Here is a 72,089-nt window from a genome sequence, read left to right on the forward strand (position 1 = left end):
CGATGAGAAATATCAGGTTTCTTGATTTAATCACCTTATTTCCTTTGCTAAGTTAATGAAAGGCTCTGGAAACAGCAAACAAGTGTCAGAAAATTATTATCAAAACGCAATCAGAAGGTCTTTCTCAAATTGAGAAATCTTTCTTTCTCTCTCTCTGTCACATACGCATGTACATACACACATACATGCATAAGCACCAGCAGATTTTAAACACAACATCAATATAGATGAAATCTGGATATAATAAATTTTAATATTTAATATAAAAATACCAAGATCAATAAACAGGTTATTCACACACAAGAAATTTTAACATTTTGCAACGTTTGCTCCAAATTTCTAAAGAAATAAAAGAACTGTAGTTGAAGTCTCTTTTGTATTACCCTTCTTGGTGTGATTTTTTTCATTTCTCCCCTTTGTAGAAGATGTCATCTTACTGAGCATTAAACATTTAGATTTAAGTCATCTTGTTTAAATATTGTACCTTATGAACCTACCATGGCTTATTTATACATTTCTCTATTAATGGACATTTAAAATTGTTCCCATTTTCTGTATTACAAAATGTTGCCATAAACATCAATATTTTTATCTCTTTATGCTCTTATATCAGAGTTGTCCTTTAGGGTTTATATCTACAAGTGGGAATTCTGAGTTGCAATATATGTCAACATTACTAAACCTCATCCTTTTCCTCTATTTTTGTTTTCTCGTTCTTCATCCCACTTCTACCTAATCACACTCACCAAAAGTGTGGTAGATTTTGTTGGGTGTGTACTTGCCTGGTACTGAGGGGTGGCTTAAAGCACATAATCCTTTCAATAACATTGTTCAGTGAATAGACTTAGCTCCATTTTTGAGTTGAGAAAGGCAACGTTAAAACAGACAAAATATATTATTTAAATCTCAGCTGGCAAATGGCATACTGGAACTCAAATGCCTGGGCTGTTTTCATTAAACTCTGAAGTCACGATTGAAGATGAATTTATTTATTTTTAAATGTATTTTATTGTAGTATAGCTGATTTACAATGTTGTGTCAATTTCTGCTGTACAGCAAAGTCATTCAGTTTTATATATATATATATATATATATATATATATATATATATACACACATTCACCAAGTCTGTGTGTGGGCTCTGCTCCTATATTCACACCCTTTGAAGGTCTTATCAAGTCTCTGGGCTATAAATATGACCTATATTCTGATGACTCTATATCTCCAGCATGGATCTTTTCACTTAATTCTAAACTCAACAACTACTCAACAGACCCACTCAGATATGTACTAGGCACCCCTCACCCAATCTATCAGCAAATTCTTAAAGCACTACCATTGATGTATATTTTATGTATATCTGTAACAGACACACACACACATGACTAATGGTCATTTAGACTTTCAGACATTAATCCTTCTGATTTTTTCCCACAAATTTGTTTCAAGGTGAGTTCCCACTTTTTTAATCTGTCTTTACTCAGCCAACCCTAACTATCACACCGCATAGTTGAACATTAGTTATAAAGTTTACCCTTACAGTTTACTATTATGAGAAGTGATTTGAAACTCTGTGCCTCAGAACAGCTTATTATTAAGGTATGGGAGCACTATTACTTCCCAAATGGGCTGGCCTTAAGCTAATCTCCAAATCCTTATAGGCACATGTTCTTAGGCACATTTTTAAATAAGAATACTTACTCATACCATTTTATCAATTGAAAAGAAACAAAGGAAATCTGGTGAGAAAAAAGCTATGTAACATTAATGGTTCATATTCTGTTACAAATGCTTCTACAGAAATAAGAAAATATAAAAGTGATGGTGCATCTCCTCCATAAGGAATATTGTGTAATGGCATATTGTGAAATAGCACTTCTCAATTCCCAGTCTAACTAGTTATTTCACATATTATTTGGTCAAAATTGCATGCATATGAAAATCTTAGGTCTCATCCCATGTTTCCTGATATTTGTGTTTGAACTGGAAACCACGCCCTATCATGTCTGTAGTTTGTGCACGACTAGTTGCAAAAATTACAGTACTACCTGAGCTAGAAAAAGAAAAACAACTTACAAGGGGGTATATTGTAGAATCATCTCAGATTGCCAAAGGCTGAGATGTAGAAGTCTCAGAAATGAACTTGAGGCGAGTACTGGGTACAAAGCAGCTTCTTTTGATCCACAAATCTTCTTCATTCTTCTCTTATGTCTCATTATGTTTTATTCTGATTCTTCTGTTTGTGAGGTAGAGTTTGGCCTCTAACAATTCTTGAGCTTATGTGGTCTTATTTCCATCATAAGGCATAATAACCTTCTCAGTATCAATGTCTAATTCCTAGGGAAGCCTCTCTCTCTGATGGTATCAAATATTGCCAAAGAAATGAGATTCTGCTTCACTGAATAAATCTTTGCCATTAATTGTAGATTGAAGGGGTGGGCAGTTAAGGGAAATGATCTTAAGAAATTCCAAAATTGTCTGATATGGTACATTTAATGATTTAAATCATATGATTCTATTTTCTGTTTTGGTTCAACACATATTAAACAAACCAACCAAAAATCACATTCTATACACATGGTGCCTTGGGTTTGTGAAAAAATAAAAAAATAAAAAAGGGAGGAAAGAGGAACATTAATCACATATCCCATTAGACTGTGTCAAAAGAATCACACTAAATAAACTTTATTTGCCAAAACTTGGATGGAGCTCCTAGATTTGATTCCATTCAATTTATCCAGATGCTATTCAACACACACCTTCCATGGAAGGTACCTTGGTTTCCACACTCACTCTCACCTTTTTGCATCAATCAAACTATCTTCTCATTCCTGAGATGCCTTCTCTCTTGCTAACCTAATTTTACCCACTCCTCAAGGTCCTCCTCTAGTCTGTTTTTATTAAACTTTATTTTTTTAAATCACACTATCCAGGGTTCAAAAGTTGCAAGAATAAGAATATTAATTTCCAGTTTCAAGGCATTTATGGCAGACTTTAAAAATAAACAAATACAGCACTAAAGTCTTATACATGCAAAAATTAGAAGTTGCTGGGTATTTGGAGGGGATGGCTGAGACCTGAAGACAGGAATGATTAGCTATTTTGCAGGAAGGGAAAGTAGGGGATGGAGACATTCCAGACGAATTTATGTAACTGCAACGAGCTTCCCTTGTGCTCCTGTCAGCCCTATAGTGGATGTCAGAAATGTCTTGTCCGTGAGATGGGCCATGTCCTCTGTGTACTCTGTCCCTCTAATGAGATTGAACAGTAAGTATTCTACATACGAATGAGTTCTGTTCCAAGAGCACGCTCATAAGTCCAACAAAGTTAGCCTAGGTACCCAACTAACACAATCGGCTATATAGTGCTGTACTGTAATAGGTTTATAATACTTTGCACACAAATAATACACAACAAACAAACAAAAAATAGACATTTTTAATCTTACAGTACAGTACCTTGAAAAGCACAGCAATAAGTTCAACAGCTGGCACACAGGGGCATGTTCACATCTTTGAAAGTTCGCAACTTAAAGGTTCATTTGTAGGGGACATACTGTAACTTTTTGTGAGGAGAGGACATAAGTTACTGTCTTCATCTCACAGAGCATCCTGGAGGAGTCTCATCATGGTGCTGTTTTTCAATGAGTTACTAATTAACTTTCTCTTTTCTAAACTTTAACATTTTCTGTAAGCCAGGAATTTAACAGTCATTATTTCCAGCAATTGCAAAAAAAAAAAAAAAAAAAAAGTTTGATGGTTTGATGCTTTTTGATGCTGGGAAGGAAATAGATATTATCTGCCAAAGTGCTCTTCCTCTATTGCACTAGAATGATGAGAAGGGCAGAGAATACTCTCAAAAACATGTGCAAGGTGGAAGTGTGTCATTGAAATAACCTGCCTCATATTTGCTTCAAGTAAAGCTAAACTCTTCTTTTTGTTTCTTTGTGTTTCCATGTAGTGGATTCTATTCCACCATCTTTCCTCTAGCTCCACTTGTTAGTCCTTTAAAGAGATTAAATTTTGGATTTTTTTATCAGTATTTTATTTACCATTTCACTTTTTTATTATTTCAACCATTATCTGTTATATTCTTTGTTCTATTTTATTTGGTTTATTGTCATTTTTCTAGGTTCTTGAGCAAATGCTTAGGTCATATATACATTTTTATTTTTCCCACTTATATTTCCTAAGTATAAGTGATATTTAAAATTACAAATTCTATTATGCGTGCTGTTTATAAAGCTATTTCAATCTTGTTGACCCATTTTGTTTCCGGTGTGTCTTGTAAACAACATATTCCCAATTCTGTTTTCTATTACAAAATCTGACAGTTTCTGTATTAAGGAATGGAGGACAGGTGTTTAACTTAGTCACTTTTATTGTGATTATGGTATGTTGGGATTTATTCTAGACACTTTATCACAAGATGAATATGCAATGGACTTCAATATTCATGTCTTACTTTTCTCCTTTCCTGATATTTATTAGAGTGATAGCATTATGTTTTGTTTCATTTTGTCTTTATCATTTTTTGCAACTATTTTGCTTTAATTTTTAAAGTCAATATTTAGAGCAGTTTTAGGTTTACAACAGAATCAGGAGAAAGAGACAAAGATTTCTCATATATTACCCACCCCAACACATTCTTAGCCTCCTCTATTATCGACATCGTCCACCAGATTGACACTTTTTTTTTTAACCAAGGATACACCTATATTGACACATCATAGTCACCCTAATTCCATTGTTTACCTTAGGGTTCACTCTTGGTATCGTACATTCTATGGGATTAGACAACTGTATAATTACATGTATCTATCACTATAATATCATAGAGTATTTCCACTGATCTAAAAATTCCCTGTGCTCTGCCTGTTAATCTGTCCTCCCACTCTTGTCAACCATTGATATTTTTATTGTCTCCATAGTTTTTTGCCTTTTCTAGAATATCGTATATTTGGAATCATCCAATATGTAGCCTTTCAGATTGGCTCTTTTCACTTCGTAATATGCATTTAAGTTTCCTCCATGTCTTTTTATGGCTTGAGAACACATTTCTTTTCAGCACTGAATAATATTTTATTGTCTAGATGTACCACAGTTTATGTATCCATTCACCTATCAAAGGACATCCTGGTTGCTTCTAAGTTTTGACAATTAGAGAGAAAGCTGTTATGATCATCTTTGTGTAAGTTTTTATGTGGGCATACGTTTTCAAATGCTTTGGGTAAATACCAAGAAGTGTGATAGACGTATTATATGATTTGAGTATGTTTAGTTTTGTAAGAAATCACTTAACTTCTTTCCAAAGAGGGTATGCAATTTTGTGTTCCCACCAACAATGTATGAGAGTTTCTGTTGCTCCACGTCCTGGCCAGAATGTGCTGTTGTCAGTGTGTATGTAGGAGTAATAGATGTGTAGTGCATGGACTGAATGTTGCCCCCTGCCCCACTTTCATATGTTGAAGTTCTAACCCCCAGTAATTCAGTGTTTAGAGATGGGCTTCTAAAGAAGGAATTAAGGTTCAATGAGGTCACAGTGGTGGGGTGCTGATCCCACAGAAATAATAACCTTTTAAGAGGAGAAACTAGAGAGCTTGCTTTTTGTCCCTTCCTGTGCAAGAACCAAGGAAAGGCCATGTGAACACACAGTAAAAAAGAGGCCATCTACAGTTAGGATGGGAGTGCTCATCAGAAATGGAATGGCTAGAGCCTTGAGCTTGGACTTCTGGCCTTCAGAACTGCGAGAAAATATATTTCTATTGGTTTGGCCACACTGTCTGTGGTATCAGCCTGAGAAGATTCGCACAGTGGGGCTTATCTCAGATTCCCTTTTCAGCTCCAACACACCCATCCCACAGTGACTGAAGGCTCACCTACCTTCACTGGATGTTACCTTCTGCAAAAGGGAATCACTCTGTGCAGGCATGTGCCTTCCCCCAGGTTGTGGCTCACAGTCAAGCTAGCTGATATGGGGATCAAAGGCCTCAGCCTCTTACTTCAATTTGGAGCAATGCTGGAGGGTCATCCCAGCTGTAGAGCTCCCTGTAGGATCAGTGGGACATTGTAAGTGTATTAGTGGGTCAGCATCTCACTCCATCCAATTTTCTCTTCCTCACTTTCTGATAAGTTTATCTCAGAACATTTCTCAGTAAATGTTCTGCACCTAGTTCTCTGTCGCAGAGTGTGTTTACAGATAACTCAATCAAAGGCAAGGTTTTATAAGTTATTTTCTGTATTGCACTTCCATTCCAATATTCTGTTATACCTTCTCTTATAGGTATAACGGACTGGTCATACCTATCCAAAGGCTGGCTATCCAAAGGCAAGGGCTCATCCTGTGTTTAGCTAACGTGTATGAAAGAAGATGCTTGAGCCTGGCAAGGCTTGTGCTTCAGAAAGAATGAGGTCAGTGGTGGAGACAGCAAGTGATAACTTGGATGGATTTATGAGACATGGAACCATTTACTAGGCAACCTTGGAATGAATAGGGAAATTAATATGGTAAAATACAAAGATTACTTCAGGAACAGTTACTTAGACAACTGTAATTTGGCATAAAGGAAACAATGACCTCAAAGGCCAGTGAATTACAATACATACAGGATATCTTTCTTTACATACATGCATTAGCAAAGTTGAGATTATTCTGTATATAAAATTTTATGTATGGTTTTATTTCAGTTTTAAAAAATTAGGTCATAAAACAATTTTCAAAAGGATGACTTTTGATGATTGCATAATTTTACATATTGATATGAACTATAATTTATTTTACCCATTTGTGTATTTTTGGATATTTATATTATTTTTTGCTATTATAAATAATACCAAGATGAGTATCATTGGACATAAATCTTAATGTGTATTTCTGATTATTTTCTGGGAATAAATCTTTAGAAGTGGGATTCTTGAGTTAAAAAGGAGACTATTTTGATAGCTTTTGATGTATATTGCAGAACTGTAATTCATAAGGGTAAAAATATGCGTTCCTTCCAGACTTTCAATCAGTGTATGTTTACTGATTTATACAATGTAATGGGAACTCTTTTTAGATGTTAGGGAGAAAAGTCAGATAGGGTCTTATTCTCAGGTTTCCTATATTCTAGTGGGAAGACAACAATAACTAGTAGCAGAAAAATGAGATGCCAAATAGTAATAAGTTCTATGAAGAAAATAAAACAGTGGTGGGAGAGAGAGTGAAAACATTGGTGAGATGGTCCAAGAACTTTAGAAGTGACTTGGAAAGGACTAAATGAAATCTGGGAGCTAGCCAGGAAATAATTGCCTGACTATTCATGGCACTACCAAACAGTACTTATTTTTAAAAATTCTGATTTTTTAGGTGGAAATGGGATCCCATTATTATTTTAAATTTCATCCTTTTATTATTTGGGACAATTTCATTTTTCAAAAGCTATTGGCCATTTGCATTGCTTGCCTTGTGATTATCCTACCTTGTCATTTATCAATTGATGGTTCAGAGTATTAATGGCTTTCTTACTAATCTTCAAAGATTCCTCACATTAAAAACAATAACTCTTCAAATATCAGTATTTGCTGCAAATGTTTGTTCCCAACTTTCCATTTGCCCTTTACTTTTGTTTTAACTATATCTATAGAACTTTTTTCTCTTCAAAATTTTATAGTCAAATCTGTTCACTTTTACCTTCGCAATTCTCCTTTTGCAACATAGCTTTGGAAATGATTTTCAAATGATCATTTTTGTCACTTAAAAGTGAAAGTTTTCCTAGACTGACAGAAGTTGAATTTGAACCTAGATATCTCAGATCCCTAAAGCCTATTTTCTTTCCATGATACAACGCTGCTTTAAAAATGACCTGGAAAAGATAAATGAAGCTTGTGATTTTAGTATTTGAACATATCTTTTACAGCCAGCCAGATAGCTAATGTTTTGCCAATATCTAGAACAAATAGAATATAAGACAAAATGAACTCTAGTGTCTTTGGTTTGTGAAATCTGGGGCAAAATGCTGTTTGGCCCCAATTAGTATAACCCAAGTCAGGAGAGCCACAGTGGAAGAAGGAAAGTGAGCTACTCTCAGAGCACCAGAATGGTAAATTTCAAGTTCCATGGTCAGGAGGCAAGGATAGAAGAGCTATCAAGTAAAGAAGATCTGGTACATATACACAGTGGAATACTACTCAGCCATAAAAAAAAGAATGACATAATGCCATTTGCAGCAACATGGATAGACTTAGACATTATCATACAAAGTGAAGTCAGACAAAGACAAATACCAGATGGTATCACTTATATGTGGAATCTAAAATATGACACAGATGAGCTTATCTATGAAACAGAAACAGACTCACAGACATACAGAGCAGACTTATGGTTGCCAAGGGGGAGGGGATGGGGCAGGGAAGGATTAGGAGTTTGTGACTAGCAGATGCAAGCTATTATATATAGAATGGATAAACAGCAAGGTCCTACTGTTTAGCACAAGGAACTATATTCAATATCCTGTGATAAACCTTAATGGAAGAGAATATGAAAAGAGAAGGTATATATATTCATAACTGAATCACTGTCTTGTAAAACAGAAATTAACACAACATTGTAAATCAACTATACTTCGATTAAAAACTGAAAAAAGAAAAGCTATCAAGAGAGTCAAAAACATATCTAGAGGAAGGACTGGAGCTAAAAGTACAAGAAATATGGTTTGGTGCTTAATTTTCACTGAATCATAGGTTTATGGTGGTGGCTAGGAGCAGGGAATTGGTGGTGTCTGTGTCAGGATGGAAAGAGACCCTACATCGAGTGGTCTGTTGAGTCCTTCCATTTGGTGGGATTAAAGAATATGTACGTTACCATACAGCACAACATACTGTAAATACACATATATAAACTTATGCAATTTTATGTATGAATCTACACTAGATTATCAGTTGTATCAGGCATTATTTAAAGTATTTTCATGTCTTCTTTTCAGTATGCCCCAGACAAAGCAAGTTTATAGAGAAGAAGACTCATTTTCTTGGAAAGTAAAGACAGTGTATTTGATATAAGCTCTTTTCGTTCCTCTGATAAGAACAGGGGAGATATGTTGTTGCTGACCTTTCTGTCCTATATTTTTTAGTTACTTTTTATTTCACATTCTGCGGTTACACTTCCTAGACTTCAGCATCAGTTTATATCCAACGACATCTCAAACTTCAAATCCTTACATTTCCTGCAGAATCTTCTCACAAATCCCTTTTCTGTCCTTGTAATTTATATATACCCTTCAGGTTTTCACCTCATAAACGGGTAAAGAAAAAAAGAAACACTTTTTGTTTTTACAGTGTAAGGAGTTGGGCTCTGGGCAGTTCTTCTGCCAGCCAAGCTGTTGATGAATGCCCGCAGTCTGTATAAAATGAGACACAAAAGAATCAAGATTCTCTCTCAAATGCTGTATGTGATTCCTCTAGTAATTTTTACCCAGGAAATGCACCATTGTACCAGTCATTTGCACCAGCAATGCTATTGTTACCATCTACACTAGCATCCCCGCCATCACTGAATGCTCTGGGTCATACCCCTGTGAATAATGCCACATGAATGATATACTTTTTCTATAAGCCTGGAATACCATACCTGAGGCTCATACCTTAGCAATAAAATCTAAAAATCCCTCTTTTCTCATACGCCCATTTTCATGGAGCAATAAAGGAAAAACATGAAATGAAAATACATGCAAGAGCATAAAAATAATGCCAACTCATGAGAAAATCTATCATTTACAGGTGGGAGGAAGGTAAAGGTCTAGGCTTTGAAGACTTTCAGCCCCAAATGAAGCCACGGCTCTGCAAATGAGTCACTGTGGAACTTTATCTGACCTCTCTGGGCTTCTGTCTTCTTTGTAAAATGCATAAAAAGTTTTTGTCAAATTTACTTATGTTGTGCGTATACCATAGGCCAGGCAGTTCTAGAATATTGCCTGGCCTATGGTAGCTGTTCATTAAAAAAGTAACAATAATAGTTAAATCAATTTAGATTTTCTGTTCAGTAAGTAAGCTTGCAAGTAAAAGTACCTGCACTGATTTTTATGGCAATTACATTTTTCTTTTTTAAAAAATCTGAAAAAAATCACTAGCGTTTCAGCATATTTTTCTTGTTCTTACTTATGACCCTTTTGTATATGAGAGGGCTATATTCTCTAGGAAGAATCTGAGTTTTTGACAACTTCACATTTTGTGTGCAGACTGCACATCAATAGTGTTTTCTAAAATAACTAGTAATGGTTTTAGCTATATTGTAGGAATCTACTACATAGTTTTTTGTTATTGTATTTTTCCAAACACAGAATAAAGGATTAGAAGATTACTCAGTTATAACATGTGACCCTGTATAGCTAATTGCTCCAAATCAAAAATCAGTTGCAGCCTCTTTTTCAGTAATTGTATCTAAAATCCCAAATTGGATGACATATGTCCCATCAAGACAAAGAGGTGGAGCCAATTAGTGGACGCAAGTCCCTCAGGTGAGGCCGAAAGACACCAGGGTCCCAATCTGGATTCTGTCTACTAGCATCCATAGGAAAACGTATTAAACTTTTTAGATCTCACTGTCCTTATTTGTCAGATTCAGATGGCACTCATCTTCCCAAAGCACAGCATTATTATGAGGGTGAACTTGTGCAATGGGTAGATGCCTGCTACCACAAAAAGATGTAAATCAAGTACAGAATTAGACTCACCTACAGAACCTGCTGCCACCTAGTGTTTTTGCTGAATCATCTCAGGTTGTATAATCCAAGGTGTAGGTCCATGATTCCAACCACTGAATAGAGGGACCACCTGGGAACTACAAAGTGGAGAACAGGCTGGTCTACAGTGAAAAATGGATGAGAAGCTGAGTAATATTCCATTACATATATGTACCACATCTTCTTTAACCACTCATCTGTTGATGGACATTTAGGTTGCTCCCATGTCTTGGCTAATGTAAATAGGGCTGCTATGAACATCGGGGCGCATGTATCTTTTCTAATTAGAGTTTTGTCCAGATCTATGCCCAGGAGTGGAATTGCAGGATTGTATGGTAACTCTATAAACTGAAAATAGAGTTAATTTTCAGTTTATAAAGAACCTCCATACTGTTTTCCATAGTGATTGCACCAATTTACATTCCCACCAACAGTGTAGGTTCTTCTTCTTCTAGGATGCCTATGATTCAAATGTTGGTGTGCTTAATGTCTCTGAGACTGTCTTCTATTCTTTTTATTCTTTTTTCTTTTTCCTGCTCTGTGGCATTTATTTCCCCCATTCTATTTTCCAACTCATTTATTCATTCTTCTGCCTCAGTCATTCTGCTGGTTATACCACTTAGAGTATTTTTAACATCAATTATTTTGTTATCCATTGCTGTTTGTTTGTTCTTTAGTTCTGAGTTTTTATGAACTGTTTCTTGTACTTTCTCTGTTATTGAGATTTTGTATCATTTTTGCTATCATTACTCTGAATTCTTTTTCAGGCATTTTTCCTATTTCCTCTTCATTTAGATGGTCTTGTGGGTTTTTTCCTTGCTCTTTTGCCTTCATGGTGTTTCTTTGTTTCCTCATGGTAGTCCAAACTTCTGGGGTTGCTTGTCCCGGCAATAGAGGGGTTTATAGAAGACTGTCCAAGCCCCAGACTAATGGCTGAGTATTGGATTAAACAAATACTAAGTGTAGGAAACACATACATGTATTAGACACACAATTACTGATTCCATTAGGACATAAGGCAGTAGAAAGACATGAAAGAACTACCGTATGCTATCAGATATTCAAAGAGAAAACCAACAGAAATTGAAAACCAAAAGAGAACAAAACAGAAACTAAAGCAAAAACAAACAAACAAATAACACCTTACACATACAAATACAAATCCAGGGAGATATTGAAAGCTAGGATCAAATATAAAAAAGAGCTAGAGTACCACCAGACAGAACGGAAATTCTCAGAATGAAATTATACAATTGTACTAAGAACTAAGATAAAGACAAACCTGATATTTAAATACCAAGGTGGTGTGTCAGCTGGAGAATAGAGCAAGGAGTCTGAGCAGATCGATAGTGTTGCTTATAAGTATGTTAAGATAAAATAAACTAAAAATGAATGGAAGACAGGGGAACAGAAGATCATAGTGTGACTGGGAATATGCAAATAAAAAGAAGAGAATAGAAGTATATAGAAGATAGAGAGGAAAAGAAAGTGGAGAGATATATAGTCCATACTACCAAAAACTTAGCTAGAAATAGAAGTATATAAAAAGGCAAAAAAATAAAAATAGAATAAAAATATGTTATAAAACTTGTAGATCCCTTAGGACTAAGATCGTAATTAAAAAAAAAAAAAAAAAAACTAGAACTTATCCCAGAATGGACCAGTTCAATAGGATTGATACTAATATTTCTGTTTCCTTAGAGTCTCAGCTGTAAGTGTCCTTCTACTCGCCTTGGGTTTTTTGTATTATTCTGTGACCAGCAGAGCTTCCTTTATTGTTCATCTGTAAGCATTGGTGTGTGGGGAGAGAGAGGGTACAATAGTGGCTCCTTCCCCGAGAAGTGAGTAAGCAGTGGCGCATTGTTGTTTTGGTCGGGCTTGGAGGTGCCTGTTGCAGAGGGACGCCAGTGACTCAGGTATAAACAGAATGTCTCAGAGTTGGGCCACTCTCTGTTTTTTTTTTTTTCCTCGGCAGCCTCCCTGCTGCCGGCATTCCAAGCCTGCTCTTGGCTGCCTGCCAGGGCTATAAACTAGCCCCGCCTGAGGGCCTGAGGGTCCTTGTTATCCCTGAGTGCCTTAGGTGGCCTACAGGGGTCCCTCCACTGCCCGTTGCAGGCACCAAAAGAGAGAGAGAGAGAGGCTATGCCCATGGTTCCTTCCCCCTGCCTGTGAGCCTGCAGCATCCAGCTGCCATCATGGCTGGGCAGCTCTCAGGGGCAGGCACTCCTTGCCGTGGACCTCTTCCCTACTGTCCTCTCAGTCCGTCTCCTTACTGGCAACAATTTTTCTCACCTTGAACCAGCTCTCCAGTTCCCATGCTCTCGCTCCTGGACCCTCTGTTCAGCTGTGAATCAACATCTCAGTCCAGGAACGCTGAGCTCTGGTGCAGTCCCTCCATGTGCTTCTCACTCCCTCCCATCTGCTGCAGCTCAGCTGCTTCACCCTCTTTGAGCCGTCGTAGATGCCTCCCTACCAGTTATGTCAGGATCCTTGTAGTCCTTTCTGGTGTCCAAGGTTGTCTGCTGGTGTTCAGCTGGTTCTCTGTGGGAATTATTTTGTCTTTTGATGCATTCCCAATGCATCTGTGGAGAGGGATGCATTCCACGTCCCTCTACTTCGCTGCCATCTTTTCTCATCCCATTTATGATTATTATACTCAGTCTCAGGTAGTTTATACATCCAATCTCATGGCAAATTTAAAGCTTTTGTCTCCATCATTGACTATGACTGAGGGTGAAAAGGCTTGGAGTGAAGGTTGAGTGTGGCTTGTTTTTTCACTTCTAGCTCTCCGTCTTCTGAACTTTGAATTGTAATGAGACAATTATGGTCATATGCAATGGGGGGGGGCAGTGGGTGCTGACATGATGCAGAACTGTCCTTAGCCTTTCCTTGATGTGTGGGGCATCTGAAGATACAGCAGTCTGTGTATGAAATGTTTGATTTTCTTGGAGAGGTTTCTGGATTTCTCCACCCAGTATCTCACTGAAGACCACTTTTTTGAGGTGTAATCCACATAAAACATTATATTAGTTTTACTTGTGCAACATAATTATTTGATATTTACATATATTGCAAAATAGTCACCACAATAAGTCTCGTTAGATCTGTCACCATACATAGTTATAGATTTTCTTTTCTTGTGATGTGAACTTCTAACATCTACTTTCTTAGCAACGTTAAAATATGCAATGCAGTATCATTAACTATAGTAACCATGCTGTGCATTACATCCCCATGATTTATTTGTTTTATAACTGGAAGTTTGTACATTTTGACTCCCTTCGTGCATTTCTCCCATCCCTCACCCTTTGCCTCTGGTAGCCACCAATCTGTTCACTGTATCTATGAGCTTGTTTTTTTGCTTGTTTGTTTATTTGTTTTTAGATTCCTGATATAAGTGAGATGATGCAGTATAGGTCTTTCTCTGCCTGATTTATATAACTTATCATAATGCCCTCAAGGTCTATCCTTGTTGCAAATGGCAAGATTTCATTTTTTTATGGTGGAATAACAGATATAAATATAGATCATATTTTCTGTATTCATTCATCTGTCAATGGTCCCTTAGATTATTTCTGTACCTTAGTTATTGTAAATAATGCTGCAATCAACATGGGCGGGCATATATCTTGTTGAATTTGTGTTTTTGTTTGCTTTGGGTAAATACCCAGAAGTGAAATTGCTGGGTCATATGGTAGTTCTATTTTTTTTTTTTTTTTTTTTTTGAGGAACCTCCATACAGTTTTTCATAGTGGCTGTACCAATTTACATTCCCACCAACAGTGCAGGAGGGTTCCCTTTTCTCCACATTCTTCCCAACGCTTGTTATTTCTTGTCTTTTTGATGATAGCCATTCTAACAGGTGTAAGGTGATATCACATTGAGGTTTTGACTTGCATTTCACTGATGAGTAGTGATGCTGAGTATTTTTTCAGGTACCTATTGGCCATCTGTATTTCCTGCAGCCTTACCCAGACTCTGAGGGTGATTTGCCTAGAGCTCCATGGCCCACCATCTCTTAGCTTTGGGAGTGTGGTGGTGAGGAGGATCACAGGGCAAGGGGAGAGTAATTTCTCTCATACCATGAGTGTTTTAATCCCTAAATACTAAAAATTAAAAACAAAATGACTCTCTTCATTTCTCCTCTGCCCCTCTTCAGTCAACCATTATGTATCCTGGGTCAACAAACTATTCAGTGGTGATTGTTTCAGAAATATTTCCATCCCATCTTTGCAAGCCTCGGGGGTCTATATCTGACCCCTGTTGTTGATCGCCCTCTTTCAAATATAGGCCTTAATTGCCAATTACAGGGCAACTGGGAAATTTCACTCTGCATTCTTTCACAGCGGCTATTATTATTACCAGCAGGAACAGTAGCTGCCTTGGTCACACTAAACAGGTAGCCTTCTGTTTTCTCCTTTATGACCATTGTATAATGTATTGTTTCTGGATGATGGCACATTGGGGCATAAATACTGTAACTTTCTCCTACACAGATTTCCAATAGAGGCTCCTTTACAATCATTTTATGGTTTTAAAAATAGTTCCATATCTCCAAGATCTTGTTTACTGTTTCAGCAGGAGCTATTGGTCTTCCTCAAGCTGAGAAAAACACATTTGAAGAACAGAATGTTTCATGTTCCCCAGGGCTTGCTTTCTATAAGGTTACTGCAGGGGAGAACAACCGACCAAAGAATTTCGTCAGGCTTGTGCCATTTTTCTGCAAATCCTGGTCATGTCTCTCTTTAGACTACGCTTTCTGATATTCACTGTCCAATTCCCAGTTTAATGAATTATTTTACAGGGAAACCCAGAATAAACAAAATCCTCAGTAAGCTGGAAAAACTCCAGTTTTAGGAGGTGAAATATCATGCTGTATTGCCCTGGGGGTGCTGTTTTAATCATGGTCCATGCTATTCTGGCTTAGTTAAACACAGCTGCAGATATCTCTTAATGAGTATCTGGAAAGGGCTGAGAGTGATGTCTTTGAATAGGTCTCTGGTAAGTAAACTAAGTTGCATCTACCTGAGGCCAAACAGAATATTAGGATGCTCTTGGCAAGGTCATCATCTTTGATCTGCTTCAACCCAACATTCTATTACATTGAAAACAGAGAAAAATAAGATTTTCAATTAATCTAAATTGAATTCCTCATTACTTATGTTTACCACTCACATGTGAGATGTCCTCTCTTCAAAATTTTCAGGCTCTCCCAAAACAAAACTGCACTTGTCTAGGAAATTAGGAGAAATGTAGAGCTTACTGAAGATTCTGTAAGTGAGGTAGAGGTGAGTCCCTATGGTCCAGCACTGAGCTTTGAATTAGCCATATCCCTTTCCCACTGCATCAGTGGCTAAGTCTGTTTTCTCTCTTCTCTTTCTTGTGCTCAGGTATCCTGGATCTTGACTACTTTCCTGATATCTTTTTCTGACTTCTTCCCACTGGCTTCTGGGTTTCTCTACCAGAGCCATTTCACTCGTGCCCAGCTACTCTTTTTTGTGTTCCTTGTTTATTCTTTAAAACTGTTTCCAAGAGTGGCAAATGCCTTTGTTTTTGAAACTATCCTTTGTGCTCACTAAAGGAAAGATGATCTGGTTGCTAGGATGCATCCTCCCCAGAAGGCAATAGGTTGTAACAAATGATGAATAATTTCTTCCTATGCTATGCCAATATTCAAAACAAGAGCTTTGTTATGTCTACTCAATGCAAGATAAAGCAATTTATGATTTGCTATTTGTTTGAATTATGTGCAGAAACCCATGTTAACTGGCACCGTATTTTCTACTTATTTCACTGATATTTTAGCACCCCTTGTAGATCAATATATCCAGCAGATGCCCAGATGGCTGACCCATTAACAAGTGTCCAAGTGACCCTGATCCTGGGCTCTACCAAGTTTGTTCATCCATACACAATACTAAGAGCAAATAAAACTGAGAGTTGAGCACTACAGATTTTTTTTTCAATTTTTTCTTTCTTGTAGTAAAACACACATAACATACCACTTATAATTTTAAACATTATTAAAGTACAGTTCAGTGGTATTAAATGCATTCATAATGTTGTGAAACCATTACCAAGATACATCTTCACAAATCTTTTCACCCTGCAAAACTGAAGCTCTATACTCTAAACAGTAACTCCCTGTTGCCTCCCTGCCCTGACCTTGACAGTCACCGTTCTATTTTCCATGTCTATAATTTTGACTACTTGAAGTACCTCATATACAAGGAATCATACAATATTTATTTTTTGTGACTGGCTTATTTTACTTAGCATAATATTCTCAAGTTTCATGCATGTTGAAACATTGCAGAATTTCCTTTCTTTTTAAAGCTGGGTGATATTCCATTGTATACCACATTTTGTTTATCCATTCATCTGTCCATGGGCACCTGGGTTGTCTCCACATTTTAGCTATTGTGAATAATGCTGCTATGAACATGGTGTACAAATATCTTTTTAAGATCTTGCTTTCAATTATTTTGGGCATATGCCATAAGCAGAATTGCTGGATAATATATTGATACTATTTTTTTAAAGAATTGCCATATTTTCCATAATGGCTGTACCATTTTACATTTCATGTAAAATGAATGGCATCTCATGCAGCTTTGATTTTCATTTTGCTAATGATTAGCAATATTGAGCATCTTTTCATGTGTTTAATGGGCATGTAATGTCTTCTGTGGAGAAATATCAGCTGAAGTCCTTTGCCCATTTTTGAATCAGCTTGTCTGTATTTTTGTTGTTGAGTTTTAGGAATTCTGTATATATTCTGGATATATATTTCAGGTATATAATTTTCAAATATTTTCTTCCATTATGTGGGTTACCTTTTTATTCTATCGATAGTGCACACATTGAAGTCCAGTGTGTCTGTTTTTTATTGTGTTACATATGCCTTTGGAGTCACATCCAAGAAATCATTGCCAAATCTAACATCATGAAGTTTTTGTCCCATTTTTTCTTCTAAGTGTTTTATGGTTTTAGGTCTTACATATAGGTCTTTCATCCCTTTTGAATTAATTTTTGGTGTATAATGTTAGTAAAGGGTCCAACTTCATTATTCTGCATGTGGTTATCCAGTTGTCCCAGAATAATTTGTTGAAAAGAATCTTATTCTCATTGAATGGTCTTTCTCCATTTACTGGTCTTGTCACTCATGTCAAAAATCACTTAGCCATATTTGTGAGGATTTATTTCTGAGCCCTCTATTCTATTTCATTGGCCTGTATGTCTTTTTTTTTCCCTGTATTACACTGCTTTGATTACTGTAGCTTTATAGTACAGTCTTAAAATCAGAAAGTGAGTCCTGCAGGTCTGTTATTTCTCAGAATTGCTTTGGCTATTTGAGATCCCTCGAGATTCCACATGAATTTTAGGATGGGTTTTTTCTATTTCTGCAAACAACATCATTGGGATTTTCATAGGGGTGGCATTGAATCTGTAGATGTGTTTCCTTACTTATGACTTCTTTCATTTCCTTCAGCAGTTTTTTAAAGCTTTTATAATGCAAGCCTTTTCCCTTTTTGGTTAAGTAATTCATAAGTATTTTATTATTTTTGATGCTGTTGTAATTCAGTTTTTTTTCTATCTGGGAAAATCCTAATTTCCCCCTTACTTTTGCAGGATAGTTATGTCAGATATAGACTTCTTCTTGACAGCTTCCTTTTTATTTTTAGCCCTTTGAATATCTTGGACAATACCCTTTGGCCTCCAACATCTCTGCTGAGAAATCTGATGATTTTCTTTTTGGGCATCCCTTGTGTATTTTGATTCACTTCTTTCTTGTTGCTTTCAAGATCCTCTCTTTGTTGTTGGCTTTTGAAAGTTTGTTTATGTTATGTCTTGGTATGGCCTCTGAGTTCATTGTACTTGGAGTCTATTGAGTCTTTCCGATATTTATATTAATGTATTTCATCACATTTGGGAAGTGTTCAGCTATTACTCAAAAAAAAATCTCTCTACCTTTTTTTTTTTTTCTTTTGCTTTGGACTCCCATGGTATGTATGTTGATCCATTTGATTGCATCCCATAGGACCCTTATGCTTTTTTCACTATTCTCAGTCTATTTTTTTTCTTATTCCTCACACTTGAAAATTTTCATTAACTTCTTTCAAGTTTACTGATTCTTTCTCCCACCTGCTTAAATCTGTCTTTGAATTTCTCTAGAAAACTTTTCATTTTAGTTATTGTATTTTCAGTTCCATAATTTATTTTTGGTTTTTTTTCTAGGTTTTCTATGTCTTTATTGACACTTTCATTTTGTTCATACATTATTTTCTTTTTTTTAATAAATTTTATGTATGTATGTATTTATTTATTTATTTATTTTTGGCTGTGTTGGATCTTCATTGCTGCACATGGGCTTTCTCTAGTTGCACTGAGTGGGGCCTACTCTTCACTGTGCTGCATGGGCTCCTCATTGTTGTGGCTTCTCTTGTTGGGGAGCACAAGCTCTAGGCATGCAGGCTTCAGTAGTTGCAGTACATGGGTTCAATAGCAGCAGTTCATGGCTCTAGAACACAGGCTCAATAGTTGTGACGCACAGGCTTAGTTGCACTGTGGCATGTGGAATCTTCCTGGAACAGGGATCAAACCTGTGTCCCTTGAACTGGCAAGCAGATTCTTAACCACTGCGCCAGTTAGGAAGTCCTATTTTCTAGAATTTATTCACATCTTCCTTTAGTTCTTTGAGCATCTTTAAGAAGTTGTTTTTATCTTTGACTAGTATATGTCCCATTGGGTCTTTTTCAGGGACAGTTTCTATGGATTTATTTTATGTTTTCCTTTGACTGGGCCATACTTTTCTGTTTCTTTGTATGCGTTGTGATTTTGCTGTTGTTGAAAGTTGGACATTTGAATTTAATAATGTGGTGACTCTGTACATCAGATTTTCTCCTTCCCTGTGTTTTCCTAGGTTTGGTTATTGTCTTTTTTTTTTTTTTAGGCTATGTCTTGCTGAGGATCAGATCAGCCTGAGGAGTAAACTTAAGGTCTTCTCAGGGCTTTACTAGACCTTTTCCTGGCACACATGGTCACTTTCTATATTTCCCCACACATACAGTTATTATTGAACATCCTAGTCTTTAATGAGGGGAAAATGAGAAAAATAAAGGGTGGTGAAAAGGGAGCCAGGCTTTTAAGCTCCTTGGAAGTGACTTCAGTCTGAGGAAGAGAGTCTTGCAACATTGGGGGTTGGTGCAAACACAATGGCTGCCCACCTCTTGTCTGCACCTTTGTGATCAGAAGCAGCAATTAGCAATCAGGACACAGATGCCCAATATTTGGAAGATAACATCCTTTTTGCCCACCCTGGCTTCTGCTTCAAGAATACATGCATGGCTGCCTGACACATGGCTGGGGTGTCAGATGGGTTGCTGTTAGTATACTAAGAGCTAAAATTGTCAGAAATAAACAACAATTTACTGTCTAAGCATTTTTCTGGAAGTTGCAAGCCTTCAATAAACTCCAGAGTTTCAAAATGGTTATATCACACAGATTTTACCATTGCAATTTTTTTATCATATGATGAAATATTTTATTCTTGACAACTGGATTTCTTGGCTATATTTTAATTTTATAGCTAAATATAATGATTATTTGTGACACATTATAACATCACATTCAATCAAAAGTTAGAATTTAAACCCCCCCAAAATAATGAATAGCTAAAGTGACAAATATATTTAAAGGCTGTTAGCATTAAGGCATTTAAGCAAACATTATACTCTACTGAGTAAAAGGTATGTTTTCGCTGAGTGGATGCAAGTATCATAACACTCAAAAAAGTTGTAATTAGTGAATCTAAATGCAGTTATTCTCATCATCTCTGAGTTTTCCTCTTTACTTTATATTTGTTTTTAGAATAAATGCAATATCAATTAAGAACAGAGAAACCCAGGGCTTCCTAGGTGGCACAGTGGTTAAGAATCACCTGCCAATGCAGGGGACACAGTTCAATCCCTGACCCAGGAAGATCCCACATGCCGTGGAGCAACTAAGCCGTTGTGCCATAACCATTGAGCATGGGCTCTAGAACCCATGCAGCACAACTATTGAGCCCGTGTGCCACAACTACTGAAGCCCACACGCCTAGAGCCTGTGCTCTGCAACAAGAGAAGTCACCACAACGAGGAGTCCGTGCACCATGATGAAGAGTAGCTCCCTCTTGCCGAGCCCGTTCACAGCAACAAAGACCCAACGTAGCCAATAAATAAATAAATAACTTTATAAAAAACAAACAGAGAAACCCTTAAACCTTTTTGTTTTGTTTTGTTGCAATTTTTGCCTAGGTGAAGAGATGGATTCTTGGTGTTTCTTACTCTGCTATCATTCTGTACTTCTAAGAACTATAGAATTTTTAGAACAATTTTCAGGCATGATCTTTGCTCGAAGGCTTTTTCTTTACCACATTTATTTGGTTCTTAGCCTCGATTTTATATCACTTTAGTCCTAACATTGCTCCTCAGATTTCATGAAATAATTTAGCATCCTGGTTTGGGTCTTCACAATTCCCTGAGACATTCTGTATAGAACAGTAATGAAGTCCACAAGGGCAGAAATCCTAGACTGGAATCATAGGTCATCCACTTGCCCTCTTTGTGATCTTGACAGATTCATCTGGCATCTCAGAGACTTATTCTTCTCATCCATGAAACTCAGAACTTAGATTAAATTAGAAAAGCAGTTAAATGGCTTCAGCCTAGTGTAAGAAACATGGCAAACTTCATTGCATACTATTTGAAATGATAATTTCATCAGCTGTATTGTAATTATAATGCCTGACTATTATCATCTCTAGCAAGGATCTAACCTTTGTCAACACTAGTCTACAGACCCTCACTAAGGCATCTGTCCTGCTGGAGTCCCATATGAGAGCTCATCCTCTTCCCTGGCGATGTACACACTCAACAGTTACCTCCCAGTATATGATTACTTGTGGACCCAAGGCCATATTCTCCTCCTAATTAAAATAAATCAAATCGATGTCTATTGTTAATAGCTTTAAATGGTCACTTAACACAGCTTTCACCATATCAAGGTAAAATGATGTTTGAAAGGATTGTCTTCACATAAGGAAAACCATGTGTTTTTCTTCTAACAGTCACTGCTGAATTGGGCCTATTAACAACAACAAAAAGTGAGCTAAAGGCATAGTTTTCGTAAATAATACACTCTTTAAAATGTGTTTATGAGAACAGATGTGTTTGAAGAGGAGAAAGCAGCCCTTTTTCATTTCTGACGTGATGCATATATGTCACTATCAACTCGTACACTTGGATCCAATTTCCGAGAAGCATTTAGTTCTTTTTTTATCGGTTACATAAAAGTGAAGGACTTTGATTTAAGCCTGGTTTAAATAAAGAGAACATGAAGGCTCCAGATTGTCAAGGACAGAACGTTGTCAGAGGAGATGGTGCTTGACAGTGAGAGGCTGACCAGGAGAGGCAGGTGCCACCACAGAGAGTGAACCACAAGCTCAGTTCTAAGTGGTTCACTTTCTATCTGTATAAAAATAAAAATAAAAACACATCTCGTTGTCAAGGACTCTCTGGGCTCTGAGCATTGGCAGTAAGATGGGCTAGGAAGGGACCCACCAAGCGCCCAAAAAGCCTCTTTTTATGGGGGACACACGCCTCCCTTCTGGCTTAGAAACTTGGTCTTTCAGCTGAGTCCTCTGCCTCCTTTTCGAGTCTAACCTTTGTGTTTCTCACTTTTATTTGTGCTTCTGCAATCTTAATTATCCTATGTCTAAACTGTAAGAGCTTGGGTGAGTCACTTAACACTCTAAACGTTAGTTTACGCACCAGTAAAACGGGCAGGATAATAGCGACCAACTCCTATTAAAATACATCAAGTATTTTACCTCTCTTGTGGTATTCTGCCACTAGACTCTGGTCTTTACTAGATCTGAGAAGACCTTAAGTTTACTTAGATGCCTCACATTAAAATACGTACAAGCTTCATTCACCTCAATTGTTGAATTAATGGTGTTTCTGATGACAACAATAGAATGCTTGCCACAGTCCAAGTGCTGGGTAAAACCTTTGACTGGGTGCTGTGCTGCAGGCCATTTTCAGTAGCTTCACTTCAAAGCTGTAGTGCAAGTCAAAAAGGATACTAAGTATTATCATGACCCCCTCTGCATTTTTCTAGCGGGATCATTTTTCACTCCTGGGAATAAATATTGTATAATATCTATCTCCATGAGATTGCCAAGCCATTCCTTCTACCTCCCCTCTCAAGTATGAAGTTGTTCAAATGACACTGGAAGAAAAAGAAATCAACAAAGACAAGCTACATCATTTTCCTATTACCAACTGGTAGTCTCCTTCTACTCAGCTTTACTTTCTTAATCTGAATACAAAGAAGGAATTGTCCCTTCTCCTATCAAAGGTCAGTTCCCGCATGCCTAGGGCCAGTGTCCCATCATTCCTGGCTCTAGTTGGTTATCCTGTTTCTCCTGAACCAAAAACATCCATGTCTCCGTTGAGTCACGCCGATTAGTACATAGACATGTGCTGGTGTGTTCTATACTTAAAATTAAAAATAAATAAAGAATATTCTCTTTTCTTCATTTCTGCTTGGTTCCTTCTATAATTGTCTGCTTCAAATTCACAGAAAGAGTCTCAAGAGTGATTTATTTTTGCACTACCCACTTCCTACTCAACCTGCTCCAATAGGCTTCTTCCTCTACCATCCCATCCATTCCTTTACATAATAAACGTACAGGCCAAATCTATGCTAGGCTTCGGACAGTTGCAATAGTGAGTAAGAGAGAGAGCACTTCCTTCTTCACAGCACTTACATTGTATAGTATAACAAGTGATCACACATTATAAAAGATGCTAACAGGAAGAAACAGGTAATTAATTGGATAATAATTGAGGTTCATCTGGTTAAACTTAAAAGGCCTGTGAGGAAATTTCGTGGATCCTCATAGCGAGGAAAATTGAGGCTCTTCGGTTAGGTTCTAGGTCTTTATGGAAGGGACAAAGAGATAGAACAGACACTCTAGATAGTGTGGGTCTTTCCAAAAGCATGGGACATTCATTTCACATTTTAATGATGAATAGGACTTAGTCAAGAGTTGAGGAAGGAGTATTCAGGTTAGAGCAAAAGAGTATACATCAAAGGCTGGTGCAACAAAGAATTTGAGCTTTTCCAGAACCGAAAGAAAATCTGTAAGCCTGGAGTGTGGTGAATAAGATGCGGAAGGACCCAAGCTGGGCATGGAGGGTGTGTAAGGACCAGAACTTGAAAAATCCAGAAGGCCACTGTCAGTGGGTTGGAAATTCATTTCTTACATGAGGATGATCACCAAAGGCTGTGTAGCAATTAATGGCATTTTTTTGTTGGAGACAGTCTTGATATACTGCTTCTGTGAAAAGGGAGAAGCCAATTAGCAGATTATTCTGATGGGCCTGGAGGGAGACAATGGTGGTCTAGCTAGTAATTAACCTTCCCTAGTAATTATGCATCATCTTAGCCATTTGGGCATCCTACTGAGTCCTCACCCCAAATGGCCTATTTTGGTGTCAGAGATTTTCTAATAGTAGAAACTGAAACCCAACTCTATTATTTCATTATTATTGGATTTCGTACAACTCAGCAGCTGTGGTGCTATGGGATTATGAGTTTTATTATTTTTATTGAGTTCCTGAAATATTTACTAGTTATGATATTAGACATCCTTAGATATAATTTAGCAAGTAAAACTTACAACAACTTCATGGAGTTGGAGGCCCTGAAAGCCTATTAACTTATCCAATATCTCATATTTACTAGTGGATCCTACATTTTAAACAAGTTATTTCTAGCTTCCAGGTAATAAGGAAGTGGTGAACTAGCCTTAAAATAATTATGTAACTTGAGTAGCACACAATGTAATGGTGTTTTTCTCATCATATTCAAGTTTGTTTCTCTTTTCACCTTCAAGTGTCATCTAATCCTGAGTCAGGTGAGAGGATTCACATATGGAAATCCAGGTCATCTCACTGACTTTCCTTCCTATTTCATATTCTATTGGAAGAAGCAAGAGATGTAAAGTAACAGAATAAGACAATTTAGTAACCTCTGGACAATTCTGGGAAATTGAAACACAGAGTCTGTGAGCACACAAAAAAAATACAATATTTGGATAATGAAAATGTGTTATGACAAGTCTGTAAAAAGGGACATCTTGTAAATTCACATTGTACCAAATCAAAACTTTCCTTCATGATGGCAAATGGATAGATCCCACCTCAAATTTTTCTCTATTGGCCTAAAAAACAAGGTAGTCATTCTATTGCCCAAAATGAAAGAAATCATTCTAGGGAAACTTCAAATGCCTTGAAATTCATAATTCTTTACATGTTTAGTATTATCTCCCTCCATGATAGGAAAAGGAGTGCCTTTTAGTGTGACTAAGACTGTAGAAAACAGGTCCTGCTTATTTGACATTTCTGATGGAGAGAGGTTGGAGGTATTAATGTCATCAGAGCATGTGTGGTTGTTATAAAGTGGGACCTAGACGCAGAGATAGATAATTGATTGGATGATAAATGTGGGGATACTTTTATTAGATCATGAAAACAAGAATCACAAGGCCAACTCAATGTATCATTTATCATAACAGTGAAACTGTAAAAGGAGGTGGGGATTGGAAGATTTAACATAAACTGTTTCTAAAATGAAGAAAATGATAAAATCAGGCTAATTTGGATTGTATCTTAAGCTCATCATTTAGTTGATGTCTATCCCTTTCCCTGCATGTGCTGCAGAATGCCTGCTGTCAGTCTCTGATAACCTGGGAAACTTTGCAAAAGAGGTGATATTTATCCTGGAAACCCAGGAAAACCCAAGCTCCTTCACATACCAGCATGAAAACTGAAGCTCAGAGCATCATTTACCTCACGCGTTGTACTCATTCCTAGGGTTGCCATAAAAAATTGCCACAGCCAGAAGGAGTGAGAAAAACCAAACCTCACATCCTAGCAACTGTTAATTTTTTCATCCATGTCAGTTCTGACATTTTCCCTATTGCTTGTGATTAAAAAAAAAAATTAATTTTCCACAGACTCAGAGTCTTAAAATATTCTCAGTTTTAGAGGCTAGGAGTTTAAAATTGAGATGTGGGCAGGGCCATACTCCCTCAGAAAGTTCCAGAAAGGAATTCTTTCTGGTCTTGTCCAGCTTCCGGTATCTCCTGCCCCTCCTTGGCTTGTGGTAGCATACGTCGAATCTTTGCATGCATCTTCACATGGCCTTCTTCCCCATGTCTCTGTGTCTACTCCACTTCATATAAGGACATCCTTCATTGGATTTAAGAGCCACCCTAAATCTAAAGTGATTTCATCTTGAGATACTTAACTAATTGCTTCTGCTAAAATCCTATTTCCAAATAAGTTCATATTCTTAGGTTCTAAGTAGGCATATATTTTGGGGGGACACTATTTAACCTGTGATTTAATCATCAATAAACAGAGCTGGCAATATCTAATTTGTGGGCTCATTATCATGACTGAATAACTTTATGTAAAATATTTGGTACGTTTTAAGTGATCAATATTTTTTGTTTTTAGTTGACATCACTATAATTATCTATATTCCTGACCAAGATTCATCTTGATATTCTCATTTTCTTAAATATATTTTCAAGGTCTGCTCTATTTTAGACATTGAGTATATAAGGAAACTGCAATATACAAATAGGAATAATTATTATTCTGTCTAGTAAGTTGGGTGTTATAAATGCTTCCCAGAAGCATGGCCATTGTGCAGATGAGTGAGTGGTAACTTCTGGAATGATGTAGCTGATAACTTTTCAATAAGCCTTTGCAGGAAGGATCACATGTTGTTTTAAGTGGGTGGCGGACTAAACTAAGAGGCGACGCTCGGATGTAACTGACTCCAAAATGAGGTTCTCGAGCACCATGCCTTCCTCTCTCCAACATCAAAATTGATAGTGGGAAATGAATTTCTTGTTTGAAATGAGCACAGGTTAAGTAAAACAAGCACTCTATGAAAACACAATTTTGAAGAATTTTGTACATTCTCTTTTGCTAATGACAATACTGAATTATTTCCTTATTGGAAATATTTCAAAATATATACACAAGAAATATTTAAGAGCTTGTATTTTTTGACCCAGGAATTATTTACTTGAGAATAATCTAACTGTGGAAACCATACTTGACTTTTAAACCTTTTTATACAGCAATATTTATTTATTCAATCTGGCAATGTTTTTTTAACATTGAAACTGGGAAACAATGTAATGCCTGACAGTGGGGTATTAGTAAAAGAAATATGATATTCCCCCCAATTGTATACTGCATGGTCATAATAATTTGTATTTCGGAGTGTAATAAAATAGAAAAAAATGTTAAATCTTGATAATATGCACCTTAGATTGAGTGTTCCCAGAAACAGACCCTGACACAAGGATTTGTCCCAGTTGTTTGAGAAATGACCACAGGGAGCACAATAAAAGGAGCAAAGAATTGAGAGATACTGGGAAAGAAGCCACTGAAAAATGGTTGGCAAACTGTTTGTCACTATGGGAAACTGGGGCTCAGTCCTATTGGAGACTTGGAGATACACAAAGCGTGCTTCAGTGTTGTTGCATCCAAGGGACCAGGAAGCTGGTGCCCGTATCTGCTCCCCAGCTCTGCCATTGGTGGAGGGCTCTTCCCAAGGGGATTAACTCTACAGCACTTCTGGCTCACTGGGGCATGACATACATTCCAGAGGCTATAGACAGACCAAAGACATCAGAATTGCAGTTGTATTCAGCGGAAAGTTCTGGGCTTTGCGTGCACAAAAAGGTGAAGACTGGCAGCATGTTCTACAACATATTGGGAAAAAAATGTGTTCAAATTCTGATAATATTTTTTGTAAAGCTTAGGAACATGCCTTTTCTTGTATTAGAACCCTTAAATATAAAAGAATTTATGTGATGATATTTTGTAAATAATCAAAATAATGATTATTATTGTGAGAGTGATTATTCATTAAGCACTTACTATTGGGGAATAGTATGATTTCTGTTTGCCCAGGTAATATTGCTAGGCAAGAGTGGAGCCAACCTTCAATGCTAAGCAGCCTGGTTTCAAGAAGGTAATTTTAACGAACATGTTATACTATACAATCCTGCTATCATATAGGTAGTGAGAATTCCCGCAAATTAAAAAATAAAGAGAAGCAACAGGAGTGTGTATATAATAGATCGATGAACGATACACATGTAATGAAATAGTAAGAAAATGTAAGGTGTTACAAAAAACAAAATGTGCTTGTAGGCTGGAGGTTAAAGGGACTTTGCTTCCTTTCCTATTTTTTGGTTAATTGAAAGGTAATGTGTTTGTCTATGAAAAAAGGGTTGACTCTTTTCAACTGGTGATGAGGATAGGTGAAACAATCCTTGAAGATATGAAAATGCTGAATCCTGATTCTGCCGTTGAGAAACACTCGCAGTGTTCAGACTTTATCAGTCGCCAGGAGACGGAGACAGACAAGAGAAGTATTAGACTTTCTGGGTGCCGTGTTCTTTGAGGGCATCTGCCTTTAAAAGAAAGATTGATCCTGGCTCCAGGGCAGTCATTAGCACACTGTCCAATATCAAAAGCCCTTTCTCCCTGCTCTGTCCCCAGCACCCCATTGATCCTGGACAGTGCTAGGTGGTCTTGGACTCTTCCCAGCACCTGCTCAGCCTCTGAGTCCCTCCAATTCTCACTTTGCTTCCACAGGCCACATTAAATCCAAGTCATAGAATTCCTTAAGGCAGACCTTTCTCAAAGAGTTGAAGCTAAAAGAAAAGTTAATGAATTCTGGCAAAGGCAAAAGACCTCTGGATAGATGTTTTGCCCTTTTTATTCATTGAGCTCATGCAGTTTTTATTTTCTCAATTTTCTCTTTGTAAAGCTCTCTGTTCTACCAATGTTTCCAAAATTAATTTTGACCTTCCAGCAACATTTTAATTTCACATGCCCCCGTAGATTCTCTTTATCAACAACTTATTCCATTTATTCATTATTCTTTTTAGAAAATAGCATTATCTTGTTCAACATAAGTATTCATTAAATGCCTAGTTACACTGAAAACTGAACATAGAGGCATTAGCCAGGTACAAGGGAAGAAGTGATGGTCTGTGGGGAAGCAAACCTGGGTTCCGGAATGACTCTGTTATTTTTTGTGGTGTCACTCCAGAGCAGGGTTGCTCCAAGCTGGAGTACTACTCTCACCAGAAGCTCAGAGAGTCACCTACTTATGAATCTAATTTTCATGAGTCTATAAGATGATAGAGACTTTTAGGACTTCATGAAGATTTGGGGACAGTATCATTAAGGTACATGAAAGGTGATGATCCAGAATATGTAATGAGTAGTTTTTATTATTGTTAATGATAACATCTCCTCAACACTTATAGAAATTAAGTACTTCTCTGTATTCAGAATCATCCACGTGCCTTGTTTTCAAGAAGGTTCAAGACTGGAGAAGAGGAGATGGCTTTCCTTCACATTCAGAAGCAAAATCCAGATTTCTCCCTGGGCTTCACAAGGCACTGGGCAATCTGGTCCCAGGGCAGTTCTCTAAGCTCACTCCTAGTCTTGGTGGATTGAACTTCTGCCTCACCCAGTGTCCTGCGTGCTCTTCTGTACACATAGCAAACCCTTCCACGCTTCTTTGATTCTGCATTTGCTTTTCACTCCATTTGGACAGCTCCATATACCTCGATGTCCCCATCTTTGTATCTGACACCTTCCTAACTTCCCTGTGTCACCTCCATCCTCACTCAGAAGGCCTTTTTTTCTGATTATACTATTGAGGTGTCCCTTCATTCTCGGTTTCACAATTTCATGATCTCTTTATAGCACTTGTCTCTATCTGAAATTCCCTTTCCAATTATTTCTTGATTTTTTTTTTCTCTTCCTTCCAACTAGAATGAAAGTTCCACAAAGGCTGTGATCTTCTTGGTCTTTTTTCCCACTATATTGGCAGCTTCTTAAAAAAGTGTGTGTTGCTCAATCATAATTGAATGGATGTGAATTGGATAAGAATAAATGGATGAGATGATGAAAATGACTGGTTTAAATAAACATTTTTTTTCTTTTCCTATAGAGGTGGTGTGTATAAAGGATGGCTTCTGGGAGAACACATTTTTGAGCTGGGCTTTGATGGATAAATGATTGGAAAGAAGAAAAAAAAGGTGGAAGACAGGGAATTGGGTAGATAGAATATGAGCTCTGGGGACAAAGGGCTCCCTTACATGGCTGCCTTATGATCATTAAAATCTGAATGTGTCTCAAACTGCTCCTCTTGCAGCCTCACCTAGCTCGGCAGATGCATATTTTAATTCTCAGGCTAAAAACCTTAGAGTCACCCTTGACTTTTTCTTTTTCTTACAGCCCACATCCAGCTTATCAGGAAGTCCAATTGGCTCTACCTGAAAATATTTTCAGCTTTTGGCCATTTCAAACCACCCTGGGCACCATTGACTTTCGGATTGCTGCAGTAGCCTTTTAACAGATCTGATCCTATCTTTGCTTCTTCTATGGTCTATTCTCAACAGGGAAGTTGAATTGAACCTTCAATTTTTTTGCAATTTAAAAATTTTATTTTATATTGAAGTATAGTTAATTAACAATGTTGTGTTAGTTTCAAGTGTATAGCAAAGTGATTCAGATATATATATACACACAGGAATCCATTCTTTTTCAAATACTTTTCCCATTTAGGTTATTACAGGGTATTGAGCAGAGTTCCCTGTGCTATACAGCCATTAAAAAGAAGGAAATAATGCCATTTGCAGCAACGTGGATGGACCTAGAAATTATCCTAATAAGTGAAGTAAGTCAGACAAAGACAAATATCATGATATCACTTACATGCAAATTTAAAAAAAATGATACAAGTGAACTTATTTACAAAACAGAAACAAACTCACAGACTTAGAAAATGAATTTATGGTTACCAGTGGAGGAGGGTTGTGAGGATAGATTGGGAGTTTGGGATTGACATGGATTGATCCTTTAAAATGAAAGTCATCTCCTGTACTCCACATATCACCTCCTTCTCTGGCTCTCCATTTACTCCGAGTAGAAGTCAAGTCCATATGTGCTCCCTCTTGGTCTGGCTGATCTCTGACTTCCTTCCCATCCTCTCTCTTTGCTTCACTCTGCTCATCCCCAGTGGCCTTGTTGTACCTCACACACATTTGTGCATCAACCTTACCCTTAAATCTTTCCTCAACCTGGAGATTTCTTCCTTCAAGACCTTCTTGGTGATTCCCTTACTTCTGAAACTTTTATTCCAATGGCATCTTCTCAATGAGCTGAAACTATTCAATTCCATCATCTGTCCTCTGCCAGCCCTGATACCCCTAGACTTGCTCCTGATTTTTCTTTTTTGTCTGGCACACATAGAACCTTCTCGAGCACCATATATGTTACTTATTTATAAAGTTTTATTTATTGTCTATCTCCCATCACTAGAATGTCAGCGCCATGTGGGCAGAGATGGCTGTCTGCTGCCTGACTCAGGATAGATCCTCAAATAATGAATAAGGGGTGACACTTCTATTTGGCCCCCACAGAGGAGAAACAGGTAACGAAAGTGATGGGCGTGGCCAGAAAGTAGCCTGGTGTCAACTGAAAGAAAGCCTTCACACTCCAGATAAATGCTTTTGTCCTTCATTCTAGGCACACTGGGAAGTGATGGAAATTATTTATAAAGAATGTTGTATTGCTGCTGATAGCTGACTTTAAAATGTGGTAGGAATTTTCTCCTGGACCTTTAACTTTCTTTCTTTTATAAATTTTATTGGCTTAATACTTGCCTTCATCTTGAGGAGAGGAATCATTTTCATCAGGAGAAGATGGTGATTGTATTTCTACCACATGACACCCTTGGTTCATACAAAGCCTCTGCTTGGTTATTTCCTTTCTCCTCCATTTCCTCCCCATAGGAGAATAATCTAATAAGCTTGCATATTCTCATGGGAAGTGTGTAATGTTGCATGCATGTTTAGTTACAGAAGTGACACTGTGTTACAGACCTTACTTGGTTGGTTTTGCACATCCCCCTGGATGCAGACACCTGGGTTGATCCCCTATCACCCCAGTTAATGGTATTACAAATGTGAATGGAGAGCCCTCCTTTCTCAGGCAATCAGAGTGTTCTTATGGAGAGACCCAGCTTTTCTCACTACTTCTCCTGGAGTCAGCTTGGGTCCATACACCAATCTCATGAGCATCAGTGCTGTTTAAGGCCCGCATGTGCACATACTTAGACAAATAAGATCTACTCACCCTCATTCACTCAAACAACAACAGCAACCACAATTTGATAGAAATTGTTGTTGGCTTTTAGGGGTACTAAATTTTTTTTAAAATTCTTGTCATTGGAAACTGGCTTGAGTTATATAATTGCAAAAAGGTACATTTTTGTGTATAATCATCATGTAACATTTCCAGATTCTTGAAGAGAGTACAAATATTGAGAATTTGGTGACAGATCTATTAAAATCACCAACTGGCTACATTTTATGAATCATATGAATGAATTAATCTCAGGTTTTTAGTTATTTTCTAGCATGTACATTTATCTGTATGTAATCATACTTAAATATTGATGAGGTGCACTTTGTGGCTCTGTGATAAGTGCTGTAGACATGCAGCAAACAAGGCAAATGTGTAGTAGTGACCCTCATTTTAGCTATTGTCCCTCAGTCCCTAGAGATGGAAGGGTATGTGTATCACCCTCCCTGTTCCTTCTCTCCTGCAGGACCCCTGTTCCATTGGAACCACTGAAAATGCTCAGTGTTCTTTTGCAGCCTTCCTTGCAGCTACAGCCTGGCTTGCCCAGTGAGTCTTGAGCAGTAGTCAATATATTGAGCTTCTGGGTGAAAGGGTTTCCTCTGTCAGTGTTGAACTTAACTTGGCCTTGTGATCCTGGAAAACAGTGATGGTTAAAGAAATCCCCCACCTTTATATTCTGGGAAACAGCTCACTGCAAAATCCACCCTTCCCCTTATGGCTTAGATAACTCAGGATGTCCCCTTGTCTAGCCATGACAAGGCCAGACACAGGCTCTCCAAATTCTCATTCTTTTCCTCCTAAGTGGTTAGCTGAACTGCTTCAATCCACTGACCAATCTGGGCAAAGTACTTACCTCCTTGACTTTGTCACAATTTACTTAAGCTTCCCTCTTGTCCCCAGGTCCTGAAACGTTGGCCTGAGCCTGCACATGTAACTGCCTTTCTTGAGAACAGGTGAGCCTTGGGTGAAACATTCTCTGATCTACGGTCCTCCCACACCACCCTAGCTCATCCCACTTCCCCACACCAATTCTTCAGCTCTTTCCCCTTTGTCTACCCCTTCCTATACAAGAAAAACCCTTTCCTGGCTGACCTTTATGTTGCTTGCACCTCTCATGATGTAAGTGTTTCCCCTATTGCAATATCCCCCTCCCCTTAGCGCTGTAATCTTTTTGAATAGAGTATCCCATTACCTAGGTACAAATTTGTTTCTTATTATTCATCTCCTTAAGAAAAACAGATGTATTAAAGAAAATCCTCCTCTGCTTTTCAGCTGGATGCTGTGTTTCTATGGGGGAGGCCTAGAAATTACTTTGGTCATCTTGATCCATGAATAAACCCTGCAACTCTATTTCCTCTGAACTTCTTGTTATAATAGATACTAACCTCTTTATGGCTTAAGCCAATGAGAGCCAGGCACTCTGCAGAGAAAACCATCCTCATGGGTACCTGTAATCAAGTCATGGTTTCAATACTACAGCTGAGGGGAGTTTTGAATGCTTGGTTTGTTTCTAGAGTTGCCATAGAGACATTACAAAGATGAAGAAAGATAGTGGATTTTAATGATTTGTTGAGTATCTAAAGTGAACGACATAGAGAAAAGCAGAATCATTTTGGGGATTATGACTATCTAGAATACAGTAGAGCAAGTTATAATTCTTTCTTTCCTCTTCTCCAGGTTGGTGACCTTTGACAGGCAAGTTTGCTATACATCAACGAGCATTGGCTCTGAGTTTCTGAGGTCTTCTGCCATGATGCTTGATTCTAAGGACACAGACACAACAAAGACACAGGAGCTCAAGGAGCTCAAGCAGCTCATGGTTTATTAGGAGAGTTAGAATTCATAAATAATAATAGTAAATCAATGTGAAAACTGCCTTAACAAATGCTCACAATTTATTGAGGAACAAATGAGCTCTGAGGGGTTTTATGGTAAAGCCTTGTAATAATGAGATGCATGAAAAATGCCAGCAGTTTGCCAGCTAGGTGAGGATGAGATGGGCATTCTGAAAAAAGAAAAAGGAAAAATAAATATCTACCACATGCATGGATATACAATTGTGAGAAGATTGACCTGGCCAGATCACACAGTCCCTTGTGGGTCTCACTCCCTGTCTGTATCCCAGCCTGAAGGTGGCAGTTATCAAATGGGGCACCTGGGAACTCCAGAGATTCTGTGAGTTTTTCAGGTATCACCCTGTGGGGTCTGGGACTTACAGGACCTGTGGAAGGTTTTAATGAAAAGACAAAATCCAGTTACCCATTTTATTAGCTTTGTGACATTGGGTAAGTATTCTAACCTCTGTGGCTCAGATTCTATACATGTGTAATGGGAGACATGATAGTAACTCTATCACTGGTTTGTTGTAAAGGTAAATTTTAGAAATATATATATATATATATATATATATAAAGTTCTTAGCTACTGTTATGATGACACTTTAATCACAAGATCACATATTGTCAGAAGTTTTTACCTATTTATATTGTTACTGAGTAGGACACTGTGTCTCTTGAAACTTTTTTCCTTTTTATTTTTAATTTTTTAAAATTTGTTTTATTGAAGTATAGTTGATTTACAATGTTGTGTTAATTACTGATGTACAGCAAAGTGATTCAGTTTTATGTATATGTACATTCTTTTTTCACATTCTTTTCCATTAAGGTTTATCACAGGATACTGAAAATAGTTTCCCCTTGAATCTTGTTTATAGAAAAACTTTAGCCTTCCCTGAGTTCCAAAGAGCAAATTTAATCAAAGAAATGAGAAAATGCAGAAGCAAAGGGAAACAGTCAAGCAAGACAAAATAAAAATAGCTTAGCCAAAAAACAAAAGTCAAAGACCTTTAGTTCCTCCTCAAGGAATACAGATAATATTCTGAGCCATATCCTTTGAGCTGTTTTGCAGATACTGAAACCCCCATCAGGTGGAAGAAGTTAACTGTATGCTGCCCACAAGCATGCAGACCCCAGACCAGTTGGAACTGGAATGTTGATGCTGACTCCCAATTACTTCACCACCAACCCATCAGAAGAAGGTCCACGAGCTGACACATACCCCACAATCCCCCTCCCTCACTCTGTGTCTTTTAAAACATTTCATTGAAAGCTTTCAGGGAGTCCAGGTATTTTGAGCATTAGCTGCCCATACTCCTTGCTTGGCGCGTGCAGTAAAGGACTCACTTTCCATCACCACAACTCAGTGTCAGTAAATTGGCTTTACTGTGCCTGGGCGAGCAGATCCAAGTTTGATTTGATAATGATAAATTCACATTTTTTAAAAGAACTTTCATTGCGATACAGTTAATAAACAATAAACAGCATATATTTAGAGTGTACAATTTGGTATCCCAATCTCCCAATTCACCCCCCGCAACCCTCCCCACTTTCCCCACTTGGTGTCCATGTGTTGGTTCTCTACATCCGTGTCTCTATTTCTGCCTTGCATTTCCTCTTTCTTAGTTGTTAGCATTTGCCTTATGTATTGAGGTGCTCCTATATTGGGTGTGTATATATTTATAATTGTTATCTCCTCTTCTTGGATGGACCCCTTGATCTTTATATAATGTCCTTTCTTGTCTCTTGTAACATTTTTTATTTTAAAGTCTATTTTATCTTATATGAGTATCGCTACTCCAGCTGCCTTTTGATTTTCATATGCATGGAATATCTTTTCCCATCCCCTCATTTTCAGTCTGTATGTGTCCCTAGGTCTGAAGTGGGTCTCTTGTAGACAGTATATATATGGATCTTGTTTTTGTATCCATTCAGCCAGTCTGTGTCATTTGGTTGGTGCATTTAGTCCATTTACATTCAAGGTAATTATCGATATGTATGATCCTATTACCATTTTCTTAATTGGTTTGTTTTTATTTCTGTAGGTCCTTTTCTTCTCTTATGTTTCCCACTTAGAGAAGTTCCTTTAGCATTTGTTGTAGGGCTGGTTTGGTGGTGCTGAATTCTCTTAGCTCTTGCTTGTCTGTAAAGCTTTGGATTTCTCTATCGAATCTGAATGAGATCCTTGCTGGGTAGAGTATTCTTGGTTGTAGGTTCTTCCCTTTCATCACTTTAAATATATCATGCCACTCCCTTCTGGCTTGCAGAGTGTCTGCTGAGAAATCAGCTTTTAACCTGATGGGAGTTCCCTTGTATGTTATTTGTCATTTTTCCCTTGTTGCTTTTAATGACTTTTCTCTGTCTTTAATTTTTGTCAATTTGACTACTATATATCTTAGTGTGTTTCTCCTGGTGTTTATCTTGCCTGGGACTGACTCTCTATGCTTCCTGCACTTGGGTAGCTGTTTCCTTTCCCATGTTAGGGAAGTTTTCAACTATAATCTCTTCCAATATTTTCTCAGGACCTTTCTCTCTCTCTTCTCCTTCTGGGACCCCTATAATGTGAATGTTGGTGTGTTAAACATTGTCCCAGAGGCCTCTTAGGCTGTCTTCAGTTCTTTTCATTCTTTTTTCCTTATTCTTTCCTGCATCAGTGATTATCACCATTCTGTCTTCCAGGTCACTTATTCGCCTTTCTGCCTCAGTTAATCTGTTATTGGTTCCTTCTAGTGTATTTTTCATTTCAGTTATTGTGTTGCATATCTCTGTTTGTTTGCTCTTTAATTCTTCTAGGTCTTTGGTAAACTTTTTGATCTTTGCATCCAGTCTTTTTTCAAAGTCCTGGATTGTCTTCACCATCATTATTCTGAATTCTTTTTCTGGAAGGGTGCCTATCTCCTCTTCATTTAGTTGTTTTTCTGGGATTTCATCTGGTACAAAGTCCTATGCTCTTTCATTTTCTCTTTCTGTGGCTGTGGTTTTCAGTTCCACAAGACAAAATACAGCTGATACTGCTTGATACTGCTGTCTGCTCTCTTGCAGAGGAAGCTATCTAGGACTCTCATGCATGCTTCCTGATGGGAGGGACTGATAGTGGGTAGGGCTGGGTGGGCAGAGCTCAGTAAAACTTTAATCTGCTTGTCTGCCAATGGGTGGGGCTGTGTTCCCACCTTGTTGGTTGTTTGGCCTGAGGCTACCTAGCACTGGAGCCTACAGGCTCTTTGGTGGGGCTAAGGGCAGGCTCTGGGAGGGCTCATGGCCATGAGCACTTCCCAGAACCCCTGCCTCCAGGTCCTTGGTGAGCCACAGCTGCCCCCCCACCTCTGCAGGCAACCCTCCAACACCAGCAGCTAGGTCTGGTTCAGTCTCCTATGGGGTCACCGCTCCTTCCCCCGGGTCCTGGTGAGCACACTTTTTTGTGTGCCCTCCAAGAGTGGGGTCTCTGTTTCCCCCAGTCCTGTGGAGGTCCTGAAATCAAATCCCACTGGCTTTCAAAGTCTGATTCTCTGGGCATTCCTCCTCCCATTGCTGGACTCCCAAGTTGAGAAGCCTGACGTGGAGCTCAGTACACTCACTTTAGCGGGTGGACTTCTGCAGTATAACTGTTCTCCAGTTTGTGAGTCACCCACCCAGCATTTATGGGATTTGATTTTAATGCAATTGTGCCCCTCCTACCATCTCAATGCAGCTTCTCCTTTGTTTCTGGATGTGGGGTGTCTTTTTTGGTGAGTTCTAGTGTCTTTCTGTCAATGATTGTTCAGCAATTAGTTGTAATTCTGGTGCTCTTGCAAGAGGCAGTGAGCGCACGTCCTCCTACTCCACCATCTTGATCCTATCTCTGATAAATTCACATTTAATTTAAGATATATTTTGAAGAAATGTTTGCAAAAAATCTTTTTAACATTTGAAGATAGCTCATATAGGTTAATTCTTTCAACAATTATATATGAATGTCTATTGTGGCCAAGGCATGGTGCTCAGGATTGAACAGCAACAAAATTAGCAAATACCTCTGCATTCATGGACTTTCCTTTGAATAGAGAAAACCAAAAATTAGAAATATGTTATATACAGGAATGAAATATCTTAAATCCTGTCAAATCCTCTGATAAAAACAATAGAGCAAAGCATTGGAAAAGAAATGCTGTGAATGAGAGTTTAATTCCAAATTGGGTTGATAGGAAAGGTCTTGATAAGCAGGTGATACCTGGGAAACATATAAAGCAGGTGAGAGGATGAGTCAGCAGATGGCTGGGGAATGGACCCTGCATATGTGAGGAGCTGAGAGGGAACCAAAGAATTCAGAGAGGAATGAGCAGGAAGTAAAGGGTCAGGGAGAGTCTTTTGCCCCAAGGTGAGAGGCTGGACTGACTGTAGTTTTATTTGCAATTTGAACTGGAAATCATGGGATGGTTTGGATTGGTGACATGACCAATAGGCTAAGAGTGGACGGTTGCAGCCACAAAGGCCAGGATGCAAGTTACTCAGCAATCCATGGGAGAGATAATAGTGGTTCCTACTGGGGTGGCAGCAGAAATGGTAGAATTTTGAATAAACTTGCAAAGAGCTATATGAACAGAGAGGCTGTGACAGAGTATCTGCAAGGATATTATTTGTAATTAATGTCTTTGGCAATCCTGTTTACTGAGAAATTGTTTAGTGGCTTCCTGAGTATCTGGGCAAGAAAGGGTTATGGGATCAGAGTAAGAATCTGGCTCTAATTCCAAACACAGGTGCAGCCAACAGTTTTCTTGTCTTTGGACAAGAAGCCTTGGTAATTCCCTTTCTTAAACTGTTCCCTTGTCTCTAACATAAAATAGAAGCTGACCCTGAGTAATGTGACTTAATGAGGGCAGTTTAACTGTGCATACAAAGAACCACTAAATTCATGTTTATTTTATATTTAGTCTCAGCCATTATGCATGATTGTATATGAAAAGGCACTGATAAGTCATAAGCCACAACAGGTGTGACTGGAGAAACACACAGAAGGCACATAAAATTCAGTAGAGAGAGCAGACTCTATAAAGTTCCCACCAGGACAGAGAGATATAAGGCATGTTTGAACATTGAGGTCAATCATTGTGCAACCAAGTAATTTCTGGCAGCCTACACCAGGATAGGAGATGCTGGGGGTGTGAACCAAGGGGCTCTCCCATAACTCACTCATCTTCAAGGTGTCCTTGGGTACCTTGCCTCACTTATAGAGGAAATTATGGAGCTGCGATCAGAGTAGGCACTATGGAATTATATGAACAGCTGAGAGACCACGGAACGAATAAGCCACACTGCCCGTGATTAAAGCAGATTTGCTGAAGATTTAGCTCCTCCCCATTAAGTTCCTGTTAAACCCGAAATCTTCTATAGGTATTATCTTATTAACAGGCACACACCTTAATGACACACAATTCATTAAGAGGTGATGGTCGGAGGGAAGAAATGAGTGTAAGATTCCTAAAAATTCTCACAAGCTTCTCACAAGCAATTGAGACAGAAACTAATGTTCAATACGTCCTTCTTATCAGGAATTTGCAAGCATCATGTCACTCACTTCTCATGTCAACCTTGTTCTTTATAAGTAAAGAAAGTGGCACTGAGAGAACCCTAGTGATTTTCTCAGAAGTGGTAGCGTTTTCTATGATCAAAGTTGACTCTGCAAACATCAAAACATCCCATGTTATTTCCAGTACATCATCTGTCCTTCAAGGGATGAACTATGACACCCAACATCATATAGTGTTTTGGTGGCAGAACTGTACTGGTACTCAGGTCTTCTGTGTTTTTCACTGTAATCTCATGCCAGTTTCTAAGCTACTAGCCCACAGAATCAATGCCTGGAGAGTTCCTATTAGGATATAGATAACCAACTTTAAAGTACCTCCATCTCTTACATGAGTGGTGAAAGAGCAAGGTGGTGGGGATGTACCTGACTTTTTTATTTGTATATTTCATTTACTGTTTTGTAGTACAAGCCTGATACACTGGAAATAGCTAAATATTTCTCTCTGAGTATGAAGAACGCTTGCCTTTTTCCAGGTCATCTTTCTCTCATCGATTAAATTACTTTGGCCTCTGGCATCACATATCCTTTAGGGGTGGCCTTAGGTGAAGCTGTGAAATCCATCCTCTGTTCTGGGAATTTCTCCTTGTTTGTCCTCTCCATCACTCTGTAAAACTCCCATCCTCTTATAGGGCTCACGAAATTTCCCTCCTACAAGCTCAAACAATTATTATATGTATAAAAATATGCCTCTGTTTTGCAATTCAAAGGGAAGGCTGACTTTGTTTTCACCTCTTATGTTTTGGAAATCCCAATGAAGATTTATAATAAATGGTACAAATTGAGGCATAGCCAGGTTCTAAAGTCAATGGAGAATAGCTTGAGGGCCATTAAAATTGTGTTGTCTTGTGCCATTGCTTCCTTTAATGTTATCCAGTTGTCTTAATTCTCAAGTCATCGTATATATATATTTTAATTTTTTTAACTTTTTATTTTATATTGGAGTGTAGTTGATTAACAATGTTGTGATAGTTTCAGGTGCACAACTATTGAACAGAGTTCCCTGTGCTATGCAGTAGGCCCTGGTTGGTTATCTATCTTAAATATGGCAGTGTGTACATGTCAATCCCAAACTCCCAAACTATCCCTCCCCCCATACTTCCCTCCTGGTAACCATAAGTTTGTTTTCTAAGTCTATGAGCCTGTTTCTGTTTTGTAAATAAGTTCATTTGTATCATTTTCACTTTAGATTCCACATAGAAGTGATATCATACAATATTTCCTCTCTCTGTCTGACTTACTTCATTCAGTATGATAATCTCTAGGTCCCATACTTTTTTTAACACATATTCTTTAAAACAAGTCTCACAAGCTTCTGGTTCCATGGCTGAAACAAGTTTAAAAGACATTTAACTGAGTGGTGCTTTATGGACCCAATCAAAGAAATGTTAATCAGCTACTAATCTAGTAAGAAGTCCCCCAGGAGGACCAATAGGAACTAAGAAACAAACACAACCTGTGATCCAGCATCAAGGTGGCTGTGATAGGCTGAATAATGGCCCCTCCAAAGATACTCACATCCTAGTATCAGGGACCTGCAAATATGTTCTCTTACATGTCAAAGGGGCCTCTTCCGGTGGGATTAAGTTAACTATCTTGAGATGGAGAGAAAATCCTGGTTTTTAAGATTTCTGACTTCACAATGGTAAGGGAATGAATCTGTGTTATTTTCAGCTACTAACTTTGTAGTCATTTGTTACATCAGCAATAAGAAACTAATGGTAAACTTTCATGGCACACTAACAGTTGACACTTGATACAATGTCTTCGTAGAGGCTCAGCTGTTGTGGAGCAGTGGAATATTGTGTTAGAAAATGCTTCAGGAGAACAAGCTAAAAATGCCCATGGTGTGTACCAGCAGGCCCCAAAGTCTTTCAAAAGGGAAATGATAGCAGTAAACAAACTGTGTTTCTTGGAGTAAATATTGGTGTTCTATTAAGTACCCTAAGTTAAGATTGAAAACTGCTGCATGCCACTATAGCTACTTTTTCCTCTCTTTCTCTTTTTGAAGGTTCATCCAGTAGAACATAAAGCTGTGAAGCTTAAAGCCAAACATTAACTTGACCAGCCTGGAGGTGAGCAGTGATTTCTTTTGTGTGTCAATCCTCTCCAATCACAAGCGAAATGTCAACCTGGGGTAAAATAAGTGCCAACATGACAGAGAGAAAGATCATTTTCTGGAGAATCTAACATTCTTTCTTCATCTGTAGAATTTCATCAGGCTTACAAAGAGTGAGGAAAAAAAAAGTTTGTACATTAAAAATAATATAACAATTGTTTCCTGGGGCAAAACTTAACACCTTGGTTGCTTTGTGCCCTGGGTATAACTTTCTTGTTTTCCCTTCTCTCCCACAAAAAGTTGAGAAGGTCTGTCTCAGCTTCTTCTCTCTGTAGAAAGAGGTCTTTTTAATAGCTCTTTTTAATTTATTGTAGATGCAATCCAGATTTAAAGCCAGTGAGGACAAGTGTGTCTCTAGACACAAAAGTGTATTTTCTATAGAGCAACATTTAAAAAAAAAAAATGTGTTATATAAGTAACGAGAGATACTCCTATTTCAAAGACAGCTATGGTAATCCCAAACTCCCAATTTATCCCTCCTTCAATGTATATACACTACTATATATAAAATAGATAACCAACAGGGACCAAACATATAACACAGGGAATTATACTCAATATCTTTTAATAACCTATAATGGAAAAGAATCTTTAAAGAATATATATGTGTGTATATATATACATAACTGAATCACTTTGCTGTACACCTGAAACTAACACAGCATTGTAAATAATCTATACTTCATTAAATATATATATATGTATGGTATATATACATATATATGTATATATACACACACAAGAGGTGAGTTATGGTCAAATAATTTTGGAGGAAATAAATATATCCCTTCTCTTGGGGACAGTTCAGTAGTGTTCTGGGTCCCCCAATCAAACTCTCTGCACCCACTCCTCAATTTGCCCGCTACACAGGCTCTATCAGAAATCTTACATGACCATCCTCCTGGGATGCTGTACTGGAAGCAGCATAAGGTGCCAAGACTTTTAGGACATACTTTGCTGCAAGTCACTCCCATTTACTATCAATATCCAACTTAACCATAAATAGTTCCGTGTGGCTGGTGCCTATTTTATTGTACAGCAAAGATCTAAACAAATACCTATGATGTGTTTTCTTTGGTTGCTCACGGGGTTGAGGGAGGCAAGAAAGACCCTCCTTCTGTCTCCACAGGTTGATATGCTTTTAAGAAACGGGGCAGGGGGAGGAGGAGGAACAGTTGGCCTTTCATCCTTTCGTTCCTACAGCAGTGATACTGTGATAGAAATGTACAGTTTCATAGAGAATTCAGCATGAGTCCAAATACACCCGAACTTTCACCATGTGCCTGTTGATGTGCGTACGTTTCAGGCCCCACACATGCAGAACAGCACAGGGTACTCTGGCTGTGCTTGTGACCCCAGCTCTAGAGAAGGGTAAGGTGTGATTGCTATCACCTGTGAGTGCCTTGCCTTTCACCTTCCTATGGTTTTTGTTGCAAATTTTCTATTGGTTGCCAATAGACAGGACTCATAAGAGTAAAAATAATCAGATCAATTGCAGTTATGGCAAGAACACTTGGGGTCACCATCATCTTGAAGACCCAGATCATGATAGAGGAAGAGGAACCTTTGTGTGACTGAGTCCTGACACCTGACTTTACAGTTGGGGCAGAAAGTGAAAAGAGAATAAATTATTTGTCCAAGTTCGCACAATATAGTGATATATGTACTCCTGAGAGTCCTGGAGTCAAGCAGGGTAAACTTGGGCTCTGAGAGTACTCTCTCTCTCCCTCTCTCTCCTTCTCTCTCTCCCCCGATCTCTCTCTCTGCAGGAGGATTTTTCTCCAACAATTTGAAAAAGCCCTAGGGAATACTCTGGATGAAACAGGAAGTGCATGATAGGTCCGTCTGTCATCGAAATAAATGTTTTTTATACCTTCTGCTGGTCCACTGAACAAGTGCTAGGACTCCTCCATTCTACTACTATGTTAAAGAGAAAAGGAGGGAAAACGGGAATCATTGGTTACAACACTACTGTTATAACTACTAGTATTTCCACTATTGCTTAGTGAGAAATTCTTTCTGTCAATTATATTATTTAACTATCTCAACAACCCTATGAGATAGGTGTTGTTATCCCCAATAACCCCAGTAAGGAGAGAAAGAGAGAGGAAAGCTAAGTAGTTTATTCAAGTTCCTGCAATTGGTAAGTGGTTATGTTGGGGTTTGATCTCCAAGAGAACGATTTCCAAAGCTCATTGTTTTCCCATAGTGTGTGGTATGTTTGAGTATCTGAAATACCCTCATTTCAGATCTTTCACTTCTCTTCCATCCTCTTTCTAATTTTGTAGAGTGTTAGTCTATCTGCAGAAATATGGAAAACTAGTCCTTCTTAACATTTTAATATTGAAACTAATAAAACATATTTCCAATTTCAAATGATGAATTGAATACAATGTCTTTAAAAAGAGTGGAGTGAAAAGAGCATCAGGATAGGAGTCAAGTGGCCTGCATTTCCTTTTCAGGTCTGTTCCTAACTCAAAGCACAGAGAAACAACTGATTGTTCTTACTGTACAATGTAAGGATTTGGCAGGAACTGTGATCTCCATTGAGTGTGGAAGCAGAATTGGGCACACAGTAATCAAAAACACCTGTGGCTGCTTTTTTTTCCAGTATATTATACCTGCATTCTTCCATTATCTAACCCTCAAGTTATGACAGAATATCAAGGGTGGTGGTGTGGAAACTGACATGCATATTTTAAAAACCAGTCCCTAAGGGATCTTAATGTATCACCTTCTTCTTTGGAAGAGATGATTGCCAAGGTCATAAAATGTAGGTTAAGTGAATTTGTGGGCATTTCAAGCTCCAAGGCAGAGGAGAAGGGCAAATGTGAAATTGGCGAGACTTTTACCAAGTTCCTTTTAAAAAGTTACCATTCACTTTACCAAACTACCCTGCTGATGTATTCATACAATCCATCACACATTCATGTGCTAACCCCTCTCTGACCACTAACATGTGCCAGGTGCCCAGAGATACTTCTCTGCACTCAGAGGTTATATTTAAAGCCTAGGAAGTGCTAGATGTAATTCTGAAATGCTCTCAAGGCACCTGTAAAACCTTTTCTTTTTCCTCAAAGCAAAGATTATTGGAAAAGGTCACTTAACCATTTTCTTATAGAGGAGGCATGCATAAATCCATACCAGTCCCCAAGGAAATAAATGCCTTTCCTGTTAGATTGGAAAGACATGAAATTGAATTGAAGTCAAGGCATATCTTGAATTCAGGCTTTATATTTAAAGTGAAAATCTGCATTCAAAATTAAAACATTAGATGAAAATACGTGTTTGGGAGGATGTAAATGTATAAAGAATAATAATAAAAATAAAAAGCAGGGCAGGTCTCATTCAAAATTTATGACATAGTTTAGAATTGGAATATTGGATACAAATTAAATGCAAAAGAGAAGATAAGTAAATTTTGGTAAATCCACTAGATGGAATATAATATATTCATAAAATTATAGTTATTAACTATATAATATGTAATAATTATATATAATAACTAATATATAGTAATATATTTTAAAATCTTACAACATAAAAATACATAAAGCAGGATATAAAATTTTATTTACCATTTGAATAAAATTAGCTTGAAATATACATATGAAAATTATGTATACATATGGCTAATTGCCAATTTATTAAATATGAACTATAACCCTGGAACTGTATGATACATTTATTATCTCATTTAAATCTCAAAGCAACACTTACATATGTATTATTTTTTCATATTTAATGAGAAAATTCACTTACTTAAAATGACTCAGCTCTTTATTTTCATGCCTGTAAGATGGTGAATTTTATGTGCCAACTTGGCTGAGTTATGGTACGCAGATATTTGGTCAAATGTTATTTTAGATGTTTCTGTGAAGACATATTTTTGGAGAGATTAACACTTAAATCAGTGAACTCTAAGTAAAGCCAATTGCCCTTTGTAATATGGGTTGACTTCATTCAATCAGTGAAGGGCTTAAAAAAAGACTGACCTCCCCTGAAGATGAGGGAACTCTTGCAGCAGATGGCTTTTGAACTCAAACTGCAGCCCTTCCTGGGGTCTCCAGCTTACCAGTCTACCCTGCAGGTTTTGGATTTGCCAACCTCCATCAATGATCCAATTCCTAACACAAAATCTCTCTCTCTCAATATAGATAGATAAAGGTTGATAGATAGACAGAGACATAGATATAGATACACATGTACATTTCATATCTATATCTATATGATATCTATACTTATATACATATCAATATATGTGTGTTATATACCCACATTCTATTCTGTTGCTCTGGGAAACCCTGACTACTACAGATTTTGGTACAGAGAGTGGTTCTAGAGGAACATAATCTTAAGAATGAATTTTTAAAATTGATTTTAGTTTTTCTGGAATTATTTTCCTAACCTGATTAAATTTAAATGTTCTAATGACTCTATTTCTAGCATTAAAGAGGGCACTGATAGCCCATGATATGATGTGACAATAGAGGTAAGCAAGATATTACCACAATATTCATAAACAAACACTTATTAAGGCAAGGTTCTGTGTGGCCATGTACATGATACCTTTTTGTTGAAATAAGTAAATTGAAATTGACTAGTTGCTCCTATATCACTGTAAAAAGTGTGGGGAAAAAGGATGAGCTCAAAATTCTAATTCCCAGTTTAAGTGCTGTATAAATGATCTCAAAATTTCTGTTTGCCCTGAAAGAGAACCTTATCTACTATAGCTGCAGAGCTGAGATTGCTGAAAAACGAAAACCAGAAACTCCTCCTGCGAGTGGTTGAATTACAACACAAGTTGAATTCCCAACCTCACTGCATGTCTACTGTTAAAGTGAGGTCATTGACCAGGGAAGAATGGGATCTTGGAAGATGGAATGGGGATGTATGGGAAGATTCTGATGAAACTGGGGACACCGAACCCCCAAATTCTGATGAGCCTTCTTTACCAGTAAAAGTAGCTTATCCACCTCATCTGAGATTAACCCTGCTTTGCCTGAGGAAACAGCAAGGGCATCCCCTGAAATAGTACCTTTCAAGACACCACTGATTCTCCTTAAGAATCATCCTCACCACCTCTCTTTGCTTCTAGACCTATAACTAGACTCAAGCCCCAGCTGGCCCCAGAAGGTGAGGTAGAAATTATGACCCATGAAGATAATGGTAGAAGGAACATAAAATTATATCAGGCTGAAATTTATGAATATGGGCCCCTTAAGCAGAAATTCTGGATTTAATTTTGCAGCTCGGAGTGTTAAAAAGGGCTCTAACAATTTAGTTGGATATTAAAACATGAATCAAAGATGGCCCAGGTTACATACATTTGAAATGCTAGACCCGCCTTGGTATACTGTGAGAGAAAGGAATTCAAAGGTTTAGGGAGATTGGAATGTCAGAGAGATTTTGTCACCTAAGATTGCTCACCTACCTGGGAGGTTCCAGAGGACATATCTCTTACCAATATTGTGAGGTCTAAATTTGCGAGAGGGGCCCCAGCATCCTTGAAGAGCTCAGGGATCACTCTTCTCTATAGGCCCAAAATTGCAGTGGGGATTGTTGCCACTAAATGCAATGGAAAACTTAATGCAGTGAAATAACTGCATCCTAGGGTAGCAGGACCAAATGGTGGCATCCACTGCCAAAGGCATGCAGGGTACAGTCATCCCAGCCGAGAGCAGAGTCAGAGCAGTGACCAAAGTATTCAGGCTCACAAAGACCTATGGTGTTGTCTCGGTGCCCGTGTTGTTTCTAGAGGTGAAATTGATGAGAAGGCTACTAAATTCTTACTTTATCTGCATGAATGAAAGGATTCCGGGTCAAGGGAACAAAACTCTAATTGGAGTCATAAAAACAGAATCATGGCCCTTCAAGTCAATTCTCAAACTTGACCCAGTTTATAGAACCAGAGCCTCTTATATAAAGAAAAACTGGAAACAATTTGAGGAAGGACTCTGCACCCTGTCAAAAATTATACTCTTCATGTTTCTGCATATATGCGCACCCACTCCCCTTGAAACTCTCTTCCCATCTAGGATGTTACACAACACTGAGCAGAGTTCCCTGTACTACACAGACATTTATCATGGTGACTCTGTATTGGGGATAAGGAAATAATCAAACCTTTCAGAATTCTGAATACTGACCCGGAACTCATACTAATTTCAGGGGATCCAACACATCACTCTAGCCCACACTGTAATCAGAGTAGGGACTTGTGGAGGTCAGGTGATCAATGAAGTTTTAGGTCAGGTCCATCTTACAATGGGTCCAGCGACTCCATGAATCCATCCTGTGCTCTTTCCCCAGTTCTGGAATGCTTACTTTGAATAGACACACTGAGTAACTGTCAGAATTCCTACATTAGTTCCCTGACTTGTGCAGTGAAAGCTACTATGGTGGAAAGACCAAGTAAAGTCATTAGAATGGCTCTCCCTAGGAAAATGATACACCAAAAGCAACATCTCATTCATGAGGGACTGCATAGATTAGTGCCACCATCAAGGACTTGAAAGATACAGGAGCGGTGATTCCCATGATATCCCATTTCAACTTGTCTACTTGAACTGTGCAGAAAATTGATGGCTCTCGGAGAATGAGAGTGGATTATCATAAGCTAAACGGCATGTTGACTCCAACTGCAGTTACTGTACCAGATGTGGTTTCATTGCTAGGGTAAATTAACACATCTCTTGGTACCTGGTATCTGGCTATCCATCTATCTATCCATCTGGAAAATGTCTTTTTTTCCATACCTATTAGAAAAGACTGTCAGGAGTAGTTTTTTTCAGTTGGCAAAGCCAGCAATACACCTTTACTGTCCGACTTCAGGAGTATATCAACTTTTTAGCCTTATGTTATAGTTTAGTTCTCAAGGATATTAATTGCCTTTCCCTTCCATGAGATATCACACGGGTCCATTACATTGATCACGTGCTGGTTGGACATAGTGAGAAAAAAGCAGCAACTTGTTCTAGATTTATTGGGAATACATTTGCATGTCAGAAGGTGGGAAATGAAGCTGACAAAAATTCAGGGGCCTTCTAACTTCAGTGAAATTTCTAGAGGCCCAGCGGCTTGAGAAAGTTAAGACAGCCCTTCCAAGGTGAGGGGTAAATTGTTGAATCTGGCTCCCCCTAAAAATGAAAAAGTAGCACAGTAACCAGGGGGCTTCTTTGGATTTTTGAGGCAATGTATTCCTCATTTGAGTGTGTTACTCTGGCTCATTTACCAAGTACCTGTAAAGCTGCTAGTTTTGATTTGATCCCAAAACAAGAGAAAGTTCTGCCACTGGTCCAAATGACTGTGCCAGCTGCTCTGCCAAGTGGCCATTTGATACAGCGGATCCAGTGGGGCTTGAAGTGTAGTGGTAGATAGGGATGTTGTTGAAAAACTTTAACAGCCCCTAAAACAGTGATTCACAGCAATGGCCCCTAGGATTTTGGAGCAAACCCTTATCATCTTCTGTGGATAACTACTCTACCTTTGAGAGAACAAAAAAATAAGCTCTCGGTTTTTTTGAAACAGTGTTTTGAAACTGACAGCTGTTTTCTGAAATGGATCTTGGCCTGCTACTGAGCCTTAGTAGAGAATGAATGATGAGAAGGCTACTAAGTCAGGTGACAATGGTCCCCCAAGTTCCCATGTGGTCTGAGCTGCTCGTCATGGACTGGATGTGATCCGACCCACCATGCCATAAAGCTGGGCATTCACAATAGCACTTGGTCATCAAATGAAGAGGTATATGTGTGATCGGGCACAAGCAGAGATGGAACGTACAAGTAAGTTACATGAAGGAGAGGCTCAAATGCCTATGGTCCTTATTTGTCTCTCCCAGCCTGCACTAGTGGCCTCAGGGGAGTTCCCTAAGATCAGTTGACAGAGGAAGAAAACACACGGGCATTGGTTACAGATGGCTCTGTGTAATATGCAGACACCACCCAGAAGTGGACAGCTGCAATGCTGCAGCATCTCTCTTGGACATCCCAGCAGCACAGTGATAAAATCAGGGGGCCTGATGCACCTTGGTGTTCATTAATCTTGGAAGGCCAGGCATACAATTATATATCAATTCCTCGGCTGTGGCCAATGGCTGGATGGTCAGGGGCTTGGAAGTCGCATGATTGGAAAATTGGTGACAAGGAGATCTGGGTAAGACCTCTCTGAATGGAGAAAAATGGGAAGATATTTGTGTCCTACATGAATACTTATCCAAGGGTGACCTTAGCAGAGGGGGATTTGAATGTCAAGTGGATAGGATGACTCATTCTGTGGATACCAGTCAGGCTTCTCCCCCAGCCATCTTTGGCATTACTCGCTGGATGCATGGGTAAAGTGACCAGGCTTACAGGAATAGAGGTTATGCATGAGCTCAGATACAAAGAGTTTCATTCATCAGGGCCAGCCTGGCCATGACCACCAGAGTGCCAAATCGGCCAGCAGCAGAAACCAATGCTATATCCCAATACGGCACCATTTCCTAGGGTAATTCGTCAGCTATCTGGTAGCAGGTGGATTACATTAGGCCACTTCTACAGCAGAAAGGGTAGTGTCTTGTGTTACACTAATAGATACTCACTCAAGATACAGATTTACCTTTCCTGTAGGCAGTGCTTGTTCACAGTGACCTGGGAGTTACTAGTATTCACTTTACCCTCCAAGCAAGGAAAGTAAGGTGCAGAGAGGATAACTGAATTGCTCTTTGCTACCTGGAGGCGCATAGCAATATTTTAGCTTTCTTGTCGACTTTCCAGTATCCCTCATTTAATCTGTCTCTTCATACAAGAATCACATTCTTCACCCCTTTGAAGGTGCATATTACGTTTACTGTCAACCAGGGCTAATCATCCCTCATGACTCTTATTTTTCAGATTTTCAAGCCACTCTTGTAAGGATTTTGTAAGGATCTTGAAAACAAATCTTTACTTCAAAAACATGCTGGTAATTTTATTGAATTAGCATCAAATTATGCACTTAAATGGTTCTTTTTCTTTAAATATGGTAAGGCTTCCTATTTGTTGAAATCTTTGTATTTTCGTGTTTATGACACTCATTATCATTTTCAATATAGACCTAACTTCAATACAGACCTGGTATCTAGAAAGTTAAGGCTAGTTCCCTACCACCTCTTTTTACTGTTAATCCTGATGTAAATGTGGTTTTCTCTTCCATTATTTCTTCCAACCAGTTAGTAAGAAAATATTTATTTCTGTATATTAAATTTGTAACAATGGTTCTGAGCTTTTTTGATCATTTGAACATTTAAATGATCAAAAATGAAGTGAATTTTGAGATTAAAGTGAATCTCAAAGGTGTTCAACATATAAGGTTAAAATTCTGCAATTGGTTTTGCTCTTGTTTTGTTTCGTTTCTTCAAATGTATTCTTTCTTGCATAATTGTATTTACTCGCAACTGAAGAATCTGGAGAAATAATAGTGTGGCTAATAGAAACCATGTCTTCTTCCTGCCTTTAATGGGAAGACTTTCAATGCCTCCCTGTTAAACTCAGAGGGGAGCTTTTGAGTTGATATATTAAGTGTGATTACACATTCATGTGCATATGTGTATAAAGAAAGGATAGTAATATCTACCTCACAGGGTGTTATGAGGATTCAAAGAGATAATGTATGCAAAGTACTTAGAACAGAGCCTGGCTCATAGTAAACTCTTTGCAATGAAGAATTTATATGGTCATATTCAGGAGGTACCCAGCTGTTTATTCTTCTGTAAAACTGTGGCCATAAATGATAAAGTGAGTTAATATACAGAAAGCACTTGACACGGCATCTAGCATATAGTATGAGCTCAATAAATGTATGCCACTGACATATGATGTTACTGAGGCATTTTGCCAAGAACTGATGCCGATTTCTGTTAAAAGCTTTTGCTGAGTTTTTGAAGGCAATTTTTCACTTTTGATCTATAAATCAAATAAATTAGGCTGGCATATATTTTTAATATTAGCATATCTGCTTTCATGGAATTAGTCCTTCTTGGACTTGTTATGTTGATTTCAAGTGAACTGCCAGAGTTTGCAACTGTCTGGTTTAGGGATTTTTTAAATCAATATTTAAATAAGAGATTCATCTTAGGCTTCCTTTTGATGTCAACTTAGCTGAGTTTTGGTAGGAATATTTAGCTAACTTCACAAAAATGATTTGAATCTTTTTTCCTACAGCATGGAAGAGTATAAATAAATCAGAGGATTTTGTTTGTTATTTTTATGGTTCCTTAAATATTAAGTGAAAATCTCCTGCGGCATAGTCTGACTGTTTTTTATTTATCTTTATTATTTTTTTCTTTGATAGAAGACTATTTTCACAACTTTCTCTATATCTTAATTGTTTTTAATTGATTTCTGTTTTCTATCTCTTTATGTCCCCTGTCTTTTTATAATGTTTTGATAGTTTACATATTCCATAATGAACATACACTTGATCTTTTTCAATTTAATTCCGTAGAGTTGAATATCCTGTGAATCCTATATTTCTTCTGCATCATCGTTACTTTCATCTCATAAATTTGTATTTTTTTTCTTTGTTTTGCTTTGTTATTGCCTTTTCCTTTAACTTTGCTTAGGGTAAGTAATGGTTCATTTTTGAAGGGTTTTACTTATTTTTCCTTTTCTTTCTATTTCATTATTTTTTCTTTATCTCTACCTTCTCCCTTATAGTTTGAAATTTTTATTTTATTTATTCTGCTAGTTTTCAAGGGTATGGGAACTAGTTCATTATTTGCATTCTTTCTCATTTACTGAATATTTAGGACTAAGAGGGTTCCTTTGAACACTCTTTATGTCTCATTCATTTTGATGTATATTATTTCATACTCATTTTTCTACAATTAAAAAAATATTGAAGTATTATTGATCCACAACACTATGTTATTTCTAGGTGCGTGTCATAGTGATTCCATATTTCTATGCATTACAAAATGAGCACTACAGTAAGGTGTTGCCATTTGTCACCATGCAAAGTTATTACAATAGTGCTGACAATATTGCCCATGCTGTGTATTTCATCTCTATGACTCACTTACTTTGTGACCAGGAGTTTGTACCTTTTAATCTTTCTCACAAATTTCACTCATCCCCACACATCCCTCTCCACTGGTGACCACCTATTTGATTTCTTTATCTATGAGGCTGGTTTGGTATTTTTTTAACGTTTGTTCGTTTTCTTTTTTAGATTTTACATATAGGTGGAATCGTACAGTATATGTCCTTCTCTCTCTGATTACTTCACTTAGCATGATACCCTCCAGGTTCATCCATGCTGTGGCAAATGGCAAGATTTCATTCTTTTTATGGCTGCCTCCCTGGGAGGCTCTCCAGGTTCACACAGCGATCCAGGCTCCTTTCAAATGCCTGCTTCTGCACTTGGTCTCAGTACATGTGAGTTTTGTCTGTGCCCTTTAAGAGCAACGTCTGTTTCCTATAGCCCTCTAGCTCTCCCACATGCAAGCCCCACTGGCCTGAAACACTGGGTGTGCTGTGGGCTTACCTTCTGAGATAGGATCCCTGGGCTGGCTCAGACCCCTCACTGCTTGGGAGGAACCTCTATGATTGTGATTATCCTCCTTTACGTGGGTCACCTACCCAGTGGGGTGGGCCCTGGTTATACCACATCTCTGACCCTACTATCCTTCTCGCTGTGGTTCCTTCTTTACACCTTTATGTTTTTCAGCTAGTTGCTAACTTAATAACAATGATCTTACATTGTATTTGTATCTCTTTCATTAAACATTTTCTATATTTTCTTTCCATAAATAAAAGAAAAAAATGTGTCCACTGTGTCTGTTTCTGTCACTCACTTTCTTCATCTCCACATTTTAGATGATTACAGTGTATGTGTGTTTGTGTGTGTGTGTGTGTATGTTAAGATTTATGCGTTTAAATATTCTCAATTAATTTTTGTCCTTCAGGTAAGTTTTTTAACCCATTTATAACATACGAGGAAATTTCATACTTACAAGAATACACACTTTCTCTCCCTCATCAATTTCTGTTAGTTATATAATTCCTATGACACTAGAGTTTTTAATGTTTAAATTTTATATTAAAGTCATAATTCCACAATTGTGTTACTCTTTGTTCTATAGTCAAATGGAATCAATGCTCAGCACTAACCCTTCAATATCATTTCCTTATCCATCTTTTGTTTGGCTCAAGTTCATTCCATCATATTTCCCTTAAGAAGGCCCCATTGGAAATCTTTAGTCTGTTCTTGGAAATTCTAAACAATGTGTGTCAATTGCCTTCATTCTTAAATCCCTTTATAGCTTAAATCCCTCTATAAAATTCTTGGGACATTTTTGTTCATATAGGAATTAAGAATGGCTCTGTCTTCTACCATTGCTAGAAATGCTAGCTTAAAAGATTCCCTATTTAATTTACTGATCAGTAGATTTATTAGGATATGTTTCAGGTTTCATCATTCTGTGCCAATTTTTCCCAGTACTCAAATGCGTTCTTTAATACCTGAAATCAAGTTTTCTTTTATATCTGGGAAAAATATTAAATTATATCTTCATTTTTTTCTGTTTCTTTTGTCCTCTTCAGAAACAACTAGTTTTCTTTAGAAACACCTATTATAAGAATCTGTCTTACCTGCTAAAGTGTGTTCAATTGGCAGGCTCCTTGGAATCCAGGTCGCCAGCAGAGGAAGTTCCCCCCACACCAAGCTTCTTCCGCACAGGCAGCTTTTCCAATGTTAGGCTCACACAGCATGGGCAGCTGCTCCAGGGTCCGACCTCTACGCAAGGGGCCCTCCCCAGCACTGAGCGCCTATGATATGTATGGGCCAGCAGCACCCAGCTACCAGCAGCTCACCCCCAGCAACCCCCTCATGCATGCTGTAATGGGGGGGGGTCGCTGGTGAGACTCCTCCTGTGCACAGATTCCTCCAGTCCCCTAGAAGAAGCATTTCCAGCAAGATCTCCTGGCACAAACCCTATGGCAAAGTCTGGATCTCATAACCGGTTTGCAAGGCAGAAATAGAGACACAGATGTAGAGAACAAACATATGGACACCAAGGGGGGAAAGTGGTGGTTGGGGTGGGATGAATTGGGAGATTGGGATTGCCATATATACATTACTAATAAGAAAAAAAAAATCATGTTGTACACTTTAAATATATGTAGTTTATTGTATGTTAATTATATCTCAATAAACTTCTTTTAAAAAAATGAATCTGTCTTCTATAGGTATTATTATTATTTCAATTCCATAATGTATTATCATTTCAGTTACTTTTAAACTCTTTCAACCCTTTGCTTATTTTTCTTAATCCTGTGCTTTACATAGAAGCCTCTTTTTCTATAATATTGTAAAAATCCATTCTCCTTTATATACTACATCTAATATTATAAATTATCCTTATTTGTGTGCTGCTTTTACTTTTTCATTTCATTTTTTGGTTTAATTTAGCTTTGTTTTGTTTTGTTTTTTTCAGCTCTGTTACTCATGTTCTTATTTTGTTTCACAATTTTCCTCCTTAAATGTTTTTTGTAAGCGTTGAGTCATTTTTTTCTAGGAGAGTACTTCATCAAAGTTTTCTTTTTCCTTTTATTTTATAGTCATGGCAACAGTTTTCATCCACTCCATGGCAGCATTTTTTTCTTTTCTGTCAAATATCTATACATATGTGTGTAAATTATAATGTCTTTTCATAAATCCAACACTTATTTTTAATATTATCATTCATCTCGGATCAGATGAGATATTCTGAACCAAATTTGCAGAGGTACATATGAAAATCCGATACATGGTCCAGGCTAATAGTTTTGTTGCCTGTGTGAGTGAGCCTTTAGTTAACTGAGCATAGCAGCCGGAGGTCTCTGTGTTTCTCCTCCCCATTGCACCCTTCACCTAAAGGCTACCTCTTATTAGTATCACCTGGTTATACACCACCTTTGTTCCCACCTGCTGTACTTATTCCTCGTGCCAAACTAACTCCATGAAAGCTTTCCTTTTCATTCCTATTTTTCAAAATGAGCTTCTAAGTGTTGCCTGTCCCCAGACTTTGTACCAGCTTGGAAGCCATGACAGCGCTTTCCATTTTGTTCTCCAGTATGTTACATACCTTGCAGTTTCCAGTTTCAAGAAAGTCATTTTCTGCTATTGCTTTTCTTTTTCCCTATTGTTTTTGTATCATGCCTGTGAATAAAATTAGGGAGAGCTGATTTTGATGTTTTATAATCAGTAGACCTCTTAGTTTTATCATAATTTTAGTATAATCATAGTTCAAAAATTCAACATTCCCAAAATGTAAGTTTAGCAAATGTATTTCCATAGATTTAAAGATTTTATAAATTCATGGAAATTTGGAGACCATGATAAAATATCTAACTTTTTTTGGAGAACTTACACATTGTTACTTATAGTGTGCCTATTTTTTTTGAGAGTAGAAAAAAGCAATAGATTAACAAATAAATAAAATAGCAAGAAAATGTCAGGTAGTCAAAGTTCTGTTATGAAAATAAATCCTGGTAAAGTGACAAGATGAGTTTATGTTGGATGTTTTGAGAAAGTGTCATCAAAAGTGGGTATTTGAAGTGGGTATTAAATGCTGAGGATGAGTTATATGAAGATTTGGGGACAGAGCAACCCAGAAATAGGGCACAGCAGTTCCCATGTTGTAAAGTGTGACAGACTGGGATGCTGGCTGATATGACCTGAAGACAGGTAGAGACTTAAAGGCCAGGGTAAGGGCCTGGATGTCATTAAAGTGCACTCCAGGGAATTTTTTGAGATATAACTGACATATGCTATTATATTAGCTTCAGGTGTACAACATAATCATTTAATATTGGTATGTACTTTGAAATGATCACCGTAATAAATCCAGTTAACATCTGTCACCATACATGCTTAAGATTTTTTTTCTTGTGATGTGAACTTTTCAGACCTAATCTCTTAGCAACTTTCAAATATACAATACAGTGTTATTAACTCTAGTCACCATACTCTACATCCCCATTAATTATTTGTTTTATAACTGGAAATTTTGACCCCCTTCATCCATTGATAAAGGAAAAAAATGTTGTTTATAATGAAATCAGATATATTTGACTCACATTCCCCTTTTGAATGGTATACTGTGCATGAAAATACAAGCCTTCGTAATTCACAGGTACTAATAAAACATTTCCCCACACACAGATTTGTGAAATTTGAGATACACTTAAAAACATATGGATGCCCCCGACCTCAGGTGTTTCTTCACTTAGAAGAATTTGAATTGTAAATGAGGAATCTAAAACTGCAATGATGATGACCTAAACAGATTACCATTCATGAAGCCCTGGGTACCTTGTCAAAGGGAGATGTTCCAGCCTGATGGATTACTTCTCTGAGGCAGATTCTCCCAAACAGTGCCTGACTTAATTTTCACAACAACCTGTTTGAAATAGATATAAATTGCTTCTATTTTCCTGTTAAAGAAACACACATTCAAGGTTTAAGCCCTTTGCCTGAGGTTACACAGCTCAGGTTACACTGGCAGAGCCCTCCCAAACTCAGCTCTGCTCAGCACCCAGCCTGGGCTCTCCCCCTAAGTATGCCACCTGCAAGGCAGGAGGGAGAGAAAATTAGGGGCAGGAAGTACCTTCCTGATTTTGCAAATCACTCCCCTATTAGTAGTTCTCTTGGAAAACTATGCAAAAAGCTTCTTGAGTTGGACGATTTATTTATGTCTATCAGAGAGCGGGCTCCCTTTTCCCATAGCTGTGCAGCCTCAGCAGTCAGAATTGATAACAGCTGCTGGACACCTGAGCTGTTTTATTTGTGCCAGGAGATAACAGAGTGAATGACTTGTAGCAGCTTCAGAACCCTGATGAGCTCAAGGCCCAGAGAAAAGATTGCAGAGGGTAATTCCCAGATAATTCAAGGAGAAGGGAAAGCTAGACAAATCCCTGTTTCACTCTTTGAAGTTGTGCTATGAGAAATGAGTTTAGAAATCTGAGAAGAAAAATCATCTCGTGAAGAGTGCTTCAAAGAATTTTTATCTTCTTTTCCCCTCACTCTTTGGGGATTGAACTCCAGCCCAACTCATTTTTAAAACTAGAATTTCTCTTCAATTCGGAGCAAGATTTAGTGCAAGATAAAAATTGATGCTTCCTTCCTTCCTGATACTGGATATCTTCGATGCAGGCCTGAGAAACTGTTGCTAGCTACTCATGTGCTGTGGGTGTCATTTTTCCTTTTCGCCTTTTCGGTAAATTGGTGGTGGAAATATAGGGGGTTTAGATCATTCAAATATGATGTTTCCTTTATTTCAAAATGTTGAACCCATTCAGCCCTTCTGCAAGGGAGAAACAGACTATGCAGTGCATGCCTCAGTTTAGGCAGAAAACTTACTTTAAAGAAATTTAATTCAACATGAAGTTAGTGTGTACCATGTGTCAAACCATCTGGTAGGACCTGAAATTCAGAGACAATAGGATCCTGGTCCTGCCCTCATGAGGCTTATCTTTTCATTGGGGGGGACAGATGTTCAACTAAGTCCAGTGTGCAATGGGCAAGGCTCCCCACACTTTCTTGAAATTTAAGGTCTCCCTGTCTTCCATCATTCCTCCATCTCCTTAGAAAGGAGTCATGGATGAAGAGCATGGCCACACATCAGAGGAGAGACTTGGATATACGGAGACATGTGACTTTATTAAGGGATTCTTCATGGGCACAGATTTGAGACTGATCTGGATTTAAATTCTAATTCTTTTACATTCTGTCCCTGTCACATTGTGTGTAATTCCTGTCTGAGTCCTCAGGGAGGTAAGAAGAGACTGAAGGGAAGAACACAATCTTTGTGATGTGTTCTGACATGGTGGTGGCTGGGACTCTCGGGTATATTGTTGTCTGGAGGTGGCTTCACTCTCACCAGGTCCTTCCATGACATTCTCAGTGATCCCACTTTGGAAAATTTCCATTGTGAGTCTTGTGATGTGGGTGATGACTTTTCCTAGAGGGTCACACAATGACTCCCCATACCACCTCTGCCTAGCGCATTCTGGGGCAGCTCAGTTCTCCTCTTCCTCAACCCCCGAGGGGCCCTGTCAGGAAAAGTCCCTTTAGACTTGGGTCCACCTGGATCTTTCCCACATGCCTTGAGTCAAGTTCATCCTTTTCACTGCTATTTGTGGAAGTGATTGTTGGTCCCAATCCAGTCCCTTATCTCTTTCCTATGCCATCTTCAGTCAATAGATACAGTCTTAGATTTCTCAAGTTACAGCTCACTAGAGAAGAAAAATATACAATCAAACAATGATAATAATAAAAATGATAGACATCAACTTTTATTGCAAGCAAAATCAGTGACATTAAAACATTAAAAGAGACCATAAGTGATATGGAGGACAAAGGCTAGCTGGTATTCATAATTATTGTCCCTGAATTAAAGGTCTCAAGAAATGGAACAAAGCTGTATTTCAAAGATGTAAAATGATAACTTGTTTTTTTCATGGAATGGAGGAAGAACTGAATTTGATAATGCAAGAGTAGCAGTGTGTTCCAAGGATATTAGTGGAGATACCTTCCTTTTTGCAAATGTTGAGCTCTGTCACTAAAAGCAAACCTCCTGCTGAAAATGACTATAAAAAAACTGGATAAAAGACTTTTGAAGGACAATTTTAAAAACCTGAAAATATAGTGAGGTAGTGCTAGGACAAACTTTGTGTGAGACCATTAACCAATGGCATGCACAGTGGTACCCTGTGGTGTAAAGGGAGTGGTTTTATTTTATTTATCTGTCTTTTAAGGTGGGGAATGATTAGACAGGATCACACACTAATGTGACTATTTGTATCACTGACACCAACCTGGAAGCACTTTTAGGATCATTTTCCTGAGGATCCACTTTTACAAATTTCTGAATGATGCTTTGTGGACTAGTCTCGTCCCCCAGGGCACCACGTCTGCAACCTCCAAAACCCCCAGGGGAAGAAAATCAGATAATATCAAAGATTAAATTATTTTTGTTCCCAATAAATAACACCATTTTTCTCATCTCATGGCTACTGAGATTTTGCAGCAGCTAGAGACACTCATAAGTTGTAGATTAGTCAAGTGAAGGTGCAAGAAGACTTATTTGCTATGAAATAAACCAGAATGATGATGTGCCTGCTTAAAGATTTTTTAAAATTTTATTTATTTATTGCTTATTTATTTATTGGCTGTGTTGGGTCTTTGTTGCTACGTGCAGGCTCTTCTCTAGCTGTGGCGAGTGGGGGCTATTCTTCCTTGCAGTGCATGGGCTTCTCATTGCAGTAGCTTCTCTTGTTGCAGAGCACGGGCTCTAGGTGCATGGGCTTCAGTAGTTGTGGCGCATGGGCTCACTAGTTGTGGTGCACTGGCTTAGTTACTCTGCAGGATTTAGGATCTTCCCTGACCAGGGCTTGAACCCATGTCCCCTGCTTAAAGATTAAAAGAAAAGCTTTTTTTCTTCACATGTCAACCAGCTTCTCACTATGACTAGTAAACCCTTTCTCTTTGCATTATGTCACTGCCTTTTTATTTGGAGAGACAACTTAAGCCAGAGACCTGGAAAAGTTCCTGGAACGTAGTGTGGGCCTGATCAATGACCATTACTTTCTCACCTTAAACAAATATACTGTATTTCATTATTAAGGAAGAGGCAAAGACTCACTTTACATGCGTATCTTGACGGACTTAAAATACTTCTCCCAAATGTACATTCAACTCTTATCACTTTAATAAGACTAGGTCTCTTTAAATACGATAAAAAGAAAAAGCACGTGGATATTATTCTGCAGGAAAGGATAAGGTAGATGGTAAGGGGAAAAGATACCATGAAGTAAACCCTTTATGGATTCCTTCTCTGCCTTCCACAGGAATACTAAGATGTAGCTTTTCCTATGATCACACAACTTATATTGCATCATTATTTTGTGCGACAATTCTTTCACTGAATTTATTCAATCTTTCATGCTATTTGGGGGGAGCAGTAAAACAGGGATCAAACTGTAGTCATTTATTCAAAGAACTTAAGGAATAAACAAATAGACAAATATAGCATTTTTTGATGAAGATAAGCTAAGCTTGAGTAGCAACGAGCACAAAGGAAGTGTTCCAACAAATTACCGGGCCACAGAGACTATAACATTTTCCATAGATACATAGTAAGGGAGACCTGAAGGATGAGTTGGAATGATCTGGAGACAAAGGAGGAAAAACTCACCTAGGCAGAAGATTGGCACGTGCAAAGCCCAGCAGTAAAAGCAGAGTGTAGCCTTCCAGGACTTCTTGCTTACTCAAAAGGTAGCAAAATACACATACCCCTCTTGCCCTTCCTTTGTTCAATTAACAATGTATTCTGGACATCTGTCTATACAGGTCCATTAATTTCCAACTGCTTAGGAGTCCACTGGGTGGATACAGTTGAATCTAACTAACCCCGATTGATCTCTTACATGATTTCTGTTTTTTGATATTGCAAAAATTTGCTCTGAATAAAATAACAGTTTTCCCAGTTCATCATCTATCCCTACATGTGTTTTCAAGACCTTACATAAAATTGTTTGTTTACATCTAGTCAAAGGTGTTATTTTTTTGGCTTGAAATACCTCCCTCATACATTGTATATAAAATATTCATAAATATTTGGGTCTATTTCTAAACTTTCTACCCTGTTTCCTTGCTTTGAGTTTCTATTCATTTGGCAGTACTACATTTTAAAAATGTTGAATCTTTATTATATATTAATATCTCATAAACTATATTTTCTTTTCACCTTTTTACTTCCAGTATTACTAAAGTCATGCTTACTTGTTCATGTTTTATAAAAGATTTAAAATTAGCTTGTATAATTCTGGAAATAAATCTTGGTATTTTCACTGACAATGTTAATTTATATATTGTTTAGAATTGACATCTTTATAATACTGAGTCATTCTATTAAGAACATGTTATGTATTTCTATTCATGGGATGTACTTTTGTGTCCTTAGAAGTTTTTTTTTTCTTCTTTTTAAGTTTCTGCATATAGTTGTTTTTCGCACATTTATTGTTATATTTATTCCTAGGCTTGGTTTTTTTTCCTGCTATTAAAGGTGAAGTCTTTAGTTCTATTATATCTTATTATTTTTCTATCTATCTATCTATATACACATATGAAGGATATTGACCTTTGAATATTATAATAACTCTTTAACCTACTATCCATTGAATTAATTTACTGTGTTTAGTATTTTTTTTTCCCTTGTTGACTCATTACGGTTTTTCTGTTTTGCAAGCATATCATCCACAGATAGTGTGTTGTAGGGCTGTGGGTGTGGGTGGGTCTCTTAACCTTCTCCTTACCACTTTTAATTCTCTAATGTCTTTTGATTGTCTGACAGTTAAAAGTTAAATAATAATTTTAGAAGTTAGGAGAGAGTGGGTATCTGTCTTGTTCATGACTTATAAAGTGAGAAAGTCACCATGGGTCTGTCCTTTCATTAAGCTGGATTTGAGGTGTGTGTGTGTGTGTGCATGTATGTAGACATCATGTTTAAATATGTAATCATCAGTTTTTATCATATTACAGTTGTGGGTTATTTCTCAAAAATGTAGCTGAAAGTTGTCAAATTTCTCTTTCTATGGAGAGGTTTATATAACTTCTTTAATTAAATGAAATTATGTTATCAATTGTATTAACATTTCTTAATAATGAACTATCCTTGAATTCTTGAAATGGGGTTTTATAAAATTATATTGTAGTTTTTCTTTTTGTGTTATCATCTTTATATTTGAATCAATATTATATTTTCTTCATTAAAGTAATTTAGTGCTGGCCCTTTTAACTCTACTATCTGGAATCGTTTAAATATTAATAGAATGGTGTGTTTGGTATAATTCTGCTCTGAAACCATGTGTTTTTGACATTTTTTCAGCAGTATAGTGCTATGAAAGCTTTCCACGTCTATGTATTTGATTTACTTCTATTGATGTAAATCAATCTATTTAGTTTCTTCTCTCATGAAGACATTTAGGTGAATGATATTTTGTTAAAATATTATCCATTTTATCCAGTTTCTAATTATTTGCTTTGAGTTTGCAAAAAAATAAAAAAGGACTCTTGTGTTTTCTATCCTACTCTTCTTGTTTCAGTGATTCTGTTTCTTTTGTTCTATCTTTTCATCATGAACGTTATTGTTTATTAATTTTATATTGCTACAAAATTAGCGTATTTATTTATTAGCGGTTTTCTTATTCATTTTTTCTCTAAATGATTAATATGTATCTTCAATTATTTCTTCTTCAGATTAATTTTGCTGTTGTTTCACCCTTTTTTCCTAAATTTCAATGAGATGTTTAATTTATTCACTGTCATTATTTATTATCTATCCATATGAGTATTTAAAATAATAGATTAATGTATTTTATTTACAAAGTAAAAAATAAATAATAAATAAAAAAATATAAAATAAATAATATAATATAAAATATATAAAAATATACACAAATATATAGAGTATATTTAATATATTATACCATATTAATATATTAAGTACTTAACTAATAACATTTAATATAGTGATATATATTAATATACAAAAATATATAATAAAATATAAATATATTTATTTATTAATAATATAATAATATATTATATATAAGTGTATATATTATGTTTATTTATTAAATATTATATATATTTATAATATAATATAAATTTATTATATATATCATACAAATTTATTATATATTATACAAACATATAAATTTTTATAAATATATAAATATAATTACTTATATATTTAATATATAAATAATAAAATACATATTTATATATTTAAATAAATGTTTGTAAACATATAAATATATTTATAATAATTATATTTATATATTTTATTATAAATATATACATATTATATATTTATATAATATTTACATTTACATAATAAAAATATATACTTATATATTAAATATATTATATATAATATTTATATATTATATATTATATCATACATAAATTTTATTTATATATAATGTTATATATGATATAAATATATATAATATGATATATGATATAAATATATAAATAAGTAATATATATTATAAGTATATTATATATAATATGTATAATTATTTATATATCTAATATTACATATATACATATAAATGTATATATTATAAACATAATATTTATACATATATAATATTATATATAAATATATAATATTTAAATTATAAATATGTATAACTATTTAAATTATTATAAATATATAATGTATAGAGTTTATAAGATATATAACATATATAATATATAATATTTAATATATTAATATACTAATTAATTAATTAATAATATTTACTATTTTAGTAATATGTTAATGTGTAAACAATATAAAATAAAATATATTTATTTATAAATAATATAATAAAATATATGTTATAAATATATATAAGTATATATGATATTACACATATTATATAGTTTATATAATAACTAATATATACTATATAATATATAGTTAACATTTAAATATATATGATATATATAAAATATATAATATATATGAATACATAATAATTTTATATATAAATAATAATATTATATAATTACATATGTATTTATTTTAATATTTATTTAATATAAATATTTAATATTATATATAAATATATAAGTATTTATATATAAAATATATATACATATATAAATATATAATATATAAATATATAATAAATATAAAAATAGGTGTATAAATATATATTATATTATTAATGTTATATGTTAATAATTATTAATATAACCTATAAATATATAACATTTTATATTATAAATAAATATATAATATATAAATATATATTATATAATTTATATAATATATTTTAAAATATATTTATATAATATATAAAGTAATTATATCTATTATTATATATAAAATAGTTATATAAATATTATATTTATATAAATATAAAATAAATATAATTATAAATAAATATAATATATAAAGTAAAATAGTAAATAATAAATAAATAAATTTAAAATAATGTTTTCTCACTGCATTTCTTTGCTGCATTTTTGTACTGAAATATAATGTTCTCATTATTATTTTTTTCTAGAAATTTTGCAATTTGAGTTTATTTACCTTTTGACTTGAGATTTGTTTGTGAGAGACAGGTATTCATGAATATCAAATCTTATGTTAATAAATATAATGTAAGCATTATTATTTTAAACAGATGAGAAAGCTTACTCTCTGCAGAAGGGACAATGGGTTGGAAGGAAATAGTCTATAAAGACCTCTTTATATTTGAAGTTGCTTATGTCAAAGATAAATTTTGTATTGCCTGAAATTAAGTGACTATGTATTCTAAGCAAAAAAGACGATAGAAGGAAACAAGAATGTGGATTGCAGGCTTAAAAGAGTATGATAAAAATTTTCACAGGGATTCATTAGAAGTCGTGCCTGAGGCTGAGAAAAGAGTTAAGGCTACTGACCTAAGGTGAGGCATACGCAACAGCCTGGATGGAGGCACTACTCACTGAGGCCGGAACCGACAGATGAAGCACAGGTTTGCAGGGAAAGACAAGGAGACTCCTGAGCTGTTAGATTTTATGTGCCTGAGAAATAGACAGGCAGAGATGTTCTCGAGACAGTTGGATCCATGAAAAAGCCTAGCGGTGGAGACAAATTTCAGTGTCATTAGCATTGAGGTGGTACCCTGATATATGCAAATGGCTGATGGAGGAAATTTAACATAAGAAGACAGGACTGAGAAAGGATCCTGAGACCTCCAGGCATTCGGGGGATGAGCAGAGTATGTGTAGCCCGTGATGGAGGCAGAGGAGGAGCCAGACTTTGTTGCCACTGAATGGTGAGCACCTTGAAGCAGGCACAGAATCTGCAATGTGGGAAGTGGATGGAAAAGTGTCCACTGAAAGAGCGAATAAGTGAGTGTGTGGGCAAAGCAATTTTCCAAAGATGAGACATTTCCATTGTTTGTGTACGTGCAGCATTTTGCTTGTCCGTTCATATGTCTGGTGACGTTTGCATTGCTTCCGCATTTTGGCTATTGTAAATAATGCTGCTATGGACATGCATACACAAATATCTCATTTTTTTTTCCTAAAACTGAAAGCAATCACAAACATTGGTTTTACTCATTTAATCAACGAAATTGAACCACAGAATAAGTGGTGCTTAAGCCAGCACCTCCAGGGAAGGACAAACCTCCATAGAACCCATGGTTCCGTTGTCACTGGAGTCCTTACCCAGCAGTAAAATACAGTCTCTCTCAGCCACACTTGCTGTGCTTTAACACCCAGCCAGTGTGATCATTTTGACAGCTAGTTATTTAACAAGTTATCAGCAAGCAGGTAATAGCCCCTCAGCTCAGTCAAAACAGTCAAATAAGTTGCCCATGTACATACAGCTTCCTTTGCCAAGACTGACGACGAGGACAGGGATGAATTAGAAAATAGAACAATAGCACCCTGTATATGAAAGATGTGGCATCCATCTAAAGTGAAAAACACATACTGTTTATTGAGTAGGAATTGTCATTGAAGTTTGGAATAGTTTTGAAAGAAAACCAAAATATGCTAACTTTATTCCAGGAATTGAAACATACAATTTTGGAAGCTTTTATGAAAAGGAAAGGGAAAAAAAAAATGAACAGGGAAGTTTTAAAAGGAGATGTGTGAGTCAGTTCATATCCAAACACCATTGCCTCGACCTTGATTTAGATTTTGCTACTGTTTTGTCTCATCTAGGAAAATAGTTTCAAAGGCACTTCAAAAAATAATCCAAAAATTCGTTTCAAACAAGGTATCAAGAAGCCATCTGGCCAAAATTTTTACAAAATTGCATTCCTAATGCAAACCAAAGTACACCTTTTAAAAATGTTGTATATCCATGACCCTGTGTTCTTACTTAGGAATGTAATACCCTTCCCTTCTTTCAGTCAAATAAAGGCACAAACAAACACCCTATGCGCTGGACAAAGCTGGCTGATTAATTCCTGCCTGAGGGGCTGTTGCTTCTTTGAAATTGTTGTTAAGTCTCACACTTTCTATCATTTATATGACATTTATCATTTTGCCTAATGCAATTTATAATATTGTACTGTGATTTTTTTTTTTTTTTTTTTTTTGCTAAGCTTTAACTATGATGTTGTTTGCTGCTGTTTTGCACTAACACTTGATTTCCTCGGAAGTCTGTTCCCTGCATGAACACAGGCTGCTTTGTACATTCAAAGTGCTCAGTTATTTGTTGGATGAATAACCTGCATTTTTCTTTTCCTCCCTGCCCTCCTTTCTCTAAGCCTCCTTCTAAACAAATGGTTCACCAGATTTTCACCCAGTCTTCTGCATCAGTTACTTCTGAGGGGCTTGGCTATTCCAGATCTTGGTTATCCCACCATCAGTTTTCCAATTAAGTCTGCTACTTTCTCTTTCCTCCTGTGCCCCCCAAAATTGCTGTCAGTTATGCAAAATGCAGAACCAGTGTGTGTTGGGCTGTTTAGTTTACAGATGTGGGAAATTCAATCTCAAAGTACAGTTCCAGTTTTAATTGCTAATATTAAGTGATTTTTGAATTTCTGATGAATACCTAATTAGAACAAATGTTTTCCTCTCTAACAAGTAATTATAGCATTCCAAACACATTTACTCTAATTAAACAAAACAGTTTGACTAATTACAATGACAAGGCAGGACACAGTGTATTTTATCTTGAAGGTTCTTCCCTCAGAAATTCCCTTTAGGGAAAGAAATTTTCTTTCAGGCATTGTCAAGGCAGCTCCTGGTGGAACCCGCCATACGAAGGGAAGTGATCCATCTGGAGATTCAATACATTCTCTCTATGGTAGAGGTGTCTCCATGGGGTTCTTCTCAACTCTTTTTTTCCTCCATTGAAGGGGAACAAATTACTCCAGAGCACATGGGGTAGTTGCTTGAAACAGCTGCTGGAATCTACAGACTTTAAGTTTCAGGTTAAATTTTGAAAATTATATATATTTTGCATTTTATACTATAACATATCTATTTTGACTTTAATAAAAGAAATAATAGTTTTCCCCAAATCTTTGGCACTCCGAAAGATAACCCATACTCTACCAGGGCTTCCTGGGTCCCTGGTACAACACAGTGTAGTTGTGTGGTTGTGATTTTAGGGGCAGGATGTATGGTGTCTGAATGCAAAGTCCATCCTCTTGGTACATTCTTAATGGTTTGGGTCTCAATTGAATCAGCATTGAAGATGGCTAAACTTCAGCCTCCTCTTAGAGCTGTTATATATTGGGCTGTTACCTAAATTTGGTATTAGATCCTAAAAAGTTACTACTGGTCTATCTAAGCAGTATGCGGCAACATTACTGAGGAAACAGGTGATTAGCTATTTCACATTTTTGTCTGAACCAAGCTGTTCTGGTATCCCTACTAGAGAGCCCCTGAAAAGAAATTCACACATAACCCTTCAAGGGGCCTGATGACAGGTACAGGACTTATATGAGTCACATATAATGATATACCTATTGATGCTCAGCTCGTATAAAAATTTATCCTAGACATAAGTGACTGAAGGAAGATGAGCATGAAATGCCGTCATGGGAGAATGCTTCTGGAGAAAATGGGTTTCACCCAATCTCTGAGGCTAGGCTTACAATTTTTTAAGTAACTGAGTGTATTTACACCAAAGCATAGATTTGGAAGAAGGCAAAGAGAGGAGCTGACTATGGCATGGGAGACAACAAACAGGGAGAATGAAATCATGTAGAGGATCAAAATCCAAGATGAACAGGGAAGAAAAGTAGGACATACGGCCCAAGAGAGAGGCCAGGTCTCAGTTTTGGAGGTTGCGCAAGGCATGCCTGGGTTTTATTGTGTTATTTGACCAGCATCCATTTATGAAATCAATGAGTATTTAACCACATTTTCCCAGGTGCCAGCTGTGTGGGGCCATGATATTCCATACACTTGTGTGATGTGAAGTAAGGGATGTGTCCCATGATAGAGAAGCAGACACATGCTGAGGGGTTCAGAGACCACAGGATGGCCTTGCCTCTCAGCTTCTTCTTTTACTTGGGTCTGTCGTGCGACTCTGCCCAGGGCATTTGTATGCAGGTTGCCGTCACTGCTCATTCTCTCTCTCATTTCTATAACTCTCATCACCTTCTCAGACTGGTAGAAGCTTACCCAGAAGAAACAGAAAAATACTTGGCACTGTTCTAAGGGCTTTTCAGTTATTAACTAATTCAACTGGCCCAAAGGTGAATGACTAATGAGTTACAGAGCCAGTAGCTGACCTATAGAGGCTGCTTCCAGAGACTGTCTGCTTAAAATATACACCAGAGTGCCCCTTTGATGCCTTCTTTGTTGTCATGAAGTATCCTTGATTTATCCATATGGAAATTTCTCTGTCTACTCATGCAGAATTCTTTTTTTTTTTTTTAATAATTATGCATTTATTTATTGGCTGCATTGGGTCTTTGTTGCTGTGCGGCCTTTCTCTAGTTGTGGTGCGTGGGCTTCTTATTGCAGTGGCTTCTCTTGCTGCAGACCACGGGCTCTAGGAGCTCAGGCTTCAGTAACTGCAGCTCGTGGATTCAGTAGTTGTGACTCACGGGCTCTAGAGCACAGGCTCAGTAGTTGTGTCGCCAGACTTAGTTGCTCCGTGGCATGTGGGATCTTCCCGGACCAGGGATCAAACCTGTGTCCCTTGCACTGGCGGGCAGATTCTTAACCACTGCACCGCCAGAGAAGTCCACGTGAAGCATTCTTTATGGTCTCATCAAATACTTCTCTCACCATCATTTTATACTGGGGATTCTTGAGAGTATGACCCATAGGTGTTTTATATTTAGAGTAAATCAATAAATATTGGTAAATTTGTAAATCTTGTATCCAATAAAGAAAGTTCCAAAATAGTCCCAGATTCCTGTTTAATTTTTTTCATAATTTTCATCATTTTCTTGGTTTTTGAAATGATATAAATATCTTTCTTGGCTACTCTTGCTTTGAAGGCAAAGTGCAGATTGCATACTTCAATGCTCTGTGCTTAATTTATCTTTGTATAATTTTTCTCATGTAGACAGGGATTATGCAAATCTTTGAAGTTTTTCTTTGGTCCCCTCCCAACTTCTCTTTTATGGTCCTCTCCTATGTCCTGGCATTTGCTGTCTAGCTTGCAATGGCCTCCATCCTGCTATCTGATCCAGACCTACATTTCTTAAAATGCCGTGTGCTTAGTTCCCTTCAAGAAGCCAGCTTTGAGGTTTTATTTTAGCAGACTAGATGAATGTACACTAAAATATTAATGAATGCCCACTTATGCTTCCTATCATATTTGTTATTATTGAAATTGCTATCTTAAAGAGACATCCGTTAATAATATTTGAACTTTGCAAATAGCGGTATTTTTAAACTGCAGTCTAATGTTTCCCCTTGATGCTCCAAACGCCTTGTAAAACTCAAAGGGAACCAGGCATCTGAATCTTCCCTTTAACCAATGCAAACATTGTTCATTTAAAGCACTCATGAATCCTTTTCATAGAGCATAACTCAGAGGAACCTGCTTAATGCTCATTAAAACTTTAGCCTCTGTTTAGGTGGCCTATTAGCTGTGTTGGCATACAATGATTTTGTCCTCTAAGCTCTAAAGTTAAACCATTAATCTAATGTAATCAAGGTTTGAAGCATAGGCTTATAAAAAGTAAACAAAAGGGAATTATTCTCTTACAGATTCCTTTTGCCTCCTGATATGATACTATTTGCTTATCAGAATTCAGTTCCCTGCATGATGGAATAAATTAGAATAACTGGACACGTGTTAAAGCAAATAAAATATATGAATTGTAAGGCATAGATTTCAAGTAACACAGAACCCAGATAAGTTCAAATCACTACTTGTATTACAATCAGGCATAGAAAAATAAAATTTATTTAACACTCTTTATTTGAGAGCAAAATTTCAACTCATCCAAACTCTGATATCCTGAAATTTGTTAAACCATTTTAGGTGAACTAAGGACCAGAATCATCTCAGGCAAGACACTTTCCTCTCTTTGTGCCTCAGTTTTCCCCACTGTCTTTGCAATTCTGAGCATTAATTCCAAGTAAGATTGCTTCAGCTAGCTTGCCGTCAAATGTTACATTTTTATTTGCTTTCTGATTTCCCTTTTTTCATTTAATAAAAAAAGAGTTCATGAATCTTTTCCTATCTATTTGATAATGGGAAATTACGGGCACTCGGAACTAGTTTTAAATTTAAATTATATTTACTCTTCTCTCTTACTCCACCAGGGACATGTACATGTAAAAGTGTTTGCTTTTTCCATCTATGCTCTGCTGACTTATTAGGAAAATTGAAAGTGAGAGACTCCTTCTCCTCTGTTAATAATAGCAGAGGAATCCAACATATACAGAAGAAATTGTACCTTCAAAGGATTGTTGCAAGTCATATCTGATATTTATACTCACAGTTGTGTTATGATGTAGGAAGTATTATCACCCATTTTGCAAATAAGAAAATACATTACAGAAGAGGAACTTGAACTACTCTACAAAACCCACAGGTGTGATAGGTATAGGCAGCTGTGGTTGTACGCCTTCCCCATAATCACTTACCTTTAGCCTGCCACCACATGTGCACCCACAAACACACACACCTCACAAACATACAGAATGAAAAGCCAAGAAATAAGGTCTCTATATTTATGTAAGTCACCACCTCTAGAATAATTGTAGAAATTAAAACATTTTATAGTGCAGGAAGGTAGTAAAACTCAATCAGTGTAATTACTCATTAATTTTGCCTCCATTATCATCTATAAATTCTTCTGAAACAGAGAAGAACAAACCTGACTCCATATTGGATCTATTCCTTGAGCTCTAACCTTTGTGCCCTGTTGCCTGTGCTTAGTCACGCTGGCTCTGCACCCTTTGTAAAAGAATCTTGCCTGTAACCTGCTATACAGGACAGCCTAGTCTCAGCGCTCTGACCTTTAAAGGTATATCATTTTACCATTAAACAGTCAGGGAACAGAGAATAACATTTGATTTCTTGGAGGTTTACAGGAACATCTTGACCAAACCTATGTGGACAGTTGCAAAAACAAAGGAATCAATCCAGCACCAAGAAATTTGCAAAAACACACCATACCCCTCCACTTTTAGTGGAGAAGAAGTTTGAATTCTAACTCCTTGAAGATGGTTCTTTGGGACACTAGTCCACCATCTTCTCAGTCTGCTGGCTCCCCAAATAAAGTCGCTATTCCTCACCCAAACACCCCATCTCTTGATTTATTGGCCTGTCCTATGGAAAGCAGTACAAGCTTGGACTTAGTATTGCTACCTCAGTGTGGCTGTAAGAACTACCAATGTAAGAGTGACTAATGCCTGATGCCCAATTCATTCTCTGGGAATGATGATACGTTCTTCCTTTACATGATTTCAGGGTCTTAGAACTGGATAATTCCTCCATCAAATAAACAAGTCCTTGATATTCCTTTAATCATTTTGCTTAGACTCAATTGCACTGTAATAAAAAAAAAATCAAATTTCAATGGCTTAAAACAGCAACGGTTGACATTTTGCCCCCATACAT

Source organism: Hippopotamus amphibius, chromosome 8 (assembly GCF_030028045.1).
Source record: "Hippopotamus amphibius kiboko isolate mHipAmp2 chromosome 8, mHipAmp2.hap2, whole genome shotgun sequence".
Classification (NCBI taxonomy): domain Eukaryota; kingdom Metazoa; phylum Chordata; class Mammalia; order Artiodactyla; family Hippopotamidae; genus Hippopotamus; species Hippopotamus amphibius.